This window comes from Culex pipiens, chromosome 2 (genome assembly GCF_016801865.2).
Source record: "Culex pipiens pallens isolate TS chromosome 2, TS_CPP_V2, whole genome shotgun sequence".
Taxonomy (NCBI): domain Eukaryota; kingdom Metazoa; phylum Arthropoda; class Insecta; order Diptera; family Culicidae; genus Culex; species Culex pipiens.
The window spans coordinates 195,492,646-195,544,842 of NC_068938.1; the positions used below are offsets into that span (position 1 = coordinate 195,492,646).

General features: G+C 35.8%; 2 protein-coding genes, 1 long non-coding RNA gene and 1 other non-coding gene across 4 annotated transcripts; 2 read left to right on the forward strand and 2 right to left on the reverse strand.

Moving 5' to 3' along the window:
• Window positions 1-12,274: 12,274 nt before the first annotated feature.
• Window positions 12,275-12,415, reverse strand: LOC120422682 (U4 spliceosomal RNA). Its single transcript, XR_005606163.1, has one exon. It is a non-coding gene; the product is annotated as a U4 spliceosomal RNA (small nuclear RNA).
• A 1,557-nt stretch (window positions 12,416-13,972) lies between these two features.
• LOC120422675 (uncharacterized) lies at window positions 13,973-26,262 on the forward strand. The gene is made up of 5 exons (XM_039586184.2): window positions 13,973-14,228; window positions 23,742-24,990; window positions 25,060-25,094; window positions 25,517-25,896; window positions 25,964-26,262. The coding sequence occupies exons 1-5, from the start codon at window positions 14,058-14,060 to the stop codon at window positions 26,043-26,045; spliced, it is 1,917 nt and encodes a 638-aa protein (XP_039442118.1). The 5' UTR covers window positions 13,973-14,057; the 3' UTR covers window positions 26,046-26,262.
• A 53-nt stretch (window positions 26,263-26,315) lies between these two features.
• Window positions 26,316-27,017, reverse strand: LOC128092978 (uncharacterized). The gene is made up of 2 exons (XR_008212145.1): window positions 26,787-27,017; window positions 26,316-26,690 (listed from the first exon to the last, which is right to left on the reverse strand). It is a non-coding gene; the product is annotated as an uncharacterized LOC128092978 (long non-coding RNA).
• Window positions 27,018-31,605: 4,588 nt separating this feature from the next.
• On the forward strand, window positions 31,606-50,254 carry LOC120422673 (trifunctional enzyme subunit beta, mitochondrial). Its single transcript, XM_039586181.2, has 4 exons — window positions 31,606-31,837; window positions 43,882-44,945; window positions 49,568-49,741; window positions 49,808-50,254. The coding sequence occupies exons 1-4, from the start codon at window positions 31,786-31,788 to the stop codon at window positions 49,919-49,921; spliced, it is 1,404 nt and encodes a 467-aa protein (XP_039442115.1). The 5' UTR covers window positions 31,606-31,785; the 3' UTR covers window positions 49,922-50,254.
• Window positions 50,255-52,197: the final 1,943 nt, after the last annotated feature.

A 52,197-nucleotide genomic window follows, 5' to 3' on the forward strand; every position in this document is an offset into this window, starting at 1 on the left:
AACAAATATTAAAATTCTAATTAATATTCTAATTATATTTGAGCCATCGGAAAACATAACTGAATATATATTTAAAATTGTATGCATGTTTTAAAAATTTATAAAATGGTAAACCTATGGCTTTTCCACAATATTTTCACAACTTTACCAAAAAAATCGAGACTGAGCTTCAAAAATCAATCCAAATTCCGGAGTGTATCCACAGCTTTGAAATTAAATGAAAACTTTTTTGAGATTTTAAGAAAAATTAAATATATTTAAAATCAGTAAGTACTTTTTGAAAGTAGGTACTTGCAATTTGAAAGGCTGATTTATAAATTATGTAACAAATTTATAAAAGTGAAGGAAGGATTTACCGACTTTGTAGTAGATCTTTGTATTAAAATTTTAATTTGCATGCAAAAATTGTAACGTGTGGAAGGAAATTTTAAATTGGAGTTGTATTTTACGTAATATTTGAACGATCCCATCAAAAGAAGTTAATTTTTCGTTAATTTAATAACCTCTGGTGATATTCATAGTTATTAAATTTATTTGATGAAATTTCAAACGATTTTTTTAATTTTTTTTCTTTTCGAGGCCTTTCACAAAGGGTGCGTAATTATTGCAGTTTCCTTATCTGAAGTTAATGATTAAAAAAAATCTGTAATATTTTTTTAAAACGCTTATTTAACATCTAAAATCAACAGATCAAACATACAGTGACGATCGAGTTGATCAGTTGATTCTGGCTGCGATTAACGGAACCGCTCAAACTAGTGCTAATCAAATGCTTCATTAGGGCAATGCTCTAATCAATAAGCCGAATCAAATCACAGCGGGCACCTTTCCGAATGAATGATATAACGGCTCTGAGTTTGTTCTAATGTTGAAGATCAACAAACCAACAATTGGAATTTACTACACGTGGTGTTTCAAGCAGAGTTACTCGACTAATTTAGTATTTGATATTCCAAAATTAACTTTCCAAAAATGATCAAACAATTATAGAAGAAAAAATCAACCTTAAATTTAAAGTACCTTTCAAATTGTAATATTTTAGTACAAGATCTGCAATTGATACAATCTCAAAGATTGCAATATTTTTTTTTTAAACAAATTGGACAATATTGATGATGGCTAAAACTTGTACTAAAATGTCGCAACAACGTATAAGCTCAAAAACAATGACGTCAAACTATGCCGTTTATTGTAAAATTATGCGGTATAAGGTGTCAAAACTGAAAATAAGTTCATTCACGCGCAAGACAAGATTACGAAATTCATTGACAGTCGCGTCCCCGAATAAAAGAACCAGATCACGCGTTCCTCTAGATCCGGAAGATAACTGCGGGAGTGCGTGGCGTACCTCTTTCCAAATCAGTCGAACAAAATAATAACAACAAGCCAGAAGAAAAAAAAAATAAACCGCCAACTCACCGCCCCGAATTGACGTCGGAAGCCGTACAATGTGACACACACATGTTTTGTTGTCGTTGCCCCAAGTCGGCCTCAATCTAGTACAGATCTATCCACTAGAGACCGACCAACACAGGGCGGGGAGCTTTCTAACCTTAACCTAACCTCGTGCGTTGGCACTAATCTTATCACACACCGCGAGCGATGCCCAATTCGGTGGTGGACTCTGTATCGATATTTTTTTTGTTTTCGAGGAATTTCGGTGTCTGTTCCAGAAGATTTATTGACGCACCCGGGGGAGTTAGCCGCCAGCTTTACCGCGGGCAATCCCAGATTAGCGCCGGTGATGTACTAAAATTAGCTGAAGGACGAGCTTTTTTTTGGTTTGTTTTTGATGAAAACTGATTAAAAACTGCGATTCTTCACTAAATCAAGTGTTCAACTAAGTAAAAATTGTTCTAAAAGCATTAAAACTACTTAGAATAGCAAATTTCGATTTTAGTACAATTGTACTAAACTTGTACTAAACGTCAAAAATCATTCCCGGAAACTTGTTGTTCCAAAAAGTTCAACCTTCTCATCGAAGACGCAGTGTCAACAACTTCCCGGAACCTTTCCGACCTCTCTCTTGTCCAAATTAAGGTGTGCGTTCAATTACCCGCGCGGATCCTAATTGAAGGTGATATCAATCAAAATTATTGCCTCGAATCGAATCCAAGAGGTCATGTTCGGGTGGCCCCTTTCTCAGAACAAGGGAAAAAAAAGTCCCAAGAAAGTGCCACTCGTGTTCCCAGGGAACAAATATTTTTATCCAATTTTACCAATTGAGTTCAATTGAATTTGATTTGCAGTTAGTGCGCACTTGTCAGCCTGACAGCTGCGGCCGCGACGGCGCAATCAAACTCGATTTGAACAACAATTACCGAAAGGGTTGAGCGCTTGTGAGACGGAATGGTGATCTCATCAGTTTTTATCTCTATTTTGTTGTGTTATTTCTAGATCATTTGAATACTTATGAAAGTTTCCGAAAATCTGGCGAAAAATGATCTTGTTCTTAAATTGTATTTCAAACGTAACCAAAATTATTTGTTACACAGTCTAAACGTGACAACACCAATTTTAGTACAAGATCAAAACTTATTTTAGCTTATTTCTTCTTATGAAACCCAAAAACATTTTTTCAATCCCGTAACTTGTACTAGTAAAATATATAAATAAACTAATAAATCACAAACTAAACTCTTTGAAAAGAAAAAAACAAGTTTTTAGTACAATAACCTAAATGCATGTACAATCATGCATATCCGTTTGGTACAAATATAAACAAACAAAATACTGAAACTTTGAAATCAAATATAAACGTAGTAACATTTTCAAAAAAAAAATGAATTTATAAATCATATTTGTACTAAAATTCTAAAATAGTCTTCCTATATTGTTATAGAAATTTTCAACAAAGAGTTGCCACAATTAGGCAAATTGTTATTGCAATGTGTGTTTTTCAAAAGTTTAGTACAATTAGTTGGATCTGCATTCGTGCATACCCGTTTAGTACAAAACCGTTAACTAATTCTCGAAAGCTCATTTCGCTCCACCATTCAAAAAAAACAAATGTAACCTAAATTTCCACGCCACATTTGCTCCAATCCTGACGTCAAACGCCTTCGCTTCCAGAGAAGAAAAGAAAAATCGACACCTAATCAAAACATGTTTATTTCGGTCCATTTCAATGGCAAAACAATCGTGTGACCGCACGTTCTCTATTTGTTCCATTTGCCACCACCAAACCCGGATTAAATTTGCCCACCCCCCGCAGGTGGCGCCGGTGGTGCGTGACGTACCCACGGTTTCACGTCAATCGTGTGACTTGAGAAAAAGTCCCCGCGCGTTTTGTTTTGAGAAACGTCACCTGTGCCAATGTTTGTACTAATCTGCATCTGCGCTGAAAGGCTTCGGGTTCAGTGGAAACCACGCGCCTTCACCGCAGGGCGATGTTTGAACATGTGATGGGAAGGTAAACAAAAGAGCTTGGTTGTACTAAAAATTAAGCTGTTGCGTCAGGACTTGGAAATCAAGTAGTTGACTGAAAAAAAACAGTTGTACTAAAAATGTGTTTTTAATAAAAAGTTATTTTAGATCAAAAGACATTTTGTACTAAAAATTACACTTTTTATCAATTCAATTAACAGATCAATTGTTTAGTACATTTTATTCTAAATCATAAATTTAATAAATACTTGATGAAAGAACTTTTTTCTAGAGACAAACTGAAATGATTATTTTAGTGCAAATTATGTTTTCTGTCGTTTCTGCTCTCAACTTTAACTTTAGTACTTAAACTAGAATTCCAAATTCAAACTGACATTTAATTAGATTTTTTCAAACAAAACTTTCTGACCATTTTCGCAAAAAAACTGTAGGCCATGCCAAATAACATCGCACACTACATCGCTACGCCCAAACAGTGATAGTGACTTTCGTAGTACTCGTACTACTACCAGAACGGTCATAGTAGGCCCGCGAGCGTAAAAACTTCTACAAACGTACCACACAAAAAAGTCACACATTCATTCATAAGAACGCGAACGCCATCGCCTACTACTCTGTCAGTGGCGCGTAGGCTTGTATTATCGGGTGTGAGTGGTGAGAGATGTGGCGAGAGATCAATTTCTACAAACTCTCATTATTGAGCTCTCACGTTTCACACACAATCGAACGCACGCCAGCAGCGGTGATGATGGTGATGGATGGTGGATGACTCAAAAACAAAAACAGCAAAACAAAATCGAAAGGGCAGGGTTTCTGAAATTTTGAAAAACTGTAGAATATTTGTCGAAAAAAATTAACAATATAAAATGTTTCACCAAGACAATTTCAACAATTTTGTTCAACACAACACACAATTCAATGCTTAAAAACATAAACTACGAGGCTTCAACATTTGAATGTAAAAGTGTTTTCAAATGCTGTATACACCTGTCCAGTAGTTTTTCAATCATAAGTATCCAAAACTTCGATAAATAGACAATTTTTCTTGCAAAAAAAAACTTTTCAAAAATATTTTTTCAAAAATGACCGAAGGCACCAAAAAAGTTTCAGTCGGATTAAAAATTACAAAAAAATCGAATGACCGAAATCTGAGAGAGAAATGCTCATATCTACAGTATTTATTATACGTCCTATAGAAAAATAAATATTATAACTAATTTAATGAAAAAATAATTATCAGAAGGAACACAAATTATGTGTTTCCCCGCAAAACAATATTTTCGAAAAACTGAAAAAATCTACCGTTTCCCTTTTTAGACTTTTACTTAACCTATAAATGTTTGAAATTTGTGGAAACTGTGTTTTTTCAATGACACCATATTTTTTTCATTGTTTTCAAATGATGATATCTTGGAAACTATTGGTCCAATTTTTAATACTAAAAATGAAACTAACGTGAAATTTTCTGGTCTATTAAATAAAATGATTTTCTAAATTTTAAAACCTAGACTAACATTTGAAAATGTACAAACAATTTTTTACTAAGCTTTTCCCTGATTCTTGAAAAAAATAAATTATTTTTATATGAAAGAGCATAAAATTTTACAATAAGTAATATTTTTTATTTTAAATTGCTTTTTCCCAACAAAATCCAATAATTTTGCATGGATCGTCACACACCTTCAAAAATGTTAGAAACAATTCTACCTACAAGATTAGAAAATGCAATTTAAATTTCATTTTTGAGATTGATAATTTGCTCTTTTTGCCTGTTTACATTTACCTTTTCTTTGCAACTTCTAAACTTTTTGAAAATGTGTGGATATGACCAGCATCAGAAACGCGCACTATTGAAAAAAGCAATTTTGATAAACTCAGCAATGGATGATTTTTTTTAAAGGTCAAAATAGTGCCAAACATGTTCAAAAGTGGCTTTCGATAATAAATCAACTTAATATCTTTTAATTAAAAACGCCTTTTTTCATTTTTCAATATCCATACAGAGAATTTTTCAAAATTCAAATTTAAAAACAATAAAAACTGGGAAAGTGAAACTTTTGTTATCCTTACTTCCTTGCCGAAGACACCTATTTGAGCAGACTTTTATAAAAATATACTTTTCAAGTTAAAGTTTTTCGAAAATTCATATGCAGCCCAGACTCGATTATCAGACGGCCTCAGAAAAATTTCACTTCGGGTATTCGAATCTAATCGAATTACGAAAAAAAATCTTTGTCTTATTTTTGATGGTCGAGCTTAATGACACATAAACTACTCAAAAAAGGTTTAGAATTTTTAAATACAAGACAGCGGCCAAAATGGCAGTGATTACATATCGAAAAGTTTCATTTTTTAATTTGAAAGGCAATCAAATATTCAAATTTAAAACAAATGAGGTCGCAGAACTCGAATTTGATGTAAAAAGTTAGAAAACAAAATTACACGAAAACAAATTTTTTTTGGTCCTGATTATTCGAAGTCCCGTACAAACCTTCGGATAATCGAGGCTTCGGTTAATCGAGTCTGGACTGTACTATTTTGAATGGACAGCTGCTCAATTTGTATGAAGACTTGAAATAACATTTCTGGGTAATTGCTTTAAAAGATTTGGATCTTGACCTAGTTTTCTTTAATTAATACGTTACTGTTTTTACTCACCTTTTGCTCGGAACTTATATATAATTATATAAACAAATATTTTTTTATTCCGTCCCACATTCCGTGAAACTTTTTTTCAAGATGTTTTTTTTAACACTATACTAGTTTTGTATTTTTTCGAAAAACTTTTCTCTATCTCAAATGCAAAACGTCACATTTCACCAAGATTCTTTTTCGCCAATTCCTGGTGGAAAATTACCGGTATCAAAACATGCAACATGCGGTCAGCAGACGACCCCCCAAACGACGACAGAGAGAGAGAGAAAGCAAAAAAAACTATCAAAATAAATATCTTCCCTCGTCTTGATTCCGCAAAAAAACCAAACCAAATAAAACCGAAATGTTTGGGCGAAAAATAAAACTAACCTCAAATGCAAAATAATAAATACACACACACTCACACACACGAAATCTTCGTCGCGATCTCTCACGCGCGCGCCGGTCTATTTGTCTTATTTTCTCTTTCTTGCTCTGTGTGTTTTTTGGTTTCTCTTGTTTGGTCTTGCCTTTCTGGTTTCTTCTTGTTTCCTTTTTTCCTGCTTTCGTCTTCTTCCCTTTCTCCGTCCCGCTTTAGCGGTCTTTCTCTCCGTTTCGCTCGCACCTCTTCATGGCCACCTTGGACGGGTCAGTACGGCGAAATTTTTATTTTTCTTGATTTTGCTTTTTTTTTTGTCTCGCCACTCTGCAACACCATTAAAATTATTGCGCTCACACGCGATGAGAAGGAACGAAAAACAAACTTCGCACACTTTTTTTCTGCAGACCCGGCCGGGCCCCGAAAGAGCGAAAGAGAGCAAAGAATAATATTGGTTTGAAAAATTGCACCAAAGAACAAGGGAAAAATACCGGAGTCAACGGCCGAAATCCGCGCCGACCGAAAGTCACCAAATTCGTGCCAGATGTCCGCCCGGACATCGGGCAAAATTTAGCCCCAAATAGCCTAATTGGACCGAAAGAACAAAACCGACCACGCGACACGAAGGCCACGCGATTGTTGCGCACTCGAAATGCTTGCCCGAACCCGACGAGAAAAGTTAGACTACTGAACGCTGAGGAGGAACCAGCAGGACCAGGCGAATCGCGTGCAGTAGGCCAAGAAAGGGTGGACCCGAAGAAAGGCCGGAAGGAGCCGGGTTGGGCGGAGTAGGCGGCGGGTGGCAATCGTCTTCGTCGTCGCCGCCGTCAAAATAGAGAGAGAATCTCGCGAGAGAGAGAGGATTTTTGTGCGAAAAAAGGTGAAATCAAACACGCACATTTTCAAAAAGAAGTGCACAAACACAGGGAGAGTTTGATTCGCGGTTCTGCGTGATACTGATAAAAACGGTGAATTCAATGGAAGTTTTTTTCCTTAAAAATACAAAATTACAGAAATAAAAAAATACAAAAATACAAAAATACAGAAATACAAAAATACAAAAATACAAAAATACAAAAATACAAAAATACAAAAATACAAAAATACAAAAATACAAAAATACAAAAATACAAAAATACAAAAATACAAAAATACAAAAATACAAAAATACAAAAATACAAAAATACAAAAATACAAAAATACAAAAATACAAAAATACAAAAATACAAAAATACAAAAATACAAAAATACAAAAATACAAAAATACAAAAATACAAAAATACAAAAATACAAAAATACAAAAATACAAAAATACAAAAATACAAAAATACAAAAATACAAAAATACAAAAATACAAAAATACAAAAATACAAAAATACAAAAATACAAAAATACAAAAATACAAAAATACAAAAATACAAAAATACAAAAATACAAAAATACAAAAATACAAAAATACAAAAATACAAAAATACAAAAATACAAAAATACAAAAATACAAAAATACAAAAATACAAAAATACAAAAATACAAAAATACAAAAATACAAAAATACAAAAATACAAAAATACAAAAATACAAAAATACAAAAATACAAAAAAAAATACAAAAATACAAAAATACAAAAATACCAAAATACAAAAATACAAAAATACAAAAATACAAAAATACAAAAATACAAAAATACAAAAATACAAAAATACAAACACATTATAAAACTCAAAACCAAGAAATAGCTACAGCAATGCTCCAGCCAATGAATTTATTTATTTAATAATTCGTTCATTAACCCGATCCGTCTCCTCACATCAAATTCACTGCAGAACTCGGCTCTCTGTTTGACTCGATCGAGTGAAGCAAATCAAATTTAAAATGTCAATTGAAAATTGACCGCGCGTCTTTCGTGCGTGGCAAAGAACATCCATCGGCACCCCGATAGCAAATCATATCAATACGACCCAAGACGTGATCTCACCTTCGCTGGTGATAAATTATATTTCGAGCCTGTCAGTTAGAATTAGGCAGAGAATAAAGTGATGTTTGATGAAGTTATTGCTGTGAAACAATGTTGCAATGGCTTGTGCGCAAGGTTTTATTACGATTTGCGTTTAATTGAAAACAAAATTTGTAGAATATATTAAATATATTTAACATCATGGCAAATAAAAACATAATAGTTAATTATAGATAGATTATTATAGAGAATTTTCTCAGCTTTTCAGAAATATTTTTATCAAAGGTGACCAAACATGGGCACTGAATTTAAAAAATAATAACTGCGACTATTTTCAAAAAACTTACCTGAAAATGGATATATAATGATGCTTTTTTGAGCAATTCCAGCCCAAAACAGGATTTTTTTAGGTACTTTTTTCTCGACCCTCTCCGATTTCAATGAAACTTTGTAGACATGTTATCCTAGGCATATATAAGCCATTTTTGTGTATATGGAGCCAGTTACACTCGATAATGACATTTGAGAAGGGCGTAAGTGTTTTAAATATTTTTGTATTCCGTAATTTGAATATTGCTGTATCTCGAAGCCGTTGCATCGTATCAAAAAGTGGTCAAAGACAAACTTGTAGGAAATTTGACGGGCTTTTCGAAAAAAATACACTGAAAGAAAAAAACACTCCACTTTTATGAGATTTTTTGATTTATAAGTTTAAAAGTCAAATTTGAAGATGAGCCCACGATTTTTTTTCGTTCAAAATTTTTGTGAAAATAGCCTAAGATGTTACAAAAGGTTTATATTGAAGTGGTAGAAGTTTCATCTGTCAAGTTGCAGTGGGTGCTTTGGTGTTTTGTTTGCGTGGGTGTGATGGGGGGATTTGTTTGCTCTTTTTTTTCTGCCAAGCGCTTGCTTGAGGAAACTGACGTTTGGGCTCTACGTGCAGAATCGCCGATTGCCAGCAGAAAAGCTGATTGTTGTAGTGCTGGGGATTGTTTTGGTTTGATGAATCGATTGATTATATGTATACGAACTAAACAAACAAAGTCATAAACTGTAAGGTGCAAAATATTCAGTTTACAGTGAACAGCAGCAAAAGCATGGAATAGCTTATTCAAAGGACTGGTAAAAGTGTTAAAAATGTGAACGCGTAGAGCGATACAGATTGTGTGAGAACATGTGTTGTGGTAAACAGTTTGAACCGATAAAAGTGTTGTTATTTTGTTTTCTTGGGGATGGTATAAGGTTCTATTGGGTTGTGAATCATTAAAAACTTGAATGAAAAGAGTTAATCGAGAAACGTTTGTTGAAATACAAGTGTGTATTAGGCGGAAAAGCATACCTTGGTGATTTAAAAGTGTCTTATAACTGGAAAGGAAGCCAGCGTGTTTTATGCGACACTGGGAACCCTGGGTGAGTCTGCTCTATATTGACATGTATGTTTGAGTTGAGTGATGCGGGTGAATGAATATTCTTGTGAAGAGTCATTTGTGAGTTTCCACAATTGGTGAATTCTATCATTTGGCTCATGTATGGATGGAAGCATGAATGAATTTTATTTTATTCGTTTTGTTATTGACCTATTTATTTTAATGTATCTAACATTATTTTAACTTATCTATTTATTTCAATCTATCTATTTACTTTAATTAATCTTTGTATACATCTTATATTTTACATATTTTTCTCCACTTTCCCTCTTCTTTTTCTTATTTCCTTCTTTCAAGTCGCGTAAATATTAATATACCGGTCTTTAAACGAGAATGTCTAACTCGAGTTCATGCGTCGTTTTCACGGATTCGTTCTCCTTTTACTCTGATCTTATTTTTCGGATAATTATAAATATAACGTAAAAGATAAAACTACCTATAACGACTTCGGCTTAAAAATGTACCATTCGTGATAGTGTCGCTTTATTAATAACTGCTCGAAACGAAATTTTCAGTTACTATTGTTCGCAATTTTGTCGGTCTCGTAGTTCACTTTTTTCGAAACATTTCGTAATAAATTCCTGCAACACGATGAAATCATTGCAAACCTCACTATAAAGTATTGATATAGTTTAATCGGAAACCACGGAAAATACAATTTAATATATTGCTTAAATAGTAAAAGGAGGAAAAAGTCCTTCTCACAGCGTCGTTGCTCGGAAGGCACGCCGACGAGGGAATTAATGATAATTTGGCGCCACGTTCGAATTAAAACTATTTCTAAATCATAGATTGTGTGTTTTACAGCAGCCGGCTGCCTAAGACCTATAAATTTGCAACTGATAAACAAATTGCTTATGGTCGCATCACCTACCACGGTGAATCCTGACCTTATACCCATCTTACTAACCCCTCAAAACTCATGTGATACTTTGTCGGAGACGCAGTCGATTTGGCGGTCCCATCACTCAAGTATCGGACTAACATTCCCATCCACTTCCCCGTGTCTTACCACTGGTCGTGGCCGGCGTCGGTATTGATCAGCACGATAGGGACCTTTGAAAATTGCGAAGGGGTGATGATTGGTTCCTACTTTTCATCTGTGGTCCACGGAGCAATGTTTGGGGGTCCTGGTCAATAACGAAGTAGCAGCTACGGGTAGACACCAATGCTATGCTATGCTATGCAAATAGCCTAAGATGTTACAAAAAGACTCACGAAAAATGCAGGATGGAGCAACTCACCTAAAAAAATACAAAAATCATTTACTAAAACTGTTTTTTTTGAAAAGTGCTCTAAACGTCAAAATTTTCAAAAACCGAATACGGGAATCGATTCTTCAGACAATTTTACATAAAAGTCTCCATATTGACCATTGTCCTGAGTCCAATCCTTGTGAAGTTACAGCAGTTTTAAAATAAAAATGTTGAAAAAATAGCTTTTTTGATGGTTTTTGTCAATTTTCATATGACAGACTTGATTTTTCAGTCTCGGAAATATTTTTACCGGAAAGCTCGTCCAATTTCCCATAAGTTTGTCTTTGACCACATTTCAATTGGATGTATAAGCTTACATATAGACATGGAATTGCTCTTTTAAAAATTTCACCTAGGTACTTTTTGCTGGCAAATTCGATTTTACATCGAAAAATGATTAAATAAACAAAAATAGTAGCTTTTGTTTTTCGTAGAACAAACGTTACTCAAAATGTCGTCCTGAACACTCATAATGTATTGTTCAAATCAACATAAAAAATATAATATAAAATTGCGCGTAAAATTGCGGTATTTTACCTTGTTGAAATTCCGCTTTAGGAATACTCACTTTTTCTATTATCATATAGTAAAAAAAATGCCTACTTATCATCACTGAAAATAACAGTGCTGAAAAGTTCACCTTTTCAGCATGATGTCCGTAGTGACAGTTCAATAGGGCGAATCTGCGATTGTAAACAACCAGTCTATCCCTTTTGCTCAAGTGACAGTTCACGTCAAGCAAGAGGGGGATAGACTGCTTGTTTACAATCACAGATTCGCCCAATTGAACTGTTACACGGATGTCGCAAAATGGTATCCGAAGCACGAAATTTCGTCTACCACCTTATGTTGCTCCGTCCAAATTGGGTCCTAAAATGAAGCTTAGATTGCTGATATTATTGTTTACAGCGATAAAGCTTATTTTTCTGAGTAAAATGACCCTTTGTACGACCACAAAGAGTTTAAAATGGATTTTTAAATCAATTTCGAAAAATTAACCCCGCGGTCCTTCTTGACAGAAAAGCTCCTACTTGACAGCTCGTTCCAAGGGGACCATAGTTGATCCATCGAAAAAATGTTGCCTTGTCAAAAAAAAAATTTGCATTAAAATGAAAAAAAGTGATCAGAAATGGTTTTTAATCGTGTTTGTTACCGTTGTACATAAAAATTGACATAGGGCTTTAGTACCCAATTGACGTGCAAGTCAGAGTAAGTAACTTAACTGTTAGATTAGTCGCCTCTTTCGAAGCTCGCAAAAATTGCCGTAGCGGACGGTATTTCACGTCCTCATGGCGGGGTATTGGTATTAGTTTTCAACTAGCAATAATCGCACCTCGGTAAAACCTCATTGGTTACGATATCGCCACTGCGCAAAGCTAAAGAATGGAGGGAAAATTCGCCGGTTATGTCTACCCGGCCGACCTGGTGCGCTAGCGATGACTGACGGGCTGGTTGGGAACGAAAGGTGAGAGGCGGGGTTGAGTGAAGGTAAGTGAAACAGAGGACGCGACGCGACGGCGATTTTTACGCTTTGTTGAAGTGAGGGAGAAAGAGAGGGAATGATGATTTGGGCAAACCACGTGGCTTTTGGTGCACGGTGGGGCTTTAGGATGGAATTTGTTGTTCATTTTTACACAAGTTTTTTTTATTTTGAAAATAAGGTAAATCATGGATTTGTAAATACACAGTCTATTCAGGCTCGAAATGAATTTGGTCATCAATAAGCAGGATTGACTGCTTGTTCACAAATCCACATTCGTCATTTTACATTGTTTTGCTTGACACTCTCACTTTTAATTTCTCGATTCACAATTTCGAGCAAAACATTCATAGTGGGCCAATTTGCTTTTTAAACGTCAGTTCATGTCTAAACGCAGATTGTTGAGGCAATTGCAAACCTCTTTTTTTACCTTAGCTTCCGTCCACCCCGGGATTCGAACTGAAGACCTTTGCATTGTGAGTCCAACTGCCTACCAGCGACTCCACCGAAACAGGACCCAGAGAGACAAGTCCAACACCTGGATTGAGCTAACGACCTAACCTCTAGATTCTAGACCGGGTCCAACATATACTTCTCCGTCCGACGGAAGGCTTGATCAGACAAATCTTTGTCTCGAAAAAAATACCACCGGTGCCTTCTGGGAACGAACCTGACGGCCTGACTGGGTGAGAGGCAACCACGCTTTCCCCTACTGCACGGGTCCCGGCAGTTCATGTCTAGAGTTTTTTTTAACTCTTTGTTTGCAAATTGGGTACTAAAGCCCTATGTCAATTTTTATGTTCAACGGTAAAAAACACGATGAAAAACGAATTTCTGATCACTTTTTTTTCATTCTAATGCAAAAAAAATGGCACGACAACATTTTTTCAGTGGATCAACTATGGTCCCCTTGAAACGAGCTGTCAAGTAGGAACTTTTCTGTCAAGAAGGACCGCGAGGTTAATTTTTTTAATTGATTTCAAAATCCATTTTAAACTCTTTGTTGTTGTACGAAGGGTCATTGCACTCAGTAAAATAAGCTTTATCGCTGTAAACAATAATATCAGCAATCTAAGCTTCATTTTAGGACCAAATTTGGCCCACTTAAAATATTTCACTTGATTTTAATTATTTTTTTGTAACATTTTTGTCCTGTTCAACCCACCTTGTGCGCTACCCCTGCGACTGAACACATTTCCAAGCCAACACTTCGAGAACGCTACAACAGCTTTCAACTGTCAAACCCGTACCGCTATGCAGAGTCCAACTCCAACTGCTCGTCACACCCTTACCAAAAATCATGATTTTTTGAGTTCCAAATCCCACTTTTCATACGATTTTTTAAGTTCAGGTACTACAACCATAAAAATGGTTATATGGGTTGAACTGAAAAATTCGTATGAAAAGTGGGATTTGGAACTCGAAAAATCATGATTTTTGGTAAGGGTGCATCATCAGTTTTGTTTTCGTCGTTGCCATCGCCGGGTCGGGTCACGCGTGTTTGCTGCAAGGAAAATCTACCCCGGTGAATCTCCCCCAAATGGACTCGGCTCCGTCCACGGTGGCGCTGAGGACCGCCTTCCACCGTGAGCGGTTCTGCCGGCTGTGTATGGGCCTGTCGGACAATAATCGTTTGCAGCGGTTCTTCGACGTCGGGACCCCGGCCAATCCGGACCTGCTGAAGCACATCCGGAGCTTGGTCAACGTTGAGGTAAGAGTGATTCTTGTTTTTTTTTTGCAAGTTGTTTCTTTTTTTATGGTTGGAATAAATTGAAGAATTTCATAAAACATTGTTTAAAGTTTAAGAATTTGTCAGAAAGTTGTCCAATCGTACCGCTCTTTATGGGAGATCTGTCAATTTCTACCTCATAAATCCGGTGCTTCATATCTCAGTCAGCTGGTAGTGCCAGAATGGAGCACTTCCATCCGAGCAGTTTTTGCTTTTTTCTGCAATGTATTTCTCATGGAGCGAACTGTCAAAAACTGCTCGACTGCGGGTGCTCCATTCAGGCTCGATCTCGAGCCAAAATTATCAGTTGCAGGGTGGTTAAATCTTCGCGATTTTCGCGAATTTCGCGGATTTCGCGGAAATCTAAATTGCTCTCACCGAGCAGGATTTAGATAAATTTGCGTTCTTTCTTCTGGAAATACTAGATTTAGACAAACATTTTCACTAGCCATCGAAATCTACGTTGTATTCTTGAAGATAGACCCACAGGAACATTCAACAGAAATCCGCGAAATCCGCGCCGCGAAAATCGCGAAATCCGCGAAGATTTTTAACCACCCTGCAGTTGGTGGGATGATTCATCCTACACTCAGAATCAGAACTATCCCTCAAAAGGGTATTTTCTACTCTACCCTTTTTCAAGGTCACCATAGTATCGAGAAATTAAAAGTGAGAGTGTGTGCGTGCAACATGGAGTTAAATTTTTCAAAGTGCCATGGGAACCTTCACAGCAACTGCACAGAAAGTTTAACTCCATGTTACACACACTCTCACTTTTAATTTCTCGATACCATATACACTGTAAAACTGAAAATCGCACTTTGCTGAGTTCGTTTTCGCACTTTTACATACGATTTTTTCAGTTCAGCTACGATTTCACTTTTTTTTGTGTAATCATAGTCGAACTGAAAAATGTATGAAAAAGTGCGAAAACGAACTCAGCAAGTTACAGTGTATGCACTTAAAATCAGTACAAATCCGAAACCTACACTCAAATTTTAGAAGTATCCCTCAATAGGGTACTTTCTATTATTTTTTTCAAGTTCACCCGGCGTCACCATTTTAAAAGAGTATGTCAAAATCAGTACATTTTCGATACCCTTGACGACGGATGAACTTGAAAAAAAAGGATACCTTTCACTTTGAGTGTAAGGCTTTCTGGGCTTTCTAGGCTCAGTAAAAAAATATAATTTATCCCAACAATAACGAACTTCTTCTCGTCAAAGTTGCAATGAGCTGGCGAAATATGTTCTCTGACAAATCGGGCTATCAGTCAGAAAAAACAGCTAGAAGTCGCCATGTAGTAAACCGTTAAAAATAATCAAAATCCTCCTCCATGAAAACAATCACACGTCCGTCATCTCCAAAATATTCCAACAGAATGACATTTACGAGAGACGCGCTCTCACTCTCACGTCAGACGCAAACGCATCAGCTCCCTATCCATAAACGTCAACATTTTCTCTCGTAAACAATTGCAGTGATGCCAAAAACAAGATTTTTTTTTCTAGATTTCTTGGGTAAAAAATAAAAGATCAAAACATTCAAAAATGAAAGCTACAACATTCAAAACTCGAAGATTCAGCAATTAAAAATATTTTTTGATTTTTATAGTCTTTTTTACTGAAAATTTAAAATTTAGAATACAAATATTCAAATATACGAAATTTAATAAATTTTTAATTTAAAACAAAATAAATTCAAAACTAGAAAAATTTTGGGATTCAAAATTCAAACAAATTAATTCAAATTTAATTTAAGAATTAAAAATTTAAAGAGTCAAAAATGATAATTTCTAAAAATTAAAAACGACCAAAAACGAAACTATTGGCACTACGCCCCCCGGGGCATGGCCTTCCTCTAACGTGGGATTTCTGCTCCAGCGCCTCTGACGAGACAGGAGAAACCGGGACCGACGTTTTGTTTTACTTCACCATCCGATAGAAGCTCAGTGGATAAGGCGGGAATCGAACCCGCGTCACAGACAAACAGACATGAAAGTCCAGGTCACCAGCTTGTCCCAAAAGTGTAACGGACTTTTTTCAAAAATCGGAAAACATGGTTTCTACTTTTCGGATACGCCGCTAGAGGCGCTTATGTGTTGAGTAGCAAATGACAGCTTCAAATTCAATTTAAGAATTAAAAATTTAAAGAGTCAAAAATGATAATTTCTAAAAATTAAAAACGACCAAAAACGAAACTATTGGCACTACGCCCCCCGGGGCATGGCCTTCCTCTAACGTGGGATTTCTGCTCCAGCGCCTCTGACGAGACAGGAGAAACCGGGACCGACGTTTTGTTTTACTTCACCATCCGATAGAAGCTCAGTGGATAAGGCGGGAATCGAACCCGCGTCACAGACAAACAGACATGAAAGTCCAGGTCACCAGCTTGTCCCAAAAGTGTAACGGACTTTTTTCAAAAATCGGAAAACATGGTTTCTACTTTTCGGATACGCCGCTAGAGGCGCTTATGTGTTGAGTAGCAAATGACAGCTTTTATATTCATCTTGTTTTGATTGCCGTCACAACACGTGTGTTCATTTTATCTGAAATAGAATTTCTTTCGAAGATTACGTCAAAAAAACGTATTTTTGGGCCGCTCCCGTCGGATAAATATATATGTGTTGCAGTCCCGCCCGTGTGGATCAATCGGACCGCGCACTGGACTCACAATCCAGAGGTCGCCGGTTCGAATCCCGCGGCGGGCGCTCTAAAATTCTTTGTGTAAATATGGGTATTCGGCGCCGTCGCTCCGTGCCATACTTTCATACACTTAGGAGCCCAGGGCGGCGAAGTCCTTGTAGATAAAAGGAAGACACTAGTGGTTGGTACTAGCAATGGTGGCCGACAGCTATAAAGTCAACTTCGTTTTTTTGCAGTCCAACAGGCAGTGCTTTGATGTGGTTCCATCCGGCTATTTGAGCCGCTTCAAAAACGGTAGCCCTGTGGTGTTCTTACACGCGGAAATCTTAGCCTTCTTGCCAGGTGTAGCAGCTGGCACCGGTGCTGACGGGTGCCAAAATTGAGAATCTTTAACCCCCTTCCACCGCAAAGGTTGTGCAGGTGAACCGATGCCATTGGCGTCATCGCCCCTTTTTAAATCGTGTAGAACCGAATCATGTAGCCAACATGCCCCAACATCATAGAACCGGATGCCGCACCAAGTGCAGTTTTTTCACGTCTCCTTTTTCGATGATTTTGACAACATCCAGAGCACCGCGGCTAGGGACGGTCGTCACCGCTGTTGTCCCCAAAACGATGCATGTTTCGTTGAGCAAATGTCCGCTCTCCACCACCTTGGGCGTTCGAGTAACGGCAGGAGGACATTCCGTCGAAAGGGTAACATTTGTCTTGTAGCCGGCAACAATTCAATTTCAATGTTTTGGTTTGGTTTGTGTTTTAGTGCTATTCTGCAGACACGTTGACATCTGCGCTTACACACATAAACATGCCCTACTGTCATTTAGGAAGGGGAGATTTTAAGAATCGCCTATAGATGTCGCTAGTGAGCATACACAATTCAAATTTGAACTGGTCCCACGTTTTGATCTAAAATTTGTTCGAACTTTCATGTCTGTTTGTCTGTGCCCGCGTCTCATAAAAACGACCAAGAGTACAAAAAATAATACATGCTTAAATTCTTAAATTCTTAAACTCTTAAATTCTTAAAGTCTTAAATTATTAAATTCTTAAGTTTTTAAATTCTTAAATTCTTATATTCTGAAATTCTTAAATGCTTAATAAAATAATACAATTTTTTTGGTTCGATTTTTGAGAGTGACTCTTTGGCGAGAATCATCAAGCACAAACTGTGTTTAAATTTTCAAATCCTTATGATCATTTTCATTCCATATATTTTTGATTTTTTTTATTTTTCATATTTATGTTTCAAAATGTTTTAATTCATATTTAGAATTTCTCTTTTGCCAAAATTATTGTTATAGCTTTTCCCTCTGGTTTACTTCATCCTAGCAAAAATAAATTTGTCCATAAAATTTTCGGCGTTTCAAGATTCTGCGTTCTGAGATTCGGCCTCATGCGGCTATTCTTGATATAAAATTGCATTTATTGAATACAATTTTATTTAATCGTTTGTGATTGTTGTGTTCCTTTTGATGGATCTCTTGATTTTGGTTCCAAAATATATTTTTTTAATTCATTAAAAAATAAACTCTTGTATGTTTGTCGTGAAATTATTTTTGTTAATATGGCACGGATTGGGTTTTGGGTCGGCGCGGATTTTTTTTCGACTTCTCCGTAACAACCCTCAGGGTGGCCACCTCGGGAAAAAACCGGGAAAACCGGGAAAAAACCGGGATTTTTATCCACCAGGAGAAAACCGGGAAAAACTCGGGAATTCGACTGAGAAACCGGGAAAATATTTTTAGTTTATATAAAATTTGACAAAAGCCTCTTTAATGTATTCAATATGTTCTTTTCTCAAATAGAATATTATTCCTGTTATTCTTAATGAAGACTTCGCGAAAACTATGTTTCAATTTGTGTAATAAACCAATGCTTCTTGGCTATGGATGTTTCTGTTGTATCCTATGATATTTTTACTTGGCGAATTTGTTTTTTTATAACAAATTGTTTGCTCTACAGCAGTGGTTCTTAACATTTGGTTCATGTACCCATGGGAGTACCACGAGCGGTCTTAGGTGGTCCAGAAGACAAATCCCGTAATGGCGGACATTTGTCCAAAAGAAAATATTTAAGAGACAAAAAATTACAAATTGATTTGAAGCAACAAACTTACAACAACATTTAAGGTGCAGTGAATTATATATTTAAATGATAAACCTATAATTTGCATTCGTAAAGCAATTTTAAGAATTTGAAGAAAAGTGCACCGTTTTTGAGTTTTGTTTTTCTACGAATATTTGTTTCAAATTTGTAAATTGTGCCTTTGTCACTCAAAAAACACTCTTCTAAAAATATTTTTCGTGGCCTGTATCTCAGCAACAACATAATGGAACCATTCTATATTTTAAAGATCAAATAGAATGATACTTTATAGAAAATAGTAACATCTTCTGAAAAGTACTTTTAAATAGCATGTTTAAATCTGAAATCAAAACAGTTCGTGAAAATCTTTTGAATGTATATTTTGAGCAGCTTCAAAAATCTCTGTTTCAGAAACAATTAGTCCGTCATCAGAAATTTACATAAAATAAAAATTTAAAAAAAAATATGGGAGATGTTTGTAGAAATGAAAAAGTCAATGAAAATTTGGTTTACAAAAGGAATATCTCCAAATTTATTGACATTTTCAGTAGATAGTTAAAAAGAAATAAAGATATACATTTTATTTTGAAGCTTTATTAAGAAAACAGATTTAAAGAAACGACGTTGTTTGGCCTATCCAGTACAAGTTTTTAAACAACTCTAGAAAAAAAAATACCTTTTCAACAATATTTAATTTAGCATTGAAAAACATTATTAACGACATTTTCGACAGCAGTAAAATAAAATAAATATAAAAATTTAAAGAACAAGCCATAGTCATAGACATAGCCATAGTTGAATGCAATTAGTGTTTTAAAATGCATTTTACACTAGTTCAGTTTTTTGCAATCATTAGCTTTCGAAAAATGTAAGATTTGACGAAAACAAAAATGTCAACGAAAAAAACTTTTTGCGATACTAAAGATCGAACATTTTCAAAAATTCAAAAGAGTCAACCCAAACATGCTTAAAAATGATTCTAAGCGCAAGGGAATACACTTTAAACAGATTTCAGCTGATTGCACTCAAATTTCCATTTCGATGTTTTTTGAAAAAAATATTGTTTTGCTCCCTGATTTTTCGGGGCTGCTTTGAAGGGGGCGACAAAAACTTTAACCCTTTGAGCCTGAAGGCCCAAAAATCGTTTGTTTCATACTGCCCACCATTGAAAAACAGTATTTTTTACGATTTTTACCATTTTGTGTTTTGGGTTTTTTTTTAATAAAAATTGTTTTCGAAAAATCCCAAATTTCAAATTTATCGCATCAATGCTTGCCGAAGATAATAAATCGATAAAAACAATTTAAGGTACCGATTTTTTCACATTTGTACGGCACTTTTCTTGCACTGCTGCCAAAGTGTATACATTTTTGTTTGGACTAATAATGCAATTAATTCACAGGAATTGATAATTCTTGTAAGAATCGTTCTTCTTGAATTCACAAAACCTTTTTTCAAAGAAAATTTACGAGCATTTACATAAATGTTGATGACAATGTATTTTTGCAAATCTTTTCTTGTAAATTCCATTTCATGCTTTCTAATAATTAATTATGTCATTCTAAAAAATAGAAAGGTTTTTTTTTTAATTTTAAGATTGTAAAATCTGTAGGACATGATGATAAAAAATCCCAATCATTAGGGATATTAGAGGTTTGGATTGGAAACAGATGAAAACTGCTTCGTTAACAACTTACTTACTTTGTTCTCAAGATATTTGAAAGCTTTCTTATGAATTAAAACTTTGAACCAAATGTATGCGTTCAAAAAGTATGTTGATACTAATGTTAGCCTAAAAACCATTAAAATGAGGTTTAAAAACATTCCGGAAAATTTCTTCTGGTCTCGGGAGAAAACCGGGAAAAAACCGGGAAATTGAAAATCAAAATCTGGTGGCCACCCTGCAACCCTGAAAATGAATCTAAATTCAGTTTGGCATAGTTTTTATTTGTGGTCAATTTGTTTAAATGTTCACTCCTGGGTGATGAATAGAGAGACAACTTCCATTCATAATTAAATAAAAATACAATCTCGCCTTAAATTTTTTAAGATTTTTCGACTGTAATTTTAGGTCCTAAAAAGCCACACATTTTTTATTCTTGCTAAAAAAACAATTTTTAATGATCGATAACAATACTCACTACTTTTGGCGAACAGTAAATTGGTTCCACTTTGACAGTTCAAAATTGAGGCCGTTTTGCGAACCACTATTCAGCACCCAGGTTCATTCAGTCATTTCAAATATTATTCACAAATGTTCTTTTGCCTTAAACTTTTGTTTGATACACGTTTTCGGAAAACTTAAATTTCGAAAATAATACAAACGTTTTTTATTCTGAATGAAAAAATAGAAAAAAACTGTTTAACGCTTGAAAAATAGTTCAAAATCTTGAAATTGTAAATAAGGCTGGCAAAAAATGTCATCTAAATTTTTGACTTTCAGATATCCTGATTTTTAAGCGAAGATGACGTTCGAATTGTGAACGCCCGAAATGTCAAATTCATGCAGTGGTACCAACATTACGAAAAAAGTGTGCCATGGCATGACAGCCACATTTTTTTCTAATGTTGGTGCTACTGAGCGATTAGAATTCTGACATTTAGGACGTTCACAATTCGAACGCCATCTTCGCTTAAACACCTGGATAGTCAGTATATTAATCAATTTACGAAAATATTGTTTTTCTGAATTCAAAATTTGTAAATAGTTTAAAAAGCCTTCACTTGATTTAAAAAGCATTGGCTTGATTAAATTAATAAGAATTTCTTTGAGTTATAACAAAAAGTTTAGAGAACTTTGCTTTAAAGAAACATTCTTATGAAAAATGTTGTTCAATATAAAGTGTTGTCAAACTGAATTTTTCATTGAACATTTACATACTGGCACTTCGATATATCGAAACTGATTCATAAAATTTAATATCAAAATTTATAAAACTTTGAAGGATACTTCGTAAAATATCTTTTAAGCGAATTCATAGATATTTTTCAATTCTTTGAAAGCATAATAACTTTAATCAAGTGAAAAGGTATGTAAAGATTTGATAAAAAATATAAACAAAAGAAAAAACGAAACTATTGGCACTACGCCCCCCGGGGCATGGCCTTCCTCTAACGTGGGATTTCTGCTCCAGCGCCTCTGACGAGACAGGAGAAACCGGGACCGACGTTTTACTTCACCATCCGATAGAAGCTCAGTGGATAAGGCGGGAATCGAACCCGCGTCTCATAGCATCATCGGGATCGGCAGCCGAAGCCGCTACCCCTGCGCCACGAGACCAACAAAAGAATAACATTTAAAATTGTGTTATCTTTAACTTTTTGTCATCATCATTTTCATTGCCAGTTAAAATAAAGTTTAAAAAAAACATTATTTTTGGTTATTTTAAAAATTTAAATTATAGGTATTTTTTACGCATTCGTTTATTTTTTAAAATCTGATAATTTATGATTTTACTCAAAACAATGCTTTTATTTTTGATGAAAGGTTGAAGGTTTTAAGAATTTATTATTATTATTATCACTTATTATCATTTTAATGCAAAAAAAAAATAAATTGGCAAGACAACATTTTTCGATGGATCAACTATGGTCCCCTTGGAACGAGCTGTCAAGATAGGGTTATATCACAGACAAACAGACGTGACACTCCATACAAATTATTTTTGAAATCCATCGTCCTTTATCAAACCACCAAATCACGGCGACGCCAGCGCTGCCTGGTGAGCTAATGCCGAAGCGCAGCGTCATGTCAGTGTATGCGGGAGACAATCAAGCCTTAACGATTGTAAACATCAACAGCTGTTTCGAAATAATTTTGTTGTTGCTGATCATCAGTAACAAAATCAAAATAAATAAATCAAGACCGACGGCCGAAAATGACGGTGGTTCTGTTCCACGGTCGATTCCGTTCCAATGGCTGAACCTCATAAGGCAAATCATGCGGCAGCACCTGCAGCGATGCAAGACAACACAATGACAGAGACCACACCACTGGTCCTCCCCGTTGCTTGCATGTTCGGTATAAGATTCCTCCACCGAAAACATGAACCATTACACCTGACACCATCATCAACAAGATATCCCGGTCACGAAAACACCAGTAGTGGCCGCCGGAATAGGAAAATCCAATTCCAAACTGACGGAATTGATCCCCACGATGGGCGTTTGGAAACATCTGCGGGTAACGTGTCCACGGCGCAATTAAGTTGCCACAAAAAAACACGCATCATACACACTGAGAAAAGACGGGCGAGCTGTCACGACAGCAGCGCCATCAGCGCCGGGTGAGTGGATGCCGAAACAAAATTGAATTTGAATTAACCGTTTTTTGAGAACGATGGTTCGGCACTCAAGTGTCCCGTCTGTTTGTCTGTGGTTATATTTCGCCTTAGAGCTTTATGACGTTTCGCATACGCACACTAGCCCACCATCTGATTTTGCTGGCCGGACAAAATTTAACCTCAATCTTTTTCGTGTACGTACACGCAATACATACGCACGTAGAAACCTCTATAGAGTTATCTACGTGCGCATGTATTGCGTGTACGTACACGAAAAAGATTGAGGTTAAATTTTGTACCGTCCAGCAAAACAAATGGCGTGCTAGTGTGCGTGAGAGCGGGCTTAGATAACTCTATTGCCATGTTGGTCGCCATCTTGAATAACAAAATTCCTAAATTACTTAAGAGCACTTTTGGGTTCATATTTAACCTCAACAAACAAGACAAAGATGTTCCATTGCCTCATTCTTTCCTCCCCCCAGATCGTCTTCCCCGACGACCAGCACTCGGAAATCTGCTCACGGTGTCTGCACTCGCTCGAAAACTTCTTCGTCTTCCGGAACCTCTGCCAGACGGTGGACGTGCGGGTGCGCCAAATGCGTGCCGAAAAGTCCCCCGCCCCACCGGAAGTGGATCCGGATCCGGTATTTGAGGTTCCGCCACTACTCCCTTCGGAACCAGAGGAAACGGTGGAATTGCCGCCGGTTCTGCCCCAGGAGAAAACGATGGGGATATTCGAGTGTGTGGAATTTTGCCACGATCCGGCGGATGAGCCCGAGGAGTACCGGCTGGTGGTGAAGGGGTTCGTTTATAGCCAAAAGAGTTTGACTGATTGGCTGTGCGAGGTTGAGAGTTGCGGCTGTCGGCTTGACGTGGACAAGGATCTGAGCGACTGTCGTCCGTTGACCGAGCACGGCCACGAGCCGGAGAAATATGATGGACGCGAACGTTTCAAGATTAACCGGGCGGTTCGTGAGTTCCTGGACTTACTGCCCAAGCGTGTCCGGTCAACCGTGAACGAAAGTGTCCTCAACATCGAGTCCTACCAGCAGAACGCCGATCCGGAACAAATGCCCGAACTTCCTGCGCTTCAGAGTGTCGACGTGCCCCAACCGGAAGTGGCCTTTTTCAACTGCTTGGAGCGAGGTCTTTCGATGGTCCGTGGCAGGTATCACTACCTTCTGGCCCAGGTCCAGGGCGGTAAAAGCATGTGGTTGTGCACCTGGACCGACTGCAAGGTAATCCTCGAGGCCAACTCCCAGCTGACCGCTTTCAGAACCCTCTCGGAACATTCCCACTACCCTCCGAGTCAGTCCGCCCTGAAAGAGAGCACCGCAAACCAAATTTCCCAGGACGGCGCTTTCGCCGAGCTGGCTGCCTGCCCGGCAAATGACGGCCAAGTGGCGCAACCGGAAGTGACCTTCTACCGCGTGGTCAAATCCGGGATCGGCGTCCAGCACGACGGCTTCTGCTTCCGGCTGGGCGGATTTCTCGCCGGTGGAAAGAGTCGCTGGGGTTGCGTTTGGCACGGGGGCTGTTCTGTCGAGCTGGAACTCGCCGGAACGCTGCAATGCCGGCTGGTTCCGGCGGGCGAATCCTCGCATGGTCATCCGCGGCCGGAACCGGTTTGCTCGATGGTCAACACCGTTTCCCCGGTCAAGGCGCTGGTCGAGCTGAACGGGAAGCGCAGCGTGATGGAGCAACAGACGGGAGTGCACGAGATCCTCCAGGGTAAGGGATTGGGGAAAGATTGTGTTTTTGAACAAGTAGTAAATGATGTCCTCTCTCTCTTTTCAACAGGAAGGCCCCAGCTGCAGCTCAAACTGACCAAAGTGGTAAGTGAAATATTGAAGGGATTCTTGCACCTTGACGTTTAGTTTAATCAATTGAAGGCGGAAGCTTTTGATTCTTCAAGCGACGAAGACGCTGCCATGTTGAATTTATCTTGTTTGAATTTTATTGAGCAGTTGAATAAAATATTAACCCAGTTGAAGTTGCACCCAAAATTGTTATCTGTGTTACTGCTCGATCACAACTTGGTCCCTAAACTTGTTTAGTTTCAAAAGAAACGTCCGCTCTGTACGCGATCCACGAAGCGAGTGTGAAAAAAATTGACATTTGACAGCTCACGCTTCTCCTGCATGCCGGTTTTGTTTCCGTCAGGTTGGCAGCATTGCGCGTCAGCTACACGCTGACATAAGTTTGAGCAAAAGTTCTTTAAATCCTGAAAAATGTCCCCACAACGTTTGTCTTCCAGCAAGTGCCAGCAACCGTGCGACACCAAACGGAGCCCCCTCCACCGTCCAAAATGGACTTTTACCGCATCCGAAGGACGCTGGGCTTGCAGTTCGAGGGCGCCCGCTACCTGCTGGCCAGATACAGCACCAACGGGAACAGTCGGTGGGCGTGCGAACGGATGTCGCCCCAAAAGTGTCCGGTGCGCGTCATTTTGAACCGCGAGATGCACCTTTTGTCGAACGAGCACACCCACAACCACCGACGGACCAGAATCCTTCCGTTGGGATCGGCGCTGAACGCAAAACAGATTTCCCCGCAGGAAGTTGCAAGAGAGTTGAAAGATAACAAAGGCTCGAGCGGGGCGAACAAGCGCCGGGGGATTCTCGAGGTTTACGATGGGTGGGTTTTGAGGTTTTTAAAATGTTTTACTTTGTTTTGAGAGATTTTTTTTCGTGTTTTTTTTCAGGCGCCGCATTATAAGGCGGACAAGATTGGAGCGAGCGACAAGCGAAGAGTCGGTGAGCGTCAATGGTTCGTCCCTACACTGAGCAAAACTTACACAGCTTAACGAAGTGTTCTACACATGATCTGGCCCTGCTGTACAGAGCACTCAAAAATCAATCGCAAAACACTTGAATTTTGGGCACCTTAAGATGCTGTCAATTCAATAGCACAACACTTGAATTTGATGTGTTGTGTCACATGAAAAACTACATTATATCTATCGGTTTTAAATGGTGTTTCCTTCTATAATCAATCCATGTTTGTGTGAAATAGAAAAGGATTTCGGTTTGTTAAAAATAGAAGAAGTTGCGTCGTAAAATTAATTTGACAGCTTTTATTTTCTATCAACTTTGCTTGTCAAAAATGGAAATTTGTTTTTTTTTTTGTTGTTGAATTGTCTCTTCTTCCGGTTGTCCCTGCTCTCAGGATCGTCCTCCTGGTCAGGTTCGGGTTGTTCGCCACCACCGCTTTCTGCGGAGATGGAGGCCCCCGGGGAATCTTCTTGTTGATTCGGAACCGCGGTCGGTTCCATCTAATCAAACTGTGCCTTGACCATCTGAATGACGCATTGCTTGGCCCCTGGGTGGAATGCATTCGAATCCAGCTTCTCACCGATTCTCCAGCACCAGTTTTCCTTAATTTCATCAAACGCTTCCTGGTACGGCATCTGCAGCTCAATCGCATCCTTCCTGCAAATCACACAAAATAGATCCCAAAATCAAAACAAAACCCCACAAAAAAATCTTTCTCCCCACTCATCAAGTGGGTGAATCTGCGGAAAGCACCTCTATCGCCAAAGTTGGCCTCTTTCCGGGTCCGGGAGACCGAGCCCTTCCGCTGGCCATACGGACACAGCCTTGTGACGATGCTCGTCTTCGCGGCCACAAACCGGGCAAGCAATTTACTGGACAGGAACATGGCGGCAGCAAACTCACGCGGTCATTCAAGCCTGCGAAAAACGAACACACCGGACCGCCAAAACACAAATGAAGAAACGAAGCAAAGTCTGCCGAAGCTGTCACGAAACTGCAAAAAATACCAAAAAGTCAATCGCTAAAACACTTGAATTTGATAATGGATTGGATTGAAATTCAAACACAAACTAATTAGATCTAAGATGTGGCTTTATTGAATCATTCAAGTGTTTGGGCACTTGACTAAAAAGTGTGGCGTATTTTCAGTGTAGGTTCTTCCTCCTGCTCCTCCGTTGTAAACAGTTAAACGAGCTCACAGTGAGCAGTCAAAATTTTATGACAAGAGCAAGGCTGACATCCAAATTTAAAACTGTTGATTTTTCAGGTAAATAAATGTACAATAATAAACTGACATTAAAAATTCTGTTATGTTCATCATCTAAAGAAAAATATAATATTTAACCAAACAAACAATTTGAAAACAATATTATTATCACAAAAATGACTAAATGCTCCTCAGAGTGTCGCCACATCCGCTTGTGGTTTCGTAATGTAAACAAAGAGCTGTCAGCGTCCCTGCGAAATGCCAAGTTCACAGCCTTTCTCGACAGGAAGTATACATAAAAAATAGCTTATGCCTTGGCTCCAGCTGATACGCAGATCGGAAGAAACGCAAAACACTATATAAAAAAAACGTCCAAGAAACAGTCAAGGAAAGGGTCACGGAAAGATTTTTCTTAGGCGGTACGCAGCTGAAAAGTAACAGAAACGGAAAGTGACGTTTGGCGTTTTTGCGCGCGGTGATTGTTTGCAATGTTTTGATGCTAGTTTTGATGATAAAATCAAAGAATTGGAATATCCCTTTTTGAATGCGAGTGCCCAAGTAACCATCCAGCACTAAATAAAGTCACTCTACAGCACTAACAGCGCATTTCCAGCTGCGGGTAAAAGCTAAAGTGTTTTCACATCTGCATCAAAAGCCCTTTTACAGCGAATTTGCAGCTGGATTTGGACTTAATATTTCTGTTTTAGTGCAGGGCCCCTACTGTTAGTGTCCCACCCCTTCAAAATGTCAAAAAAGAGAAAGCTTTTTTTTCAAAGTTCAAAAAATTTAATGTTCTGGAATAAAAAATTAAGAATTCAGGAATTTTAAAAATTTTTGTTATATTTTGTTATTTACAAATTTAAACATAAAAAATGTAAAAAACTTAAAAATTAAAAATTTAAAACTTAAAATTTGAGAATTTCAGAATATAAGAATTTAAGAATTGAGAGAATTTAAGGATTGCGAGAATTGAAAAATTTTAGAATTTAAGAATTTAGGAATTTAATAATTTCACAATTTTTAAAATTTAAGAATTGAAAAATTTTAGAATTTAAGAATTTTAGAATTCAGGAATTTAAGAATTTAAAAATATAAGAATTTTAGAATTTAAGATTTAAGAATTGTAGAATTTAAGAATTAAATAATTCAAGAATTTGAGAATGTAAGAATTTAAGAATTTGAGAATGTAAGAATTTAAGAATTTCAAAATTTCAGAATTACAGAATTTGAGAATTTAAGAATTAGGGATTTTAATAATTTAAGAATTTAGGAATTTAATAATTTACTAATTGAAGAATTTAATAATTTAAAAATTTTAGAATTTAGAAATTTAAGAATTTAAGGATTTAAGAATTTGAAAATGTAAGAATTTAAGAATTTGATAGTTTAAAAATTTAAGAATTTTAGAACTTAAGAACTTAAAATTTTTGGAATTTATTAATTTTAGAATATTAGAATTTTAGAATTGAAGAATTTTAGAAATTAATAATTTAAGAACTAAAGAATTTAGGAATTTTAGAATTAAAAAAAATACATTCGTACCAGCCTTATTTTATAACTTTCTTTTATTTTTATTATATAATTACATAATATCATAAATTCATAATTTCAAAAATTCATAATAATAACTAATAATTTCATAACTTCCTCAATTCATAATTTCATCACTTTATAATTTCATAATTTTGTTATCATTATTTCAGTATTCCATAATTTCGTATTTTTATAATTTTAGTATTTCTAGTTTTAGAATTTAATTTTTTGAAAGGAAATTTTATATTTTTGATTTCTTAAGTTTTTTGATGATTAATAATTGATGTTAGTTGTTTTTGAATAAAAGTTTTTAATCTATTTAATTTTAACCTTTTCAATATTTTTATTCTTTTTATTTTTTCCCTCAAAACCCGGTCACGAGATTTTCTGACAGAAATGGTTCTGCTAGAATCCTGCTAGAATGATACTAGCCGGTCTGTCATAATTTTGTTAGAAATGTATTAGAATGTTCTAGCAGGGCAAAATCTGTTAGAATTCTGCTAGAACTTTACTGGAATGTTTTGACAGCACATTTTTTCGTCATCCGGTTGGCGGCGAACAAGATTTTCGCCGAAACCGAATGTTTTCCGACGATGTTTCTTTTTTTTTAAGACTTGACAAGAGGAAAGGTGTTTCGTGAATCTGGTAAGTCGGTGCATACAAAATTAAAAAAATAATGAAAAAGTAACATGATTCCGTTTTGGCGAGCCGTACAAATCTTCATAGGGTTCAAGAACGATTTCGTTAAATCTTAGGTTCTTTTCTTTGTTTTCGCAGAGATCTTCAAAGATGGCTGAAATCCGTGAATTCTCCGTTGAATATGGATACATACAGAAATGCCGTCGTTCGCGATTATGTCGCAAGCTCGGTCGCAAGCATCGCATGCGTATATGTTGGTCGATTCTCCGGATGATGAATGGCCACGCACTCGGAACGCTCGGATATTTATCCAAGGAAAACTCATCGCATCGCATCTGATTTTCACTGTGTTTTTATTTTGTAAAGCGATACTAAAAATTGTGTTGATTAAATAAAAAGTAACTAAAAATTTATTAACTTTTTTCCCGGATCAATAATTCTAGCAAAATTCTAGCAGGATTCTAGCAGATTTTTTTCCAACTCATTCTAGCAAAATTCTTACAGAATTCTAGCACGAGGCCTGTCAGAACAGTTCTAACAAAATTCTAGCAGGATTCTGACAGAACCAGCTCTGCTAGAATATTTCGTGACTGGGTAGCTTTAATTAGGACTTTCCCAGTGTGTGTGTGTGTGGTCCAATCCAATACCCGCTAACCGGTAGCGAAATTATGGGAAAGTATAGTTTGTATCAGACTTTGTATATGCCGAATGCTGATACAACTTATCTCAGTCCCGGGTATTAGGTGGTGATAGCCCTCGCGCTGCTTCCAACGACCCGTTTCAGAATGACAGAGCTCCTTGCGGTCCAATTCCGAGGTCGCTGGGCATTGTTCGGCCCCGCCTAAACATATAAGCAAGCATCTGAAGGGACCATCCATAAACCACGTGGACACTTTAGGGGGGGGGGGGGGGTATGGCGATTGTCCACGCTCCATACAAAAAAGTTTTTTTTTGTATGGACAATTGTCCACGAGGGGGGGGGGGGGGTTTGGGATTTCCAAAAAAGTGTCCACGTGGTTTGTGGATGGTCCCGAAGGAAACTCGATCTATATTTAGACTTCCAATCCCCTCAGGCAAATCAGGGATCAGCGCGTATTTAATAATATAAGAAGAAGAGATAACATGTTTCAACACTACGGATCAATTCACTGCTAGAGTGTAAACCTTCTGATGGCCGACTGCAGACAACCACCAATCCAAAGGTGTGAGTTCGAATCCCACCTGATTCATTTTAGTTTTTATTCATATTCAAATTCCTGATTCCAAATTTCAAAGGTACCGACCGGGATTTGATCCTTGAACCTTCTGCTTGGGAGACAGAAGCCGTAACCATTAAGCCACGGAGCCGGTTGAATGGGACGTGGTTCTCTGTATGGCTTTTTGCGAGATGAGAGCAGAGGACAACAATCATCTCAACGTTTCCACTTTACCCGGGCTAACGACCGGCAGTTCCAGTTCACGATGATTTCCCTTCATATGTTAAAAACCACTTATGATTTTGGCACATATTCCGTTTGTCAACGTTTCCTGTCATTACTGGCGGGAAAAATCTACGTGGAATCAGCTGTGCAGATCTCATGTGTGACAGGAATGCAGGTTGAGCGACTCCCACGTGCCTTTAATTAGGACTTTCCCAGTCACGAAATATTCTAGCAGAGCTGGTTCTGTCAGAATCCTGCTAGAACGGTGGAACATTTCCGCTAGAATGCTGTAAGAATATCCAGCTCTGTAAGAACTCTGTTAGAATCCTGCTAGAACGTCGTGACTGGGTTGGGTTGTAAATAAATAGTTAAAATATTTTAAAAGCAGGAAATATACCCATTTTAATCACACTAAGCCGTTCGACCAATTCTCATCACTTTTGCCGATTTCCGCTATTAAATCAACATTTTCAGATGTATCAACAATGGAGAGTTGCTTTCTCACTTTTATTTGAGCTATTTATTACTTTGAAACAGTCAAAAACACTTTATGAAAGCTGCAATTCATGTTCGAAGTGCTGATAGGCCGATAATAGAAATAGGCTGAAAAAGGGTATAGTTCCCCTAGATCCAAATGATCGTGCAGCACAAAACTGCAAAACTCCACGGAGAACGCTTTCAGTCGCAGGGTCGAGAACTGTCATCGCGATCTTTGACATTTCTCCTCTTGTCAACTGCACTTTGCGCCCTCTCGCTCTCTCTCTCTCAATTTACTCATCATTTCTCGCCGTGCGTCGTTCCGAGTCGGTCGCATTTACGTGGTTTCTAGTGCATCATCCTCATCGGTCAGGCTTAACTTAAGTGACTTTCTCTCGGACGGTTCAAAGTGCGGCCACGGTGTTTTCCCCCGAGGATTTTAGTTTCGTTCGATTGATTTTCAACCACTCACACAATGGCCTACCAGCTGACCAAGCTCGGTGCGACGGGCAATCTCGCCAAAACCGGTAAGTAAGAGGTGACTTAAGATTAAGCTTCGTTCCCCCCAGATTAGATGACACGATGACGTCGTCGCCGCCGCGGACAGCACAAAATGGCCCGACACTGTTGCACATAACTGAACTTTGGAACCGCTCGATTGAGTCGATTAATTGGTGCAACTTGGAGGGTTTCGCCCTGTTTTAGGAATTTGCAAGACTTAAGGCTAGGCAATCCCCCCTTAAGCTGGAAGTTGACCGAGTAATTCCCCCCGCGAGCAAAAGTCACCCGCCGCGGCAGTGACTGACTTAGTCTTCTCAGAGAGGCCAGACCGAGCAAAAGTCCAAAGTCCATTCGTCACTTGTTTTCAATCTGTTGTGGCTGTGAGGAGGAGCTTCATTATCAGCTCTGAACTCAGGCTCAGCGGAAAGCTTTACATTGTCTTTGTGTGGTGCAGTTTTTTTTATATGCTGGCCGATTATAGTCAGTGTGAGTTGTTAGTTAGGAAGCTGGTCGTGACTAAATATGTTTAAGAAAAAAAACATTGATTAATGTGTGCAATGAAACATTGAAATGAATTTCTTTTGACTGAATCTCTGCATATACGCCATTTTAAACAGAAAATATTGAAAAATAAATCATAAATGCAGCGCTAGTGAATTGCTTGTTTTACTTTAATCGTGCGTCTTATTGACAGTTTTTAAAGCACTTTCGAATTGTTTTACACATTTCATTTGATTTTCAATTATAACAATGATAAAACTATATTTTCTGCTCTATTTTTTATATTTTAAATTATTTATTTTATTTTGGTATTGCGCATTTTGCACTTTACTAGAGTCTTGCCGCAATAATTTCGTCACAGTACCTTTTTATCACAGTGATTTTTCATCACACTTCCTCAGCTTACCATAGCAACTTTGTTTTTGTGTGTTTTGAATTTCCAGTTACGACAGATTTTGTAAAAGAGAGCTTGTTTATTTCAGTGAAAGAACTAGTGGAATCTACTACAAATGTGATGAAATCAGCGTGATTAGAACCGCTGTCTGAGTTCTTGAAGGATCCCGTTGAAAATTGCAGTGGTTTTGGTATTTTAGTGCTTTATAAATGTGTTCGTGTTCAAGGCTTATCACATGATTTATTTCAGACCAGTGACCAGTGCCCTTCACGGGCACATGCCCAGGGAACTTCTTGACGACCTCCTGTCCTGTAAGATCCTCCAGTCTTATTACGGTTCTGTGAAGCTGAACCATTCCTTTCGGATAAGATGAAAACCCAAATACAAGATACTAGATGGTTCGAAGAAGACGATTACGACTGCTTGGTCCGGCTGGGGAATTCTGGTCTAATAAAGTCAATATACAGATTTCTTTCGTCCAAAATGTATTGGTTTTTTAATATAATATTGCTGAATTTACAGCCAAATCCACATAATTTCAATTATCCTTCACCCAAAACTGGGGAGCAATCGTTCGGTAATGGCACCGTTTACGGACTCAGCGAATACAGCTCGAGGTGGCCGATAGACTTATGCCCTCGTGCTTATTAGAAAAAAAATAACCCGTCAAAAAAACTCGTATGTTTCAACTACGAGAATCGAGCCAGCAACCTTTAACAGATCATCTCAATGACTTAACTACCTCGGCCACCACTGCTTGGTGACTAGATTGTGGTTAAAAGTCGATGCATTGCACTTGTTTTGTTTTGATGGTGTGATGAAAAATCAGTTTGCCAACTGTGATGACAGTTCTCAGTCCTGCAAAGCAGTGTGATGAAAAAATCTAGGCCTAGCACGATTGACACAAAACTCTAGGAATTGCTGCAAGGCGCAATAACCACAAATTATTTTTCTTAAGTGGTTCGATTATTATATCTTACATTTCCACAATATTTTCCAAGTGGTACGCAGCTGAAAAGGAACAGGAACGGAAAGTGGCGTTTGACGTTTTTTTTCGCGCGCAGTTTGCAATATGTTTTGATTAAAAAAAAAGTAGTTTGGATTGGGTTATTTGAATGCGACACAAAATAACAAACGTATCAATAATTTTGAATTTTTTTAAGCTCGAGTTTATTCCGATTCTCAAAATACAGAATCTTAAGATTAAAAGGACGGATTTCGTTTATTGCTAGAAATTAAGTAAACTAGAGGGAAAGCCCAACAATTATATTAAAGGTTTTTAATAAATCCCAAATTAAATTAAAAATTAAACCTAAAAAATTTCTTAGTATTCGGAAGTTAAAAAACCATAAATAAAAGTTTTGAAAGTTCAAAACATCAAAATTTAAATATTAAATAATAACACTACTGATTAAAAAAAAAATATTTTAAATTGAAAAAATAATATATATATATATATATATATATATATATATATATATATATATATATATATATATATTATATATATATATATATATATATATACTATATATACTATATATATATATATATATATATATATATATATATATATATATATATATATATATATATATATATATATATATATATATATATATTACTCCAAAAATGTCTGGTTATCTTGCGGCAGTTAAAAATTTCGAAACTAAATCTTTTAAGTACTTAAGGGGTTACATACATGTAGAAAATCACAAAATTTCATATTATAGAAAATTTATTAAATCCACTTAAAAGAGATTTTAAATCACTCCTGAAAGTTTCATAAAGATATTCCATGATTAAACTGAGTTAGAGACGTTTTAAGTTCAGAATTTTGCCATGCGCAACGCCAACTGTCTGACTTTCTTAGCGTTTTTCTCTGAACACCAAGTTGATTTACGGGTGCCACGATATCTCGAGATGAGATGGACCAAATCGGCTTAAAAATTTTGGTGAAGACTCGTTAAACCGGTCCCGTGTGCATGACGAAGCCCGATTTTGAATTTTTGAATTATCAAAAAATACAAAAATCAAAAACTAGCGATTTTTTATATCAAAAACAGAAAAATATTTTTATCTTTTTTTTAAATAAACTTTTTGAATGTCGGCCTTCGTCATGCACACGGGACCGGTTTAACGAGTCTTCACAAACATTTTGAGCCGATTTGGTCGAAGCAATGTTGAGATATCGTGGCACCCGTTTTTTGAAACTGCTAACTTCAAATAGCTATATCTCGGCAATGATACAACCAAATGTCTTCAAATTTGTTTTGTTAATAGATGAAAATGTATATTTTAATGCCCTGAAAACAGATTTTGAAAAAAGTTTAAGTGTGTGCTCAAACCAACCTCTGACATTTTTGCCGATTTACATGTATGTAACCCCTTAAGAATTTAGGAAATTAAGAATTTAAGTATTGAAACATTTTAGAATTTGATCCAAAATCCAGAAATTTAAAAATTTTATGATTTGAAAAGTTTATTCAAGTTATTAAAAAAATCTGAAATTTAAAAACTCAAAAAAACGGATGTTAATAGTAAAAACCCCACGAATAAGGGGTCGTGCATAAACCACGTGGTCTCCTTAGGGGGGGAGGGGGGTCCGAAATCCGACCTAAAAAAACCATGAAAAGCCATGGGGGGGAGGGGGGGGGGGTCGACGGCTGACCACGTGGCCTTTCAAAAAAAATCTTTTCTTTAAAAAAAAAAACAAAAAAATACGCGCTTTGAGTTTACTTATATGCATACATTTTTTGTTACACTTTAAAACCATACAATTATTGTGTTTAGAATTATTACTTATATTTCAATGTCACAATATTTTCCAATTCAATATTTAATTATATATTTCGGCAGATTCATATCAATACTTTGAGCCTGTTATTGAATGAACACTTTTTAATACTCATGTAAGTACGTCTTACAAAAGTTTAAAAGTTGTTAAAAAATAAAGTGACAGTATCCAAAGTTAATATACCCAGAAAAATGCGTACCAAAATGCAAACAAAATTTCATTTTTTTGTTGATGGTATCTTGTAGCTAAAAATGTGCTTGCAAATTTGCATTGAAAGTAGATGTAGTCTTCGATAGTTCTATTTTCGAACAGCTGAAAAAATAAATATTGCTGACAATTTTATAAGATTTTCGTAACAAGGCAAAAGACTAAATATGTATTACAAATGAAGTGTCTAAAAATGATTCTCTGCGAAAAAAAAATATTTTCAAAATCTTAGATCTTAGCTAATTACCGTAGCTGGTCCTATAAGTGATCGAAGAATCTTTATCGAAAGATTTCCTTTTGTCACTTAAAACAAACTCAAGATATCTTGTATCTCCTCTCTCTTGCAATATTTTTTTAAGTACAAAGAAACTAAAAACCCCAATTTCAGGATTATCTCACAAAATTTCAGTTTCACTACCTCATTTGCAAGTGAAACGTCTATCATTAAAAAATAACCAGGAACGAAAAAACGAACGATACATACTTTAAGATTCACCAAAAAAATTGATGAATAATTTGGTCTAAAATGTATTCCTTATTTCATGGATTACACAGTTCGGATTGTTAAATTACATAACATTTCATAAAATACACGTTGACTATCCATCGGCAAAGTTGTAGGTATTTTTTTTTTTGAGTTTTTTTTTATATGTTAATAGGGACTATCTCTTGAGCCAAAGAGAAATATGGGCATACATTTTAGATTTTTAGAGAAAAAAACGAGCTTCAAGCAAACATTGTTTTTGTTTCTTGATTAATTTAAAGATAAAAAAATAGGGGCCAAAGGTGCCCTTTCCTGAAAATATTAGTTTTTCTTTAAGCTGAGAAAATATACTATACCCTCAACTCCATATTTGAGATAAAACCACTCAAAAATATAGACACATTAAATTGATTTAAGTTTCAAAGAGTCACTTAATTTTCAAATGCCGATATCAATTTGTGAAATAAATTTGAATACAATGCCGTTAAAGATCAACATAAATAAAACTCCTTAAAAAAGATGGAACGGTATTTTCAACTCGCTGGTTCTCGGGTATAACTCAACCAATCGGGACATTTTTTTTTGAGTGAATTATAAGGACATCTAGATGATCCTTAAACATTGCAGAACTCGATTTGATCACATCTGTAATTTATGCGATCAAAAACGTCGTTCTTTTGTTTGCTCTAGTAAAAATAATCGCCCGAAAAACCGCGGAGACAAGCCCGAAAACCTGCGAGTTGAAGTTACCGTCCCAACGTTTTAGGGAGGCTTATTTATTTTGAGGTAATATCTCAGCAACCAAAAATTGGATCAAAAATCTTAAATCGTAGATAATTGCCTATCAAAACAACTGAAAAAAAAATGTAAAATCCATTCCAAATATTAGCTCAATCTTTTTTTAAATTTATCAAAACACGTAGTCGATAGCAAATTCAATTTAAAGTAAGAGTAAGACTTAAACAATTTGGATGTCCATGACTAAAAGAATGATTTTTAGCGCGTTGTCTACAACTTTGCCAAAGACACGAAATCGATTTTTTCGATTATTTTCACATAACTTTTGTTTGTACAGCCGAGCAATTCTATACAAAATCGGTCTTTATTCTTTGATTTTAATTTTTGATTTTTTTTAATCCGTCTGAAACTTTTTTGGTGCCCAAGCCATTTTGCATCATTAGTTTGTCCATATAGTTTTCCATACAAATTTGGCAGCAATGAAAATTTAAAAATCTGTATCTTTTGAAGAAATTTTTGGTCGATTTGGTGTCTTCGGCAAAGTTGTAGGTATGGATAAGGACTAAACTGAAAAAAAATGATAAATGGTAATTAATTTTGCTGATTTTTAATTCCACTTTTTGTCACTAAAACATGATTTGCAAAAAAAAACTATTTTTTTTTAAATTTTGCCAACTTTTCAGAAATTTCCAGAACGGGCAAAAAATCTTTGTTTGAGTTATGAATTTTTGAATCATCACTGATTTAAAAAAAAAAACGAAATATTGACCGCAACTTAATTTCAACTTAATTTTTCGATTTAAAATCGAATTTGCAATCTAAAAGTACATTAGTGAAATTTTCATAAAGTGCGCCGTTTTCAAGTTATAGCTGTTTTTAGGTAACTTTTTAAAAAATAGTTGCAGTTATTTATTTAAAGAAATTAGTGCCCATGTTTGCCCAATTTTGAAAAAAATATTTTTGAAATGCTGAGAAAATTCTTTATATTTTGCTTTTTTTGAACTTTGTTGCTGAGATATTGCCATGCAAAGATTTAAAAACAGAAAAATGGATGTTTACTAAGTCTTACCCAAACAACCCATAATTTTCTTATGTCGATATCTCAGCAACTAATGGTGCGATTTTCAATGTTTATAAATAAAACTTTCGTAAAATTTTCCGATCTTTTCGAAATCAATATTTTCAAAAAAATTAAATTAAGACTAACATTTCAAAAGGTCGTAATATTGAATGTTTGCCCCTGTCTCTGATTCTTGTATGGAGAAAAAAATTACACAGCTCGACTTTTTTTTGGACACACTGAATCATTGGAATCAATCATGCTTAATTTAAAAGAAAAGTTGCTTTAGTTTGGATTTTTATGAATGTTTGGAATAAAATAAATATTAACTAGGCGCATTCATAACTAAATATTTTCCTTAACATAAAATGAAAATATTTTTTTCCTGAAACAAAACTTTTTACTTTTTTATTTATTAATTTTGATTTTATGAAAATATTTAAAAGCACATTTCAATTAATGCATGAATGTTGCTTTAGTTTGGATTTTTATGAATGTTTGGAATAAAATAAATATTAACTAGGAGCATTCATAACTAGATATTTTCCTTAACATAAAATGAAAATAAAACTTTTTACTTTTTTATTTATTAATTTTGATTTTATGAAAATATTTAAAAGCGCATTTTAATTAAATCATAAATGCTGTTTATATAACAAAAAAGCTTTAATTCCTAAAGCATATTTCGAGCCAAACATTTCATTAGGGCACAAAACCAAAACGTAAACATTTGGGATTATTCCACTATTCCATTCATTAGTACACTCCTTACATGCCCTCCAAGAATCAGATTGATAACAAACAATTTCCTATTGAAAAAATCTAAAACACAAAAGGGCACATAACCATGTTCACTGCAAACCAAAAAAAAAAGTTCAATTGTGCCCTTTTATTTTTCGTCAGGTTTTCGTACTTGAGGAACTTTTTGTGTTATAAAGTAATCTTTTCATACATTCTTAACACTAATTCACTTAAAAAAAAAGGTTGGTTTACTTTTCCCCAAGGATTTCTGCAGAGAAAAACTTCGTCAAAAAACAATATTTAATACGGTCCCGCGGCTGCTGCTCAGTACACTTTCGAAGAATTTTTATGTTTCACATACCTTATCTATACTATTCAATCACAAAACTTCACCAATAATCAAAATTTCTACTGAATTTCTCATTATTTCTAACTAAACAAAAGGGCCCGTAAATATCATTCAAAACAACAATCCGGTGACAGCGCTTTAGTGCCCTTTCAGCTCTCTTCGAAATTGCATTTAGAAAGGGCCCATTATGAACAACAGTTGGAAAGTTAAAAGGGCCCAATAACGATTTTTTTTTTAAATTATGAGTTTTATTACGAAAATCAACAAAAATTAAGAAGCATTTAAGCAGAGTTGAGGATAATGACGTGTTTTATCGTATCATCAGTAAAAATACCATCAGTCAAGCTTCTTTTTTAAATAGGAATTGAAACAAATTGTCCACTTTTTGCAAGCGATTTTCTCGAATCGCGGTTTTTGGTTTTGTGCCCTAATGAAATGTTTGGCTCGATTTATTCTGGATGCAATAGAGCTATCTAAGCCCGATCTCACACACACTAGCACACCATTTGTTTTGCTGGCGGGTACAAAATTTAACCTCACTTTTTTCGTGTACGTACACGCAATACATGCGCACGTAGATAACTCTATTAATTGCACTGCAATCCCATAATTTTGAATACATCTCATGCTCATGCTCATGCAATCCCATAATTTTGAATACATATGTTTTACTAAGTTGCTTGTTTTGTTGAGAGTTTTTTTACTTTCTGTACCATTTCAATAAATTGTTATACTGTTATTATTTACCTTAAACTTTGTGACGTCATTCTTTTTTCACACTTTTAAGTGAATTTCTGTTTTGCCTTCCTCACCTCACTAAGGCAAGGCTATAAAATCACTCGAAAAATGAACTTCATAAATACACCTCCTAGATATACCTTCACGTATACCTATCGACTCAGAATCAAATTCTGAACAAATGTCTGTGGGGATGTGTGTAGACATGATTTTTTTTCCACACGATTATCTCAGAACTGGCTGTACCGATTTTGGCCGGATCCGCCTTATTCTGTTCGTTTTGGGGTCCCCCAAGGCCCTATTAAATTTTATTCTGTTTAGTGAAGTACTTTTGAAGTTATGCCAAGAAAAAGTTTTTGTGTAGCTACAAAAAAGGGTGATTTTTGCATAACCTCAAAGGCCGGGTCTTTTTGGTTTTTTGACTTTTTGACCACGCGGGGGATTGGTAGCCACACCCCCTTGCATGCGTATCGCCCGGTTGCCACATCGCTTAAGCAGTGTCTGCGTCTGTTCTGGAAAAAATCTGTATTAATTATGTTGCTGCATCATTGTGTCTCGACAAAGATTTACACGAACTTTTTACTGAAATATATAACTCATGACACTTTTCACCTTTATTTTGAAGAGTTGGTAAAAAAAGAATTGAAATTTGCTGTTCAAGTAAAATCAATAATTTAAAAAACAAATGAAAAAAAAATAAAAAAAATTTAAAAAAATAAAAAAAATTAAAAAAAAACTCTTAAGTTAATTTGTAAATACCACCTAAAATACAACATGAATGCGAGGAAGGCACCAACCACCATAAGGTGGATTAAGTAACGTTTTTATATATTATTAAATTGGTTTTAATGGTGTTACAGCACCTACACAAATTAAAATGTTTTCTTTTTGATCAAATTTTGAGTTAATTTTAAAACGATTGGCATTTATGAGCGGTGTGATTATATTAGCCATATTCTGGGAAAATGTTGGTAAATCATTCAGGAATATTCCCCAACATTATTTATTTCGATATAATTTGAAATGTTTTTATTGTGTTGAAATAACAACAGTAATATCGATTTTTAAACAAAAGTCACCACAACTGACGGTATATCATTTGTGGATAAACATTTTTGAAATCTATACTTATTTTGCTTTTTTAAAAAAGATTTTTCACCTGGAGGAAAAAGCCACGTGGTCATATAGGGGGGGGGGGGGGTTGGCGTGAAACCACGAAAAACCATGAGGGGGGAGGGGGGGTCAAAAATTCTGGAAAAAAGGCCACGTGGTTTATGCACGACCCCTAAGAGATTTAAAACTTCAGAACAGCGATGGAATAATCATAATCAAAAAAATATCATTGGACGTTCATCAAGAGAAAAAAAAATCCGAAAGGAGCATTGCTCTCTGCAAAATCGGTAAAAGGAATCTAAAAAAATCATCATCTTGATTATTCGGCGGAACACTACTTTCACTACTACACTTGCAAGTGTAACGTCACACGTCGAAAAATGACTTGTCACATTTTGTAGATGGGCATTGTGTGTAAACAAAGTGAAAGTGGTGCTGAGAAGGAAATTCACAAAAAATCATCAGCAGATTGATTTTTTTGGAGAAGTTCGGGAGCGATTTTCTTTTGCGTGACTTGCCTCCTCTCTCTTTCGCGGGAGGAGAAAGTTCGCAAGCGAAAATGATTTTTTTTTAGATTATTCCATCCCTGGTTCAGAACATCAACATTTTAATATTTTATAATGCTAGAATAGCAGAAACTGCTGATTTAAAAAAAAAATGTAATTTCAAATTAAAAATAAAATCAAATGTTTAAAAATTCGAAAATCAAGGAATATGTTTTTGACCAAAAATGTCTGATTATCTGGCGGCATTTAAGAGTTCAATAGTTGAAAATTTCAAAATTAAATCATTTAGGTACTTAAAAATTTAGGAAACCATGAATTTTGGAAATAAAGAATTTAGGAATTTAGGAAATTAAGAATTGAGAATTCAGGAATTTGAGAATTTTAAAATTTAAGAAGAATTTCAGAGTTTTAGAATTTTAGAGTTTTAGAATTTTAGAATTTCAGAGCTTGAAAATTTTAGAATAGTAGAATTTATTTTTTTTTTTTTAGAATTTTAGTATTTTAGAACTTCAGTATTTTAGAATTTTAGTATTTTAGAATTTAATAATTTCAGAATAAAAAAATAATTCCGGAATTTAAAACTTTAGAATCTTTAAAATCTAGAAGTTTAAGAAAAGAATTATTGTTTTTCTTTTTTTTTGTATTTTTGCTGAACAATTTATGGCTTTCCAGGTAACTTTCAACAAATTTATGATTAGCAAAAAAGTTGTACCTATCAAAGTGCTTATGCGCCCTTTTAAAATGTTGCTAGTTGTTTGTAGAACAAGTTTTCAAAACACAATTGCTGCATTCTTTCAATATAAGCTGAAATAAACGCTATTTCCTAGAGCAAATTGTGGCTTTCTCCCAATTTATTGGATTAAACTTATTTTCAGAACACGCTTTGCGCATTGCATTTCAACCTTGTATGGAAATTATTATGGAAAACTTTTTTCAACATTTTGTCTTTTTTTTACAATATTTTCCAAACCAGCACAATAGCGTTAAAATTGAGAAAATTATCTAGAAATCTCCAACCAAAAGATAAAGCGTGCTGAATACTGGTCAAAACGCAATTTTTTAAGCAAAAAAAAACACGTTTTAGACCACATTGTTTTTTTTGTATATTCTGACGGGAGCAATTTTCTCAAATTTAACGCTACACTCAAACCCCGTTGGTTTGACACCAACTGTTGTCAAACGAACGGGGTCACTTTTTAGTTTGACACCCCTTTTACACGGAGTTCACACATACTACCAAACGTTTGTTTTGATAGTGTGCGTGAGCGCCGTGTAAAAAGTGACAGTTCGTCACTTTTTAGTTTGACTTTGACCAACCAACGGGGTACAAACTAAAAAAGTGTCAAACGAAAAAGTGACCAACCACCGGGGGTTGAGTGTAGTAGGTTTTACAGCGTGACGTCACGAGCGCACACGCACACACATTTTTACTGAGACACACGTGCAAAAAATGTAAACAGTGCAGCAAAGCTGTCAAATTTCTAACCTCTGAATCGAGTCGGCGTAAAACCTAATTATGTTTATTCGGTAATTCAATAGGGTCTCAACGCCCTATGTAAATTTTTATGTACAACGGTAAAAAACACGATTTAAACCTATTTCTGATCATTTTTTTTTATTTTAATGCAAAAACTAAATTGACAAGACAACATTTTTTCGATGGATCAACAATGCTCCCCTTGCTGTCAAGTAGGACCTTTTCTGTCAAGAAGGGCTGCGAAGTTTATTTTTTTTAATAGATTTAAAATTCATGTTGAATCCTTTGGGGTCCTACAAAGGGTCATTATACTCAGAAAAATAAGCTTTCGTTGTGAACAATAAAATCACAATTTTAAGCTAAATTTTAGGACTCAGTTCCCAGAACAAAAACTTTTGCATCAAATCAAATCTAGCGCAAACGCAGTCAGTCCGCTGAAAGCATGCTGCATGGAAAGAATTTGGGTTAGATCACGCCGCAAGCACTTTGTGATCAATTTTATTGATTGCAGTACATTCGACAACACGCGAAAATGTAATTCAAAAGATAAAGTGGCCAGCCCTACTGCGCCGTGTTTACCGTGCAGATAGTATTCTGAGAACGGATCACATTTCACAGAATCTGCAGGGGAGGAAGGATGCGTGGACATACCGTGCCAAACGCTCATACATGTCTCAAAAATACGGAATGAACAAAATAGGATAACAGATTGTCATGGATGGTTGAAGATTACATCTAAATATACTAAAAATATTTTAGATTAAATTGACAAAGTATTTAGCAAAAGCTTCAATTCAGCCTCGCCGGCATCCTTATCAGTTCCGTCCGAATCTTATCGTCACGTTTCAGCCCGAAAAATAAACCTCCCCGATTGCACCTCATTTCACCGAGTCATCATCCATGTTATGCAAACACTGTCCGTTGTTTCCTTTTTTCAACTGCAACCTTTCTTCCTTTCCTTTCAGCCCTCCGCTCGCTCAGCACCACCAGCGCCGTGTACGAGCCGCGCAAGCTCCCCGACAAAACCGGCCACAATGTGGTCCTGGTGGACGGTGTCCGAACGCCGTTCCTCCTGTCCGGCACCAGCTACTCCAAGCTGATGCCCCACGAGCTGGCCCGCCAGTCGCTGCTCAGTTTGCTGCAAAAGACCAAGCTGGACAAGGAGGTGATCGATTACATCACGTACGGAACCGTCATCCAGGAGGTCAAGACGTCCAACATTGCCCGTGAGGCGGCGCTGTCCGCTGGGTTCAGCAACAAAACGCCGGCCCACACCGTCACGATGGCTTGCATCAGCTCGAACGCGGCCATCACGACGGGCATGGGACTGATCGCGACGGGGACGTACGATACGATCGTTGCGGGGGGTGTGGAGTTCATGTCGGATGTTCCGATTCGTCACAGCCGGAAGATGCGCTCGTTGATGTTGCGTGCCAACAAGGCGAAAACCGTTGGCCAGCGGCTGCAGCTGCTGTCGTCGATTCGGCCGGACTTTTTCGTGCCGGAACTGCCCGCCGTGGCGGAATTCTCCTCCGGTGAAACCATGGGCCACTCGGCGGATCGTCTGGCGGCGGCCTTCAACGCGTCCCGCCAGGAACAGGACGACTACGCGCTGCGATCCCACACCCTGGCCAAGGAGGCTCAGGACAAGGGCTACTTCACCGATCTGGTGCCGTTCAAGGTGGCCGGAGTGGACAAAACCGTCGACAAGGACAACGGAATCCGCGTCTCGTCGAAGGAAGCCCTCGCCAAGTTGAGGCCCGCCTTCGTCAAGCCGTACGGAACGGTCACGGCGGCGAACGCCTCGTTCCTCACCGACGGTGCCTCCGCCTGTCTCATCATGACCGAGGCCAAGGCGAAGGAGCTGGGACTGCGCCCGAAGGCGTATCTGCGGGACTTTTTGTACGTCTCGCAGGATCCGATCGACCAGCTGCTGCTGGGACCGGCCTACGGAATCCCGAAGCTGCTGAAGAAGGCCGGACTCACGCTGAAGGACATCGACTCGTGGGAGATCCATGAGGCGTTTGCCGTAAGTAGCAATGTCTTGTCAAATCCTAGCTGAGCAGTAATACTATGAGGAAAACATCTTCTAAACCAGTCGACTTAAACCAACGCACATTTTTCAGAATAGAGCAATTCTCTACGAAATCGGCCGATTTCGACCATTTTTATTTTTTGTATTTTTTTTATTTGGCTCAAACTTTGGGGGGGCCTTCCCTATGACCAAAGAAGCTATTTTGTGTCATTGGTTCACCCATACAAGTCTCCATGCAATTTTGGCAGCTGTCCATACAAAAATGATTGGTAAATATTCAAACAGCTGTAACTTTTGAGTGAATTTTCTGATCAATTTGGTGTCTTCGGCAAAGTTGTAGGTATTGTTGAGGACTGTTGAGAAAAAATAGGCTCACGGAAAAAAAATTGCAGATTTTTTAATCAACTTTTTCACAAAAACTCAATTTCCCAAAATACGTATTTTTTGATTTTCGAGATTTTTTGATATGTTTAAGGGGAACAAAAACCCTCAACTTTTGAGCCGTAAGGAAGTATGGTCAAAAAATTTGCCGCCGAGTCTTAATTTTTTTTTAAAATAGTGATTTTTGGAAAAAAAAATCTCATGGAAACAACCCACCATTTTGTAATATCGTTATCTCGATATGTTCCGAAAACAAAAAAAAATAAATATTGAAATAACAAGCCATAGTTTCAACATTTGCAAGGAAAAATTGTTTTTAAATGCATTTTACACTAGTTCACTGCCCCTGATCGCATAAATGTCCCATATGCATTTTCATCGTTTTTGAGTTATTAATGCAGTTTTGTTCAGAATCGCGAGATCTTTCAGAAAATCCTATAACATCCTGTACTTTGTTCTATAATTCAGGAGGAAATCCAGTTTTTTCGTGAAAACTTAACACGTAACCTTATGTGTGGGACAAACTTCAAATGCGTTTTTCTCAGCTTGCTGTTTTTGCATATGGGACATTTATGCGAACATGGGCAGTTCAGCTGTTTAGTAATCATTAGTTTTCAGAAAATGTAAGATTTGACGAAAGCCTAAATTTTAATGAAAAAAAAAAAAAACATTTTGCAACACATGTAAGATTTGACGAAAGCCTAAATTTTAATGAAAAAAAAAAAAAAACATTTTGCGATAATAAACATCGAAATTTTGAAGATTTATGGGTAAACCAATGACACAAAATAGCTTCTTGGGTCATAGGTAAGGCTCCCGCAAAGTTTGAGCCAAGTAAAAAAATAAAATCCATTTGGGGTTTGGTGAAGAATTGTTACGAGAAATAGAGTTACGACAAACAAATAAACAAACTTTGTGACAGTTTGGCAGTTTGCTTGCTCTTTTTGTTTGCCTGCATTTGTTTGCAGAAACGTCAGCCTGCATATACCTACTTGGCTAAATGTTTGCGAGTTTGACAAACTGTCGAACATAAAAAAGGTGCGAGTTTGTTTGTTTGTGTGTTTGCCATAGTCTAATAGCTCCTTGATTATAAACGTTGGAAAGTGCTTTTCAAGTAGGGCATTTCCCCCTATTTTGGGTCAACTAAGCAGAGCGCACTAATTTGATGTATTCTCAGCTGATATTACATAATAAAGTTGGTCTTTTAATGCTAAAGCTCTTACATAATCACATTGTTGATAAAAATGCCTTAAATCGCTATATAAGCCCTAAAAAAAACAACACAATAAAACATTTTTTGTCCCTATTTTGGGTCGATTGCTCCTAGGATGCGACCTTGAATGTGCCTATTTTCGACCCACCTTCTGATTGGTTGAAATCTCGAATCACGAGGCGAACTCGTTCGCATCGCACGTTTAGGTTTCATAAACATGGCCGTCGTGACAGAGGGCTGGGCGAACTACTTTAACGTACAGTGCAGCCCAAAAGATTAGGTCTACATAAATGAACAATATTTGCAACGGCTTCAAAAATTGTATAAAATTATTGAGTACAGAAGGAGTCATCGTATCAAAAAGTGGTCCAAGACAAACTTGTAGGAAATTTGAAGGGCTTTCTGAAAAATAACACACTGAGAGAAAAATACACGCCTCTTTTATGATATATTTAAATTTTTAAGTTTGAAAGTTTAATTTTAAGGTGGTGTCACGATTTTTTTTCGTTTCAATTTTTTGTGAAAATAGCCTAAAATTTGAAAAAAGACTCACAAAAAATGCAGGATGTCTCTCCTAAAAAAAAATACAAAAATCATTTACTGAAACTGTTTTTTTTAAACGTGCTCTAAACGTCAAAATTTTCAAAAACCAATAGTGGGAATCGATTCCCCAGACAATTTTACATAAAAGTCTCCATTTTGGCTACTATCCTATTTCCAATCCTTGTGAAGATACAGCGGGTTTAAAAATAAAAATATTGAAAAATAGGTTTTTTAATGGTTTTTGGCAATTTCTATATGACAGACTTGATTTTTCCAATTTCCTATAAGTTTGTCCTATTTTTTCAACATTTTTATTTTTAAAACCACAAGGATTGGACATAGGACAATGGCCAATATGGAGACTTTAATGTAAAATTGTCTGGGGAATCGATTCCAATTATCGGTTTTTGAAAATTTCGACGTTCTAAAAAACAGTTTTAGTAAATGATTTTTGTATGCATTTTTCGTGAGTCTTTTTTCACATTTAAGGCTATTTTCACTAAAATTTAAACGAAAAAAAATCGTGGACTCACCTTAAAATTCAACTTTTAAACTTAAAAATTGAAAAATCTCATAAAATTGACCTGCATTTTTCTTTCAGTTTTTTTTTTTCAAAAAGCTCGTCGTACAGTACAGCAATTTTTAAATTACAAAATACAAAAATATTGAATACTCTAACGCCCTTCTCAAATGTCATTATCGAGTGCAACTGGCTCCATATACATTAAAATGGCTTTTATAGGCCTAGGATAACATGTCTAAAAAGTTTCATTGAAATTGGAGAGGGTCGGGAACAAAAGTACCAGAAAAAATCCTGATTTGAGCTGGAATTGCTCTTTATTTAACCCTCTGCTGCCAAAATATTGGCAAACATGTGCACTAATTAAAAAAATAAAAAACGGCGACTATTTTTTTAAAGTTACATAAAAATGGCTTTAATTTCAAAACGGTGCACTTTATCCAAATTTCACTAAAGTACTTTTTGATTGCAAAATTAATTTTACATCGAAAAATGCAGTTGAAAAATTTTTGCGACCAATATTTCCATTTTCATAACTCGGTCAAAGTTTTTTTGCACAACCTGGTAATTTCAGAAAAGTTGGCATTTGTTGTTCCCTAAAACATATAAAAGAATTAAAAATAGTGTTTTTTTTGCAAATCAAGTTTTAGTGACAAAAAGTTTAATTAAAAATTACCATTTTTTTTTTACCGTGTATTATTTTTTTCAGTGTAGTCCTTATCCATACCTACAACATAGCCGAAGACACTAAAACGATAAAAAAAATCCTTCAAAAGATACAGATTTTTTAATTTTCATACATCATTTTTGTATGGACAGCTGCCAAACTTGTATAAAAAATTATATGGAAAAAAATAATAATGCAAAATGGCTTCTGTGGCCATACCGAAGGCACCAAAAAAGTTTTAGCCGGATTAAAAAATACAAAAATCAAAAAACAAATTTCGTAGATTTCGCTCTTTTTAAAAATCCAAAATTCAAATAATTAACCCTCTACTGTCCATTTTTTTTCGAATATTTTTATTTTTCCCGTGTTCATTTTGAGCAACTTTTGTTTTACAAAAAACTTTAATTCTCTTGTTTTATGTTTTTTTTTTGTTTCATTTTTAGTATTTTAATTTATCTTAATGTTTTTTAGTTTATGTTTGTTTTCGGTAGTATTTGGCCTATTCTACCACCCCTATCTTTACATTTTGCCCATCTAGTTTTTTCATGTTTTTACAGTAACTATTTCAATTTTGTGCATGTTTGTCACATTTTCTGCTATAAAATGGCACCATTATCATTAAAATTGTAAATAAATGCGTAGAGGCATAGTCTGGGGCACTATAAAAATTACTGCATACTTCTTTTTACTTAAAATAAAGGAAATGTTAGTAAAAAACACAGCCAAAATTGACCCCTAAAAAAAGAAATTTTTAAAAACAGACAAGTAAAACTTCCAACCCATACATTTTGTAAAATTTTAGAAGATCTTCTTTCCAATTCTTTTTAAAAATCAAAATTGGTAGAAAAATGTTTTTTTTTGCGATTTTTTAAATCGAAGCACGCCTAAAGGTGGGGTTGGGTTGTAGAGGGTTAAGATATCCAAATTAAGGAATTTGATATATCTAAAAATAAATACAGTTCGTACTCAATTATCCGAAGTCCTTTGGAAAATGTCACACAATTTTTATTATTCCCAAAATTTCACTGTATTCTAAGAATCTAAAATTCGTGATTTTTTGTGATTTTCATTTTTATATTTTTGAATATTTAAATTTTATTTTTCCCCCAAAAACTGTCCACTTTTCTTAAGGGATCAAGAAAAAAATCGAAATCTTCCGAGTTACGTACTTAGCTTCAACCGGAAAACAATATAAAAATCTATTTTTTGCGTTACGTAATATAAGCACGCCCCCTAAGGAACTGGCCAAGAAAAAAAATACCCTTATGAACCCTTCTCTCTTCCTCCCCCAGGGCCAAATCATCGCCAACCTGAAGGCCCTCGACTCCGACTACTTCTGCAAGAACTACCTCGGACTGAGCGAGAAGGTCGGCACGCCGGACCTGTCCAAGTGGAACAACTGGGGCGGTTCGCTCTCGATTGGCCACCCGTTCGCGGCCACCGGCGTCCGGTTGTGCATGCACACGGTAAGTCGAATTAAGTGTTTCGTTAAGTTTAAAGATTTTTAACACAATTTTGTTTCGTTTTCAAAGGCCAACCGATTGGTGCGCGAAAATGGCCAACTCGGCGTGGTGGCGGCATGTGCCGCCGGAGGCCAAGGAGTGGCTATGCTGCTCGAGAGGCACCCGGAAGCGAACGCGGATTAGATCGAGCGAATGTGACTGAATTATTATTGTTTATTTAGTAATGGTTTATTTAGTGCGGCATTTGTTTTTTTTTTCGTTCGTTTCGGTACGGCAGTGTCTGTTTAATTTTTCATCGTAGTTATTTGTGTAAAAATGGTGCTCGAGAAAAAGAAAGCAGAGATTTTGCATCCCACCACATCCAACCAACCAACCAACGGGGTAAGGTTTAACGACAATCCCTTTTTTGTTATTTTCTTATTTACACCCAACAATTTTCAAGCTAATAAGTTTAAAAGTGAAGTAACTATCATGTTTATCTTTATGGTTTTTATTGAATAATGTGTAACATTTTGAGAGAGTGTTTGATTTATTGAGTATCCGAAATCCACTTTATTTAGTCTATGTTCTTTTATTTATTTATTTTTATGGAAAAATATTCTAATTTTATTTCCTGAAAAAACGTCTCTGAATTTGCCAACCAGTTCCAGCTGTCAAAATGCTTATGCGCCCTTTTCAAATGTTGTCGTGTTCTTGTTTTTTTATTAACATTTGTAGTGCGCTATCGCATTAGAATGCATCAAAACATCACAGACGTTAAAGCGGCCAGGCCTACTGCGTAAAGTTTATCGCAGAGACATGATTCGTTGAAGTGGGTTGAGAGTTTGACCACGGAGTGTTCAAACAACAACACAGCTCTGAATCTACAGGAGAGTAATAAGCGTGGGAACACACCACCATGGTTACAGCGACACAACTCGCTCTTCGGCAATTTGAATGTTTAAAGATTTAAATCTTCAATTCAAAAATCCATAAATATTATAAAATAAAAAAATCACAAAAATAACAAATCTAATTATTTAAATAAAAAAAAATTGAGTATTAAATTATAATGCTTTTTAAATTTCGCCATTTTTCCGCAAATTTTTAAAAAAATAATAGCTGCCGAGGAACAAGAAAATTCTAATAAAATATGTACCAGCTATACGGGGTGAAATTTTGGCAATGATTTCGAATAATCAAGTGTGAACCATAGACTAATTTATAAGTGCATCTCCAGCGCGGGTAGCAAACATCGAAGCAAATCAAATTTGCACCCGACGTCAACCCCACCGCGGTACCTGTCGCGGTAGCAAATTTGCTCTCAGTTCTTCGGGATTTCACTTTGCTACCCGCTATTCTGCTGGTTTGCTACTGCGGCAAATGGAATGATGCATGGAAAACTGAATCATGCACGGAATAAAAAAAATAAATGGTTTTTTTATGTATGAAAAAAATAAAAAAAATAGAAAAATAACAAAATTTAAAAAAATATTAAAAATAAAAACAATTAAAAACAATATTTAAAAAAAAATTAATTGAAAAAAAATAAAAAATTAAAAAATATAAAAACATATAAAAAAATAAACATAAATTAAAAAAAAAAAATGACGAAATTAAAAAAAAATATTAAAATACAAAAATAAAAATTTAAATAAAATTAAAAAAATCAAAAAAAAAAAAATAAATAAAATTTAAAAAAAAAAATAAAAAATTAAAACTATTAAAAAAAATTAAATTAAAAAAACAAATTTAAGGAAATTCAAAAAATATTGAAAAAAAATACAAAAAAAATTAACAGAAATTGAAAAAAAAAATTAAAAAAATTAACTATTCAAATTAAAAAAAATCAACAAAAATTAAGCAATTTAATCGCATTTTTGATTTTTTTATTTTCGAATTTTAAAATTTTCGAATTTTTTACTTTTTGTATTTTCGAATTTTTGCATTTTTAAATTTTTTAATTTTTGAAAAAAATTAAGCTGTTCAAACGCATTTTTGAACTTTTGTATTTTTGAATTTTAAAATTGTCGAATTTTTAACTTTTTAAATTTTCGATTTTTTTAATTTTTGAATTTTTGAATTTTAAAATTTTGAATCATACACAAGCGCAGACATACAAAAATCTCCGAAACACGCATTCAAAACTTTGCCCCCGGCTTGTCGATACTTGTCAGGTATCAGAAAATGAGTACCCGACAGGTACCGACACATATTTTTCTTCTACAGATGAACTTGATATCAAATTTGATACCTGCTTTGCTACGCGCGGTGAGAGACTTGGGGGCAAACTCGAGAGCAAATTTGGTGGGAATCAAATCGGGTAGCAAATTGTTTATCTTTCGACATTTTCGAAAAATGAAATTCTTTGAAATTTTCTATAGGATTAAAAAGTTTAATAAACTTTTAGCATTTTTAGGCATGATTCAACACATAATTATTGATTTTGAAGGTAAACGAGAGCAAAAAATGATAAAAAA

What these genes read in the sequence shown, in the direction of transcription:
- LOC120422675 (XM_039586184.2), top strand. Translation starts at nt 14,058, where the DNA reads ATGGACTCGGCTCCGTCCACGGTGGCGCTGAGGACCGCCTTCCACCGT. An exon ending in GGAGCTTGGTCAACGTTGAG is followed by an intron (nt 14,229 to 23,741) that starts GTAAGAGTGATT and finishes TCCTCCCCCCAG; the next exon opens with ATCGTCTTCCCCGACGACCA. An exon ending in AGTGCACGAGATCCTCCAGG is followed by an intron (nt 24,991 to 25,059) that starts GTAAGGGATTGG and finishes TCTTTTCAACAG; the next exon opens with GAAGGCCCCAGCTGCAGCTC.
- LOC120422673 (XM_039586181.2), top strand. Translation starts at nt 31,786, where the DNA reads ATGGCCTACCAGCTGACCAAGCTCGGTGCGACGGGCAATCTCGCCAAA. An exon ending in GGGCAATCTCGCCAAAACCG is followed by an intron (nt 31,838 to 43,881) that starts GTAAGTAAGAGG and finishes CTTTCCTTTCAG; the next exon opens with CCCTCCGCTCGCTCAGCACC. An exon ending in TCCGGTTGTGCATGCACACG is followed by an intron (nt 49,742 to 49,807) that starts GTAAGTCGAATT and finishes TCGTTTTCAAAG; the next exon opens with GCCAACCGATTGGTGCGCGA.